This window comes from Pseudophryne corroboree, chromosome 1 (assembly GCF_028390025.1).
Source record: "Pseudophryne corroboree isolate aPseCor3 chromosome 1, aPseCor3.hap2, whole genome shotgun sequence".
Taxonomy (NCBI): Eukaryota; Metazoa; Chordata; class Amphibia; order Anura; family Myobatrachidae; genus Pseudophryne; species Pseudophryne corroboree.
In genome coordinates, this window is record NC_086444.1 from 864,224,406 (window position 1) to 864,296,494 (window position 72,089).

At 41.2% G+C, this 72,089-nt stretch overlaps 3 long non-coding RNA genes across 8 annotated transcripts; 1 reads left to right on the forward strand and 2 right to left on the reverse strand.

Moving 5' to 3' along the window:
* Positions 1-37,943: 37,943 nt before the first annotated feature.
* Positions 37,944-40,198, reverse strand: LOC134957516 (uncharacterized). 3 transcript variants are annotated; one of them, XR_010186677.1, is made up of 5 exons: positions 40,110-40,198; positions 39,227-39,330; positions 38,755-38,815; positions 38,338-38,433; positions 37,944-38,228 (listed from the first exon to the last, which is right to left on the reverse strand). It is a non-coding gene; the product is annotated as an uncharacterized LOC134957516 (long non-coding RNA). The 3 variants fall into 3 exon arrangements; XR_010186657.1 differs by lacking the exon at positions 40,110-40,198 and adding an exon at positions 39,482-39,831; XR_010186666.1 differs by lacking the exons at positions 38,755-38,815; positions 40,110-40,198 and adding an exon at positions 39,482-39,826.
* Positions 40,199-44,652: 4,454 nt separating this feature from the next.
* Positions 44,653-46,851, reverse strand: LOC134957446 (uncharacterized). 2 transcript variants are annotated; one of them, XR_010186608.1, is made up of 5 exons: positions 46,818-46,851; positions 45,935-46,038; positions 45,464-45,523; positions 45,047-45,142; positions 44,653-44,937 (listed from the first exon to the last, which is right to left on the reverse strand). It is a non-coding gene; the product is annotated as an uncharacterized LOC134957446 (long non-coding RNA). The 2 variants fall into 2 exon arrangements; XR_010186617.1 differs by lacking the exon at positions 45,464-45,523.
* Positions 46,852-49,576: 2,725 nt separating this feature from the next.
* Positions 49,577-51,823, forward strand: LOC134957618 (uncharacterized). Of its 3 annotated transcripts, none has more exons than XR_010186691.1 (5): positions 49,577-49,657; positions 50,437-50,540; positions 50,952-51,012; positions 51,334-51,429; positions 51,539-51,823. It is a non-coding gene; the product is annotated as an uncharacterized LOC134957618 (long non-coding RNA). The 3 variants fall into 3 exon arrangements; XR_010186710.1 differs by lacking the exon at positions 49,577-49,657 and adding an exon at positions 49,941-50,285; XR_010186702.1 differs by lacking the exon at positions 50,952-51,012 and having other exon boundaries at positions 49,585-49,657.
* The last annotated feature ends 20,266 nt before the right edge of the window (positions 51,824-72,089 follow it).

The window sequence follows — 72,089 nt, forward strand, 5'->3', positions numbered from 1 at the left end:
ACCCGTCATATCAGTCACAGTCGTGTGGCAGACCCTGTCACTGAAATGATGGGTTGGTTAAAGTGTGCATGTCCTGTTTTGTTTATACAACATAAGGGTGGGTGGGAGGGCCCAAGGATAATTCCATCTTGCACCTCTTTTTTCTTTTCTTTTTCTTTGCATCATGTGCTGATTGGGGAGGGTTTTTTGGAAGGGACATCCTGCGTGACACTGCAGTGCCACTCCTAAATGGGCCCGGTGTTTGTGTCGGCCACTAGGGTCGCTAATCTTACTCACACAGTCAGCTACCTCATTGCGCCTCTTTTTTTCTTTGCGTAATGTGCTGTTTGGGGAGGGTTTTTTGGAAGGGACATCCTGCGTGACACTGCAGTGCCACTCCTAGATGGGCCCGGTGTTTGTGTCGGCCACTAGGGTCGCTAATCTTACTCACACAGCTACCTCATTGCGCCTCTTTTTTTCTTTGCGTCATGTGCTGTTTGGGGAGGGTTTTTTGGAAGGGACATCCTGCGTGACACTGCAGTGCCACTCCTAGATGGGCCCGGTGTTTGTGTCGGCCACTAGGGTCGCTAATCTTACTCACACAGCTACCTCATTGCGCCTCTTTTTTTCTTTGCGTCATGTGCTGTTTGGGGAGGGTTTTTTGGAAGGGACATCCTGCGTGACACTGCAGTGCCACTCCTAGATGGGCCCGGTGTTTGTGTCGGCCACTAGGGTCGCTTATCTTACTCACACAGCGACCTCGGTGCAAATTTTAGGACTAAAAATAATATTGTGAGGTGTGAGGTATTCAGAATAGACTGAAAATGAGTGTAAATTATGGTTTTTGAGGTTAATAATACTTTGGGATCAAAATGACCCCCAAATTCTATGATTTAAGCTGTTTTTTAGTGTTTTTGGAAAAAAACACCCGAATCCAAAACACACCCGAATCCGACAAAAATAATTCGGTGAGGTTTTGCCAAAACGCGTTCGAACCCAAAACACGGCCGCGGAACCGAACCCAAAACCAAAACACAAAACCCGAAAAATTTCAGGCGCTCATCTCTAATATATACCTGTCCGGCTGCAGTAGTGATATATATATATTTTTTATATCATTATTTATCATCCAGTCGCAGCAGACACAGTACGGTAGTTCACGGCTGTAGCTACCTCTGTGTCGGCACTCGGCAGTCCATCCATAATTGTATACCACCTACCCGTGGTTTTTTTTTCTTTCTTCTTTATACATACATACTACATCTCATTATCAACCAGTCTATATTAGCAGCAGACACAGTACAGTAGTCCACTGCTGTAGCTACCTCTGTGTCGGCACTCGGCAGTCCGTCCATAATTGTATACCACCTACCCGTGTTTTTTTCTTCTTTCTTCTTTATACATACATACTACATCTCTTTATCAACCAGTCTATATTAGCAGCAGACACAGTACAGTAGTCCACGGCTGTAGCTACCTCTGTGTCGGCACTCGGCAGTCCATCCATAATTGTATACCACCTACCCGTGGTTTTTTTTTTCTTTCTTCTTTATACATACATACTACATCTCATTATCAACCAGTCTATATTAGCAGCAGACACAGTACAGTACGGTAGTCCACGGCTGTAGCTACCTCTGTGTCGGCACTCGGCAGTCCGTCCATAATTGTATACCACCTACCCGTGGTTTTTTTTTCTTTCTTCTTTATACATACATACTACATCTCTTTATCAACCAGTCTATATTAGCAGCAGACACAGTACAGTAGTCCACGGCTGTAGCTACCTCTGTGTCGGCACTCGGCAGTCCATCCATAATTGTATACCACCTACCCGTGGTTTTTTTTTCTTTCTTCTTTATACATACATACTACATCTCTTTATCAACCAGTCTATATTAGCAGCAGACACAGTACAGTAGTCCACGGCTGTAGCTACCTCTGTGTCGGCACTCGGCAGTCCGTCCATAATTGTATACCACCTACCCGTGGTTTTTTTTTCTTTTTTCTTTATACATACATACTACATCTCTTTATCAACCAGTCTATATTAGCAGCAGACACAGTACAGTAGTCCACGGCTGTAGCTACCTCTGTGTCGGCACTCGGCAGTCCATCCATAATTGTATACCACCTACCCGTGTTTTTTTTTCTTTCTTCTTTATACATACATACTACATCTCATTATCAACCAGTCTATATTAGCAGCAGACACAGTACAGTACGGTAGTCCATGGCTGTAGCTACCTCTGTGTCGGCACTCGGCAGTCCGTCCATAATTGTATACCACCTTGCCGTGTTTTTTTTTTCTTTCTTCTTTATACATACATACTACATCTCTTTATCAACCAGTCTATATTAGCAGCAGACACAGTACAGTAGTCCACGGCTGTAGCTACCTCTGTGTCGGCACTCGGCAGTCCATCCATAATTGTATACCACCTACCCGTGTTTTTTTTTTCTTTCTTCTTTATACATACATACTACATCTCTTTATCAACCAGTCTATATTAGCAGCAGACACAGTACAGTAGTCCACGGCTGTAGCTACCTCTTTGTCGGCACTCGGCAGTCCGTCCATAATTGTATACCACCTACCCGTGTTTTTTTTTTCTTTCTTCTTTATACATACATACTACATCTCTTTATCAACCAGTCTATATTAGCAGCAGACACAGTACAGTAGTCCACGGCTGTAGCTACCTCTGTGTCGGCACTCGGCAGTCCATCCATAATTATATACCACCTACCCGTGGTTTTTTTTTTCTTTCTTCTTTATACATACATACTACATCTCTTTATCAACCAGTCTATATTAGCAGCAGACACAGTACAGTACGGTAGTCCACGGCTGTAGCTACCTCTGTGTCGGCACTCAGCAGTCCGTCCATAATTGTATACCACCTACCCGTGGTTTTTTTTTCTTTCTTCTTTATACATACATACTACATCTCTTTATCAACCAGTCTATATTAGCAGCAGACACAGTACAGTAGTCCACGGCTGTAGCTACCTCTGTGTCGGCACTCGGCAGTCCATCCATAATTGTATACCACCTACCCGTGGTTTTTTTTTCTTTCTTCTTTATACATACATACTACATCTCTTTATTAACCAGTCTATATTAGCAGCAGACACAGTACAGTAGTCCACGGCTGTAGCTACCTCTGTGTCGGCACTCGGCAGTCCATCCATAATTGTATACCACCTACCCGTGGTTTTTTTTTCTTTCTTCTTTATACATACATACTACATCTCTTTATCAACCAGTCTATATTAGCAGCAGACACAGTACAGTATGGTAGTCCACGGCTGTAGCTACCTCTGTGTCGGCACTCGGCAGTCCGTCCATAATTGTATACCACCAACCCGTGGTTTTTTTTTCTTTCTTCTTTATACATACATACTACATCTCTTTATCAACCAGTCTATATTAGCAGCAGACACAGTACAGTACGGTAGTCCACGGCTGTAGCTACCTCTGTGTCGGCACTCGGCAGTCCGTCCATAATTGTATACCATCTACCCGTGGTTTTTTTTTCTTTCTTCTTTATACATACATACTACATCTCTTTATTAACCAGTCTATATTAGCAGCAGACACAGTACAGTAGTCCACGGCTGTAGCTACCTCTGTGTCGGCACTCGGCAGTCCATCCATAATTGTATACCACCTACCCGTGGTTTTTTTTTCTTTCTTCTTTATACATACATACTACATCTCTTTATCAACCAGTCTATATTAGCAGCAGACACAGTACAGTACGGTAGTCCACGGCTGTAGCTACCTCTGTGTCGGCACTCGGCAGTCTGTCCATAATTGTATACCACCTACCCGTGGTTTTTTTTTCTTTCTTCTTTATACATACATACTACATCTCTTTATCAACCAGTCTATATTAGCAGCAGACACAGTACAGTACGGTAGTCCACGGCTGTAGCTACCTCTGTGTCGGCACTCGGCAGTCTGTCCATAATTGTATACCACCTACCCGTGGTTTTTTTTTCTTTCTTCTTTATACATACATACTACATCTCTTTATTAACCAGTCTATATTAGCAGCAGACACAGTACAGTAGTCCACGGCTGTAGCTACCTCTGTGTCGGCACTCGGCAGTCCATCCATAATTGTATACTAGTATCCATCCATCTCCATTGTTTACCTGAGGTGCCTTTTTGTTGTGCCTATTAAAATATGGAGAACAAAAATGTTGAGGTTCCAAAATTAGGGAAAGATCAAGATCCACTTCCACCTCGTGCTGAAGCTGCTGCCACTAGTCATGGCCGAGACGATGAAATGCCAGCAACGTCGTCTGCCAAGGCCGATGCCCAATGTCATAGTACAGAGCATGTCAAAAACAAAACACCAAATATCAGTAAAAAAAGGACTCCAAAACCTAAAATAAAATTGTCGGAGGAGAAGCGTAAACTTGCCAATATGCCATTTACCACACGGAGTGGCAAGGAACGGCTGAGGCCCTGGCCTATGTTCATGGCTAGTGGTTCAGCTTCACATGAGGATGGAAGCACTCAGCCTCTCGCTAGAAAAATGAAAAGACTCAAGCTGGCAAAAGCAGTAGCACCGCAAAGAACTGTGCGTTCTTCGAAATCCCAAATCCACAAGGAGAGTCCGACTCCAATTGTGTCGGTTGCGATGCCTGACCTTCCCAACACTGGACGTGAAGAGCATGCGCCTTCCACCATTTGCACGCCCCCTGCAAGTGATGGAAGGAGCACCCGCAGTCCAGTTCCTGATAGTCAGATTGAAGATGTCAGTGTTGAAGTACACCAGGATGAGGAGGATATGGGTGTTGCTGGCGCTGGGGAGGAAATTGACCAGGAGGATTCTGATGGTGAGGTGGTGTGTTTAAGTCAGGCACCCGGGGAGACACCTGTTGTCCGTGGGAGGAATATGGCCGTTGACATGCCTGGTGAAAATACCAAAAAAAATCAGCTCTTCGGTGTGGAAGTATTTCACCAGAAATGCGGACAACAGGTGTCAAGCCGTGTGTTCCCTTTGTCAAGCTGTAATAAGTAGGGGTAAGGACATTAACCACCTCGGAACATCCTCCCTTATACGTCACCTGCAGCGCATTCATAATAAGTCAGTGACAAGTTCAAAAACTTGGGCCGACAGCGGAAGCAGTCCACTGACCAGTAAATCCCTTCCTCTTGTAACCAAGCTCACGCAAACCAACCCACCAACTCCCTCAGTGTCAATTTCCTCCTTCCCCAGGAATGCCAATAGTCCTGCAGGCCATGTCACTGGCAATTCTGATGATTCCTCTCCTGCCTGGGATTCCTCCGATGCATCCTTGCGTGTAATGCCTACTGCTGCTGGCGCTGCTGTTGTTGCTGCTGGGAGTCGATGGTCATCCCAGAGGGGAAGTCTTAAGACCACTTGTACTACTTCCACCAAGCAATTGACTGTCCAACAGTCCTTTGCGAGGAAGATGAAATATCACAGCAGTCATCCTACTGCAAAGCGGATAACTGAGGCCTTGACATCCTGGGTGGTGAGAAACGTGGTTCCGGTATCCATCATTACTGCAGAGCCAACTAGAGACTTGTTGGAGGCACTGTGTCCCCGGTACCAAATACCATCTAGGTTCCATTTCTCTAGGCAGGCGATACCGAAAATGTACACAGACCTCAGAAAAAGAGTCACCAGTGTCCTAAAAAATGCAGCTGTACCCAATGTCCACTTAACCACGGACATGTGGACAAGTGGAGCAGGGCAGGGTCAGGACTATATGACTGTGACAGCCCACTGGGTAGATGTATGGACTCCCGCAGCAACAACAGCAGCGGCGGCACCAGTAGCAGCATCTCGCAAACGCCAACTCTTTCCTAGGCAGGCTACGCTTTGTATCACCGGTTTCCAGAATACGCACACAGCTGAAAACCTCTTACGGCAACTGAGGAAGATCATCGCGGAATGGCTTACCCCAATTGGACTCTCCTGTGGATTTGTGGCATCGGACAACGCCAGCAATATTGTGTGTGCATTAAATCTGGGCAAATTCCAGCACGTCCCATGTTTTGCACATACCTTGAATTTGGTGGTGCAGAATTTTTTAAAAAACGACAGGGGCGTGCAAGAGATGCTGTCGGTGGCCAGAAGAATTGCGGGACACTTTCGGCGTACAGGCACCACGTACAGAAAACTGGAGCACCACCAAAAACTACTGAACCTGCCCTGCCATCATCTGAAGCAAGAAGTGGTAACGAGGTGGAATTCAACCCTCTATATGCTTCAGAGGTTGGAGGAGCAGCAAAAGGCCATTCAAGCCTATACAATTGAGCACGATATAGGAGGTGGAATGCACCTGTCTCAAGCGCAGTGGAGAATGATTTCAACGTTGTGCAAGGTTCTGATGCCCTTTGAACTTGCCACACGTGAAGTCAGTTCAGACACTGCCAGCCTGAGTCAGGTCATTCCCCTCATCAGGCTTTTGCAGAAGAAGCTGGAGACATTGAAGGAGGAGCTAACACGGAGCGATTCCGCTAGGCATGTGGGACTTGTGGATGGAGCCCTTAATTTGCTTAACAAGGATTCACGGGTGGTCAATCTGTTGAAATCAGAGCACTACATTTTGGCCACCGTGCTCGATCCTAGATTTAAAGCCTACCTTGGATCTCTCTTTCCGGCAGACACAAGTCTGCTGGGGTTCAAAGACCTGCTGGTGAGAAAATTGTCAAGTCAAGCGGAACGCGACCTGTCAACAACATCTCCTCCTTCACATTCTCCCGCAACTGGGGGTGCGAGGAAAAGGCTCAGAATTCCGAGCCCACCCGCTGGCGGTGATGCAGGGCAGTCTGGAGCGACTGCTGATGCTGACATCTGGTCCGGACTGAAGGACCTGACAACGATTACGGACATGTCGTCTACTGTCACTGCATATGATTCTCTCACCATTGAAAGAATGGTGGAGGATTATATGAGTGACCGCATCCAAGTAGGCACGTCACACAGTCCGTACTTATACTGGCAGGAAAAAGAGGCAATTTGGAGGCCCTTGCACAAACTGGCTTTATTCTACCTAAGTTGCCCTCCCACAAGTGTGTACTCCGAAAGAGTGTTTAGTGCCGCCGCTCACCTTGTCAGCAATCGGCGTACGAGGTTACATCCAGAAAATGTGGAGAAGATGATGTTCATTAAAATGAATTATAATCAATTCCTCCGTGGAGACATTGACCAGCAGCAATTGCCTCCACAAAGTACACAGGGTGCTGAGATGGTGGATTCCAGTGGGGACGAATTGATAATCTGTGAGGAGGGGGATGTACACGGTGATATATCGGAGGATGATGATGAGGTGGACATCTTGCCTCTGTAGAGCCAGTTTGTGCAAGGAGAGATTAATTGCTTCTTTTTTGGGGGGGGTCCAAACCAACCCGTCATATCAGTCACAGTCGTGTGGCAGACCCTGTCACTGAAATGATGGGTTGGTTAAAGTGTGCATGTCCTGTTTATACAACATAAGGGTGGGTGGGAGGGCCCAAGGACAATTCCATCTTGCACCTCTTTTTTCTTTTCTTTTTCTTTGCGTCATGTGCTGTTTGGGGAGGGTTTTTTGGAAGGGCCATCCTGCGTGACACTGCAGTGCCACTCCTAGATGGGCCCGGTGTTTGTGTCGGCCACTAGGGTCGCTTATCTTACTCACACAGTCAGCTACCTCATTGCGCCTCTTTTTTTCTTTGCGTCATGTGCTGTTTGGGGAGGGTTTTTTGGAAGGGACATCCTGCGTGACACTGCAGTGCCACTCCTAGATGGGCCCGGTGTTTGTGTCGGCCACTAGGGTCGCTTATCTTACTCACACAGCTACCTCATTGCGCCTCTTTTTTTCTTTGCGTCATGTGCTGTTTGGGGAGGGTTTTTTGGAAGGGACATCCTGCGTGACACTGCAGTGCCACTCCTAGATGGGCCCGGTGTTTGTGTCGGCCACTAGGGTCGCTTATCTTACTCACACAGTCAGCTACCTCATTGCGCCTCTTTTTTTCTTTGCGTCATGTGCTGTTTGGGGAGGGTTTTTTGGAAGGGACATCCTGCGTGACACTGCAGTGCCACTCCTAGATGGGCCCGGTGTTTGTGTCGGCCACTAGGGTCGCTTATCTTACTCACACAGTCAGCTACCTCATTGCGCCTCTTTTTTTCTTTGCGTCATGTGCTGTTTGGGGAGGGTTTTTTGGAAGGGACATCCTGCGTGACACTGCAGTGCCACTCCTAGATGGGCCCGGTGTTTGTGTCGGCCACTAGGGTCGCTTATCTTACTCACACAGTCAGCTACCTCATTGCGCCTCTATTTTTCTTTGCGTCATGTGCTGTTTGGGGAGGGTTTTTTGGAAGGGCCATCCTGCGTGACACTGCGGTGCCACTCCTAGATGGGCCCGGTGTTTGTGTCGGCCACTAGGGTCGCTTATCTTACTCACACAGCTACCTCATTGCGCCTCTTTTTTTCTTTGCGTCATGTGCTGTTTGGGGAGGGTTTTTTGGAAGGGCCATCCTGCGTGACACTGCAGTGCCACTCCTAGATGGGCACGGTGTTTGTGTCGGCCACTAGGGTCGCTTATCTTACTCACACAGCTACCTCATTGCGCCTCTTTTTTTCTTTGCGTCATGTGCTGTTTGGGGAGGGTTTTTTGGAAGGGCCATCCTGCGTGACACTGCAGTGCCACTCCTAGATGGGCACGGTGTTTGTGTCGGCCACTAGGGTTGCTTAGCTTAGTCATCCAGCGACCTAGGTGCAAATTTTAGGACTAAAAATAATATTGTGAGGTGTGAGGTATTCAGAATAGACTGAAAATGAGTGGAAATTATGGTTTTTGAGGTTAATAATACTTTGGGATCAAAATGACCCCCAAATTCTATGATTTAAGCTGTTTTTTAGGGTTTTTTGAAAAAAAACACCCGAATCCAAAACACACCCGAATCCGACAAAAAAAATTCGGTGAGGTTTTGCCAAAACGCGGTCGAACCCAAAACACGGCCGCGGAACCGAACCCAAAACCAAAACACAAAACCCGAAAAATTTCAGGCGCTCATCTCTAGTATACACTGCAATATGCAGGTGCGATGGATGGCTGCAAAGTGGTTCGCCGGTCAGCGACGGGTTTGTGCAAAGGACCCATTCGCACGGGCATTCACAAGGGGATTGACAGGAAGAGGGCGATTGTGGGTGGCAATTGACCGTTGTCAGGTAGTGTCTGGAAAAATGCAGGCGGGACAAAGCGTTTGAAGGGAGGGTGTCTGACGTCAAATCCGGCCCAGATCAGCATGATGTGATCGCAGCGGCTGAGTAAGTCCTGGGCTGTGCAGAGACTGCACAAAATTAGTTTGTGCAGCTCTGCTACACATGCGTTCACACACTTCCACAGCAAAAATACCCTCCCCCAGTAGGCGGCGACTATCTGATCGCAGCAGTGAAAAAATCGCTGCCTAGCGATCAGATCTGAAATAGGCCCTAGGTTGGCTGGTACTTTATCTTTGTCCACTTTATCTCTATCCAAGGCTTAGTAAATAGACCCCTAAATCACCATGCAATTTATCACTCTCCAAGGCTTAGTACATCTGGCACAATATTGGGTTGGTCTTGATTAAATGTTTGTGTGTTTGACTGTTTTTGTTACATGGGTATTTGTGTGAACATGGGTATTTGTGTGCTTACTTCATGTATGCATTGAATTTAATGCATTAAACACAGTGCACTTGGATGTAAATCAAAAAGTCAGATTTGCTTTTGAAATTATAGGATCATTTGGGGTAGTTCCCAAATGACAGCATCTGAAGGAAATAATATATAATATTCTTTTGGAAGTGGTAAGAGGCTCTATAGACAATAATAAAGGTACACTTGTCACTGACCCATTCAATCTCATTTCATGCCTTGTAATATAAAATCTAATCTTTGCAAGTAGGACATGAGATGCATGAGTGCACCCAGCCCAAATATTGGTAAGATCACTCCAGTTTGTCAACCTCCCATAAGAAGGTGACATTTTTACTAGAGATGAGCGCCTGAAATTTTTCGGGTTTTGTGTTTTGGTTTTGGGTTCGGTTCCGCGGCCGTGTTTTGGGTTCGAACGCGTTTTGGCAAAACCTCACCGAATTTTTTTTGTCGGATTCGGGTGTGTTTTGGATTCGGGTGTTTTTTTCAAAAAACACTAAAAAACAGCTTAAATCATAGAATTTGGGGGTCATTTTGATCCCAAAGTATTATTAACCTCAAAAACCATAATTTACACTCATTTTCAGTCTATTCTGAATACCTCACACCTCACAATATTATTTTTAGTCCTAAAATTTGCACCGAGGTCGCTGTGTGAGTAAGATAAGCGACCCTAGTGGCCGACACAAACACCGGGCCCATCTAGGAGTGGCACTGCAGTGTCACGCAGGATGTCCCTTCCAAAAAACCCTCCCCAAACAGCACATGACGCAAAGAAAAAAAGAGGCGCAATGAGGTAGCTGTGTGAGTAAGATTAGCGACCCTAGTGGCCGACACAAACACCGGGCCCATCTAGGAGTGGCACTGCAGTGTCACGCAGGATGGCCCTTCCAAAAAACCCTCCCCAAACAGCACATGACGCAAAGAAAAAAAGAGGCGCAATGAGGTAGCTGTGTGAGTAAGATTAGCGACCCTAGTGGCCGACACAAACACCGGGCCCATCTAGGAGTGGCACTGCAGTGTCACGCAGGATGTCCCTTCCAAAAAACCTCCCCAAACAGCACATGACGCAAAGAAAAAAAGAGGCGCAATGAGGTAGCTGTGTGAGTAAGATTAGCGACCCTAGTGGCCGACACAAACACCGGGCCCATCTAGGAGTGGCACTGCAGTGTCACGCAGGATGTCCCTTCCAAAAAACCCTCCCCAAACAGCACATGACGCAAAGAAAAAAAGAGGCGCAATGAGGTAGCTGACTGTGTGAGTAAGATTAGCGACCCTAGTGGCCGACACAAACACCGGGCCCATTTAGGAGTGGCACTGCAGTGTCACGCAGGATGTCCCTTCCAAAAAACCCTCCCCAATCAGCACATGATGCAAAGAAAAAGGTTAGGTGGTATACAATTATGGACGGACTGCCTGCCGAGTGCAGACACAGAGGTAGCCACAGCCGTGAACTACCGTACTGTACTGTGTCTGCTGCTAATATAGACTGGTTGATAAAGAGATGTCGTAGTAGTATGTATGTATAAAGAAGAAAAAAAAACCACGGTTAGGTGGTATACAATTATGGACGGACTGCCTGCCGAGTGCAGACACAGAGGTTGCCACAGCCGTGAACTACCGTACTGTGTCTGCTGCGACTGGATGATAAATGATATAAAAAATATATATATATCACTACTGCAGCCGGACAGGTATATATTATATATTATATAATGACGGACCTGCTGGACACTGTCAGCAGAATGAGTTTTATTTTTATAGAATAAAAAAAAAAAACAACACACAAGTGAAGTCACACGACGAGTGTTTAACTTTTTCAGGCAATCACAATATAAGTATACTACTAACTATACTGGTGGTCAGTGTGGTCAGGTTACTGGTCAGTCACACTGGCAGTGGCACTCCTGCAGCAAAAGTGTGCACTGTTTAATTTTAATATAATATTATGTACTCCTGGCTCCTGCTATAACCTATAACTGGCACTGCAGTGCTCCCCAGTCTCCCCCACAATTATAAGCTGTGTGAGCTGAGCAGTCAGACAGATATATAATATATATAGATGATGCAGCACACTGGGCTGAGCCTGAGCAGTGCACACAGATATGGTATGTGACTGAGTCACTGTGTGTATCGCTTTTTTCAGGCAGAGAACGGATATATTAAATAAACTGCACTGTCTGGTGGTCACTCACTATATAATATTATGTACTCCTGGCTCCTGCTATAACCTATAACTGGCACTGCAGTGCTCCCCAGTCTCCCCCACAATTATAAGCTGTGTGAGCTGAGCAGTCAGACAGATATATAATATATATAGATGATGCAGCACACTGGGCTGAGCCTGAGCAGTGCACACAGATATGGTATGTGACTGAGTCACTGTGTGTATCGCTTTTTTCAGGCAGAGAACGGATATATTAAATAAACTGCACTGTCTGGTGGTCACTCACTAGTAAACTCTCTGCACTCTCTACACTTCTACAGTACTCCTCCTAGTCCTAAGCTCCAGTAAATCTCTCTCTCTTATAATCTAAATGGAGAGGACGCCAGCCACGTCCTCTCACTATCAATCTCAATGCACGTGTGAAAATGGCGGCGACGCGCGGCTCCTTATATAGAATCCGAGTCTCGCGAGAATCCGACAGCGTCATGATGACGTTCGGGCGCGCTCGGGTTAACCGAGCAAGGCGGGAGGATCCGAGTCTGCTCGGACCCGTGAAAAAAACCATGAAGTTCGGGCGGGTTCGGATTCAGAGAAACCGAACCCGCTCATCTCTAATTTTTACACCCCACCCCCCTTCTTATGCATTTTTTTCACATTTCAAAATGGACCATAGTTATTCCCAAGTCTCAACATTTTTAAAAACAACTTACCATACATGATCTAATATCCTCTTATTCACTTATAGATAATAGTAATTTTTTTATATAAAGTTCTTGTAACTCAGTGTTCACATCTACTAGGTGGATTACAAATCCAAATACTGTATAACTTCTTTGTGACAGGTCGCCATACACACAGAATGACTTGGTTGTATATGGCCTGATTGACAGGCAACCAAACATTTGCAAGAATGTATAGGGTATGCAGTTAGCATACCGCTCATCGGGATCACGGCTGCCACAATACCACTGCTGGGATCCCGACGGGGGCACCAAACCACCGCCGGTATACCGGTGAGGTAGGTTATTCCCTCTCTGTGGGTGTCCACGACACCCATAGAGGGAGAATAGAGCCTGTGGCGAGTGTAGCTCGTCACCGAGCCCGCAAGGTGCATTGTTGAGCTCGCCCCCCTGTGCCGGCATGCTACTGCTCGGGATGCCGATGTCGGTATACTGACATTCGCCATTGCGTGCAGCAGTCAAACATAACAAACCAAAGCACTGATCTGGTAATTTAGCTATTGTTCTTCTCCCATTCTGTCTACATGATCTGTACTGACCATAGGGAGGACCACCAAACCAATAAAAATGTCAATACCTATTTAAAGATTTATTATTTTATATGGTTGGTTTTCTACGCATAAGTATCTACAGTACATACCTATGAGGATTCAGTGCGGAATTATCCTTTTGCTCTTTTGGTATTTGGCTATTGGGTCAAATAATTGGATAGCTAAGCCTGAAAAACACAAACAAAAGCAACCATTGGCTGACTACATTTAATATTTACATGTTTGGTCAAAGTGTGAACACAACTAAATATCTGAATGGGTTCCTCTGTGTGTGATGTTTAAAGCTGATTAAGGTGTCCAAGGAACTGGCCAGCTTTAGGAGCAAATTTATTCTGCCCTGAAAATGTGCATCCTTTATCGCCAAAGATGTCTCTGGTACCCCTTGTTAAAGAGCCCTGATGGCCAAAAATCTGTCAGTCCTCCTAATACAGATGTATTAACAATATTTTTTATTTAGTAAATAGGCCCCTAAGTATCTACATAAACCTGTGTATAATTGTACATATCAGAATCCATAATCATCTATGCCTCTGTCTGTTAGTTAAAACAAAGTCAATACGCCCTACATTTTACAATACAACATTTTTGTGCCACTTTTTTTAACTGTGACTAAATGCAGTAACCATATCTGTTTACATTATTTGAGAACTGTAATATTATCTGAGTCACAGACTATTTGCACATGTCTACCTTGTTAAATGGTACTATCCACAAACTAAAAGCATTTTAACACCCACATATTGCATTCTTCTCATGTGTAAAGATCTGTGTGCGTCTACTTTTTTTTCTTGTTTACACCTTTCTACAAATCTGAAGGTGCTGTGCTATTTAAAAAATATATTTATTTGGGTCTGAAGTTGGGAATATACATAAAATATATATGGTACACACTTTATGACAGTTCATATTTAATAAATTGACAATGTTACTATTAAATTAAGATTCAGAAATATACATCATTCATAATAGGTTCAGTTTAATGTTAAAATCAGTGGCATAACAAACATGGGTGCAGGTGGGCTATGGGGCCCAGACGGCCTCCAGATCCCGCAGCTCCCCCTGACCCCAGTTACGCTCTAGACCTGGCTCGGTCCCCATGGGATTCAGGCTGAATCCCTTATCAGCCTGAACCTGACTGACCAAACCAGGAAGAACAGTGCACATGGGATATGTAGTTTATCTTTTACTGCTCTGAGTAGTTAAAGATAAACTACAAATCCCATGAGGCCCTTGTGTCCCTTAAAGATGGCCACCATCGGAGCTAGACAGAGTCGGATTATGAGGAGAGCCTGTTTTCTTACCCCTCCCCCTCCTCCCTCAGTACTCTGCCAGCTGTATGCATTGAATAGTGAGGGGAGACTGAGCAGGTGGGTGGGGCTACACTGTAGCTAGCAGCATGTGTGGTGAAAACTGAGTCAGCTGCCTTGAAAACAGTGTGCCCACCCAGTAATAGTGTGACATAAGAGGGAGGAAAAATTGGCACTTCTGCGCATGCGTATGCGGCTCAATGCGCACGCGCGACGTACTGTCACAAAAGCCGATGCAGTTTCACACAAGGTCTAGCGACGCTTTTCAGTCGCACTGTTGGCCGCAGAGTGATTGACAGGAAGTGGGTGTTTCTGGGTGGTTACTGACTGTTTTCGGGGAGTGTGTGAAAAAACGCAGGCGTGTCAGATACAAACGTGGGCATGCCTGGAAAAACGCAGGCGTGGCTGACCGAACGCAGGGCATGTTCGTGACGTCAAAACAGGAACTAAAAAGTCTGAAGTGATCGCAAGCTAGGAGTAAGTCTCGAGCTACTCAGAAACTGCACAATTTTTTTTTATAGCAGCGGTGCGATCCTTTCATTCGCACTTCTGCTAAGCTAAGATACACTCCCAGAAGGCAGCGGCTTAGCGTTTGTATGGCTGCTAAAAACAGCTAGCGAGCGAACAACTCGGAATGAGGGCCAATATGTGTTGTACTATTTGTTTCAGTATGTGACTGTATATATGTGTGTGTGTGTGTGTAACTGTATACATATATGTTTATATGCGTGTGTACTGGTGTAACTACTATAGCAGGTGCAGGAGGTGTGGTTATTGTGGGGTCTGCCGACCTCCCCCTGCACTCATTTATGGGTAGAATGTTTGTTGTATTTTTTTGCACCTCTGAATGTTTTTGTAGTGAGTGAAATTGGCATATTGGTATGTTCTTTTTGTGGGTCTAGGTCGGACAGAGTGGTGATGTTAGATGCAGTAGGATTGTGTTTTGGCTGTGCAGGTGTCCCGATGGTGTTTGTCTGGAGCCATAGTGCAGATTCATGCATGGCGAGGTGCATTCTAGATGCGTTGGGCCTTCCTGGGCAGTTTCAAGGGATTGGCTGATCAGACACAGATGTGGCATTGTGTGGGCATGTTGTTTGAGTAACGCAAGTGTGTTATTGGAGGTGGTTGCTTGCAGGGATGCTAGGCCGCTCACATTGGGGCCATACTTGAACAGATGGCCTGCACATAAAGTGTGGCTGGTGTGGGTTTCGGTGGTGCATGCAGTGATGGCGTGGCTCTTGAAGCTTCCGTCTTAAGGGCTAAAGGGTTTTCTGAGGCGGTCATTCAAACTATGTTGCGGGCCCGGACACCGGCTTCGGCTCGGATTTACTATAGGGTCTGGCATTCTTACTTTGTTTGGTGCGCATCTAACGATTATGACACTTCCAAGTTTAGTATAGCCAAGTTGTTGGCTTTTCTTCAGCAGGGCCTGGACTTAAGCCTGCGTCTGGCATCCCTCAAGGTTCAAATATCTGACTTGTTGGTGTGGTTTCAGAGAAAAATTGCGACCTTACCTGATGTGCATACCTTTACTCAGGGCGTGTTGCGTATCCAACCTCCCTATGTCCCGCCTGTGGCTCCTTGGGACTTGTCGGTGGTTTTGGAGGCGTTACAAGAGTCTGCGTTTGAACCTCTTGGTTCAGCTGACCTTAAGTGGCTTTCCCTTAAGGTGGCGTTTCTGCTGGCTATTGCTTCAGCTAGAAGAGTGTTGGATTTGGGTGCCTTGTCCTGTAGTTCCCCATATCTGATATTTCACCGTGACCAGGCGGTTCTTAGGACTCGTCCTGCTATCTACCTAAGGTGGTTTCTTCGTTCCACCTTAATCAGGAGATTGTAGTTCCAGCACTTGTTTCTCCTGATCTGTCTCCCAAAGAGCAGTCTTTGGATGTGGTACGGGCTCTCCGTATCTATGTGAAGAGAACTGCTCCTATTAGGAAATCGGATTCTCTTTTTGTTGTGTTTGGGTTTCACAAACGTGGCTGGCCTGCTCACAAACAAACTCTGGCCAGATGGATTAGAATGGTGATTGCACATGCTTATGTGAAGGCTGTTCTCTGTGCTCCTGATCACATTAAGGCCCATTCTACTCGGTCTGTTGGACCTTCTTGGGCGGCCCAACGTGGTGTGACCCTTCAAACAATTGTGCAAGGCGGCTACGTGGTCCTCTGTGAACACGTTCATAAGGTTCTATGCCTTCAATACTGCCGCTTCCCAGGATGCTTCCTTTGGACGCCGGGTTCTTGTGCCCGCTACAGTGCATCCCCTCCCATAAGGAACTGCTTTAGGGCATCCCCATTGTCCATTCCTTGTGGAGCCCAGTGTACCCCGCAGCAGAAAACAAGTTTTATGGTAAGAACTTACCTTTGTTAAAACTCTTTCTGCGAGGTACACTGGGCTCCACAAGGCACCCACCCTGACGCACTTAGCTTCTTTGGGTTGGTATGGCATTAGCCGCTGACACGTCTCCTGTCGCGAGAATGCGGTGTTGTGGCTACTAACCGTTGTCGTCTCTTTTCCTGCTACTGCATTGGACTGGTTAACTAAAAACTGAGATCCTGTGCAGGGAGGCGGGGTGATATAGGAGGCGGCGCTATGCTTTCTGGGAACAGTCAAAGCTTTGAGCCTGTTGGTGCCTCGGCTCAAGATCCTACTCTACACCAATGGTGGCATATAGGTAGGTGCAGGGCATGATTGTAGCATCCGTGGTAAGCAGCATGTGACTCTGAGTAGGGTTGGGGTGATCGCCCTTATCGGCAAATGTCTGCCCTACAAAAATACTGTGTGGGGGGGGCTTACTTTTTTTTCTCCATTTTATCAGGGTCCTACTGTGCAGCAGAGATCCCATGGTAATTTCTTTCCTTATATGTCTTAATATCACCTGGATGTTCCACCCCACCATTAGAGATATTTCTTCAAGTAACCCTCAAAGTCACAGTGAGTACCCATGGGGGTACTAGTAACCCAGGTTGAAAGCCATTCATAAAATCAGAGCTTAATGCAAATAGTGCATCCTCCATATAGGTACTTGTGAGGTGCGTATTAAGAGAGGAGTGGACGTGTGTGCAGTCTCCGTCCAGGTCCCCTCCTCTCTAGTCGGCAGCACAGTAGACTGAACATTAGGGTCACTAGTAGACTCTAGCATTGTTCTAGTCTACTGCGCATGCGCAGGTCTCTGGGGAAATGGCCATTTTTCTGGTGATTTTCCTATTGCGCATGTGTGAAATGTCAAGAAAATGGCCACTGCGCCATTTTCCTTGTGATTTTAGCAGAGCAGAGCTGATGCCATTGATGTAGGACCCTCGAGGTAAGTATTGGAGAAATGAGTTCATGGTGTGCAGTGTGGGTCCCTCCGGAGCCAGGGGTCAGCCTGCACCATTATAGATATGCCACTGGCACTTACACAGTAATATTAAAAAGAACTTTCTAAGCTAAGTATGATTTCTACCAAACCTTTTCCTTAGAACCACCACCATGTCAACATTTGCTTTTATTTAGCTAGGCCTTGGCATTAACATATAGCCTGAACATATGCCAGTCATCTTTAGCACTGCCCAATTTTATTTGAATCATGAGAAATCTGACACAGCAGCTCTAAATGACAGCCGGCTGCAGACTGGATGAGTGGCTGCAGTCACTTTTCAGTAATAGCCCAGCTTCACATCGTTCTTGGGGCAGATGTATCAAGGCAATTTTCGTAAAAAATTTGTGAAAATGCCACTGTTTTGCATGACTTTCATGCTCATTTATTTTTCATGACATACATTAAACTGTTAACGCACTACATATCTGCCACGACTATTTTTTTCACACCGTAAAATATTGGCAAATATCGCCTGTCCTGAACGGGTCAGGCGCATGCACAAAGTACTGATAATCTGTACTTTGTCGCACCTAGGGTTGGACTGGCCCACAGGGGTACAGGGGAAACCACCGGTGGGCCCTACTGCCTGGGTGACCCCTCCTTCCTCTAGGGATCAGGTTCCAGACTGTGCTGATACTAATCTAGTACATTATCATTCATGCACTCCAGTATTTACTGTATATATTTATCTAGGAGACCAACCAATGCAAAATAGATAGGCAAACCAATGTGGCGGCTGGGCACACCCCTTCTAGAGACTGGCCACACACCTAAACATGGACCTCTACCACTATATTCCCCCGGTGTGAGCCCTACATGCCGCAGTCCAATACTGGGCGCACCTTAGTCCACATATGAATCAGGCCAATTACAATTATTATTATTCTTCAGCATTCATAAAGAGCCAATATTCTATGCAATACACTTGGTTATAGGTTACTGTCTATACAAACTAACAATGTAAAAGATCAACTTCTATTCTTATTTTTATTTATAAATGATCTTATCTTTGTGAATTAACTGCATAATAATATAAAGTATAAAATAATAATGTAGTAATAATTAGTGGAATTCCCAAACCTTCCATCCTTAAACATGAAACAAATTATTTCTATGGCTGGGTACATGACTGATGGTGCAATCTAATGACGCTCCGATGCGGTGTACTGTACATCGCACCGCTATGCACACTACCCTTGGGATGCTTGGGATAGGCATATGAATATCCTTACAAAGAATTAAGGTTCAAAAAGGGTTGAGATTGCCTAAAGGATAAAAAAAGGGGCAGACTAGATGGGCCAAGTGGTTCTTGTCTGCTGTCAAATTCTATGTTTCTATGTTTACCCGAGCCACTGTATGATTGCAAAATGTATTGTTATATGCTGCATCGGCTATAGAAGCACATTCAATGAATGATGGTAGTGAAGGATGGATTGGGCATACTGTACACACCATACAATGATCATGCAGATTTGTTGAAAGTACCAATATTGTACAATATACAGTATCATATATCATATACAGTATATCATACATATATCATATATATCATATAGTTTGTACCCAGATTAAGTCTTCTTGGGATTTTCTTACTTTCATCATTGCTAATTAATTATTTTAGTGAATTGATAGCTTGAAAAAAAAGTTATTTTATACAGTAAGCTGCAAAGTTCATAAAGAACCATGCAGCTCATCCATATAATAATGTTGAAAGAAGAAATTTAAACAAAGAAAATAATTTTAAAATTTCAGTTATACTGTAACTAAATAATAATTTAAGTAACTGTTCACCAAATAATGGATTAAGTCGTATTGTTTTAATTTGAGCAAACATGTATATTTGTAAAAATCCATTCTTTGTAATTTTTTTAATAGTGAAACTCATTCAAATATACATTAAAATAACATAAAAAGGCTTTGTGGATTCCATTCACTACACTTTTGATTGATGGGAATACTCTGAAAGAAAGTATTTAGGTCACTCCAGCTAAACCCTACAAATACTGTTATTAACAATGTGTGCTTTTAAATTTCAGTTAGCACAGTTAGATGTTATACAGTATATACCAGTACTACATGTATTCGTTAACAAGAATCTCCGATAGTAAGGGTAATAATCTTTACACACCATCATAGCAGGTATAAAATATTAATTCCTCAAATTAAATCACTAATAAATGGAAAAAGATCAGTATCAGTACTGATCACTGCAACAAGAACAATTAAAACATTTCTGTGGAACAAATGCATCACTTCCAGTGTTTACTAGGAAACTATTCCTCTTGACTAATAAACAAACTAGTCATCTATAAGTGTACATACAATATGACCAAAAAGGAAATGTATTATTTACTAATGATTGTAAGTGGAAGTGGTTTACTCATGCACCCAAGAAATTATAAAATTTCTACACATTTTAGAAGGCTTTATTTAGATTTGGGCATCCTATTCATGTCTGAGCCATTTTAGAGAACTGCAATAAAACAACATAAGATAAGCATGTAGCTATTTAAAGAAGTAAAAAAAATGATCAAGGAATAGTAAATAAAATATATTATACAGTACAGTATGGACCCCTTTTGTATTATGTAAAAATACATTTACAAAGCATGTCTGTAAATGAACTCTTCTGTAAATGAACTCTTCTGCCAGAGAACCTACTGTTTTTAGTCATTACTTGACATAAGTACTAAAGTGCTCTGTACATTTATAAATCTAGCTGAACAAAACAACAACACAAAAATGTTTACTAATTTGAATTAATGTTTGGCCAGTAAAATCACATATATTTGCTATCAATACCAGAATTGAGTTATATCACATATACATAATAATAATGTTTGCAACTGATTAGGGATCCAGAAGAAAGTGACAGGGGGGCACATAAAAGAGGATGGGGGAGGTTAGTAGCACTAGGTACATTTGTGCACGACCCCAGAAAAGGGGTGTGGCCTGACTACAATGGGTGTGGCCTCACAGGATATGTTGTCCACACAAGCCACATCTCTCTTTTTCATCACGCAGGGTGACAGTGGCACATATACACGGGGTGACAGAAGGACATAGATAGGGTGACAGAGGGACATACATGGGGTGACAGTAGGACATACACGTGGTGATAGTGGTGCATATACACAGGGTGACAGTGCCACATTTACATAGGGTGACAGTGGCACATATACACATATTGACAGAGGGTCATATACGCGCGGTGACAGAGGGGCAAATACATGACATGACAGAGGCGCAAACATGCAGGGTGACAGTGGGGCATACACAAGGTGACAGAGGGACATACACAGGGGGACAGTGGCACATACACAGATGACAGAGGTGCATACACAGGGTGACAGTGGTGCATATACAGTACCTAGAGTGATAGTGGCACATACAGTATACACAGGGTGACAGAGAGACATATAGGCGGGCTGACCCTGGAACATATACAGAGAGACATAGGGGCATATACAGGGTGACAGAGGGGCATACACATAGGGTGACAGTGTCGCATACACACTAGAGATGTGCACTTGAAATTTTTCGGGTTTTGTGTTTTGGTTTTGGGTTCGGTTCCGCGGCCGTGTTTTGGGTTCGACCGCGTTTTGGCAAAACCTCACCGAATTTTTTTTGTCGGATTCGGGTGTTTTTTTTAAAAAACACTAAAAAACAGCTTAAATCATAGAATTTGGGGGTCATTTTGATCCCAAAGTATTATTAACCTCAAAAAATATAATTTCCACTCATTTTCAGTCTATTCTGAATACCTCACACCTCACAATATTATTTTTAGTCCTAAAATTTGCACCGAGGTCGCTGGATGACTAAGCTAAGCGACCCTAGTGGCCGACACAAACACCTGGCCCATCTAGGAGTGGCACTGCAGTGTCACGCAGGATGGCCCTTCTAAAAAACCCTCCCCAAACAGCACATGACGCAAAGAAAAAAAGAGGCGCAATGAGGTAGCTGTGTGAGTAAGATAAGCGACCCTAGTGGCCGACACAAACACCTGGCCCATCTAGGAGTGGCACTGCAGTGTCACGCAGGATGGCCCTTCCAAAAAACCCTCCCCAAACAGCACATGAGGCAAAGAAAAAAAGAGGCGCAATGAGGTAGCTGTGTGAGTAAGATAAGCGACCCTAGTGGCCGACACAAACACCTGGCCCATCTAGGAGTGGCACTGCAGTGTCACGCAGGATGTCCCTTCCAAAAAACCCTCCCCAAACAGCACATGACGCAAAGAAAAAAAGAGGCGCAATGAGGTAGCTGTGTGAGTAAGATAAGCGACCCTAGTGGCCGACACAAACACCGGGCCCATCTAGGAGTGGCACTGCAGTGTCACGCAGGATGTCCCTTCCAAAAAACCCTCCCCAAACAGCACATGACGCAAAGAAAAAAAGAGGCGCAATGAGGTAGCTGTGTGAGTAAGATAAGCGACCCTAGTGGCCGACACAAACACCGGGCCCATCTAGGAGTGGCACTGCAGTGTCACGCAGGATGTCCCTTCCAAAAAACCCTCCCCAAACAGCACATGACACAAAGAAAAAAAGAGGCGCAATGAGGTAGCTGTGTGAGTAAGATAAGCGACCCTAGTGGCCGTCACAAACACCGGGCCCATCTAGGAGTGGCACTGCAGTGTCACGCAGGATGTCCCTTCCAAAAAACCATCCCCAAACAGCACATGACGCAAAGAAAAAAAGAGGCGCAATGAGGTAGCTGTGTGAGTAAGATAAGCGACCCTAGTGGCCGACACAAACACCGGGCCCATCTAGGAGTGGCACTGCAGTGTCACGCAGGATGTCCCTTCCAAAAAACCCTCCCCAAACAGCACATGACGCAAAGAAAAAAAGAGGCGCAATGAGGTAGCTGTGTGAGTAAGATAAGCGACCCTAGTGGCCGACACAAACACCTGGCCCATCTAGGAGTGGCACTGCAGTGTCACGCAGGATGTCCCTTCCAAAAAACCCTCCCCAAACAGCACATGACGCAAAGAAAAAAAGAGGCGCAATGAGGTAGCTGTCTGAGTAAGATAAGCGACCCTAGTGGCCGACACAAACACCGGGCCCATCTAGGAGTGGCACTGCAGTGTCACGCAGGATGTCCCTTCCAAAAAACCCTCCCCAAACAGCACATGACGCAAAGAAAAAAAGAGGCGCAATGAGGTAGCTGTGTGAGTAAGATAAGCGACCCTAGTGGCCGACACAAACACCGGGCCCATCTAGGAGTGGCACTGCAGTGTCACGCAGGATGGCCCTTCCAAAAAACCCTCCCCAAACAGCACATGACGCAAAGAAAAAAAGAGGCGCAATGAGGTAGCTGTGTGAGTAAGATAAGCGACCCTAGTGGCCGACACAAACACCGGGCCCATCTAGGAGTGGCACTGCAGTGTCACGCAGGATGGCCCTTCCAAAAAATACTCCCCAAACAGCACATGACGCAAAGAAAAATTAAAGAAAAAAGAGGTGCAAGATGGAATTGTCCTTGGGCCCTCCCACCCACCCTTATGTTGTATAAACAGGACATGCACACTTTAACCAACCCATCATTTCAGTGACAGGGTCTGCCACACGACTGTGACTGAAATGACGGGTTGGTTTGGACCCCCACCAAAAAAGAAGCAATTAATCTCTCCTTGCACAAACTGGCTCTACAGAGGCAAGATGTCCACCTCATCATCATCCTCCGATATATCACCGTGTACATCCCCCTCCTCACAGATTATCAATTCGTCCCCACTGGAATCCACCATCTCAGCTCCCTGTGTACTTTGTGGAGGCAATTGCTGCTGGTGAATGTCTCCACGGAGGAATTGATTATAATTCATTTTAATGAACATCATCTTCTCCACATTTTCTGGATGTAACCTTGTACGCCGATTGCTGACAAGGTGAGCGGCGGCACTAAACACTCTTTCGGAGTACACACTTGTGGGAGGGCAACTTAGGTAGAATAAAGCCAGTTTGTGCAAGGGCCTCCAAATTGCCTCTTTTTCCTGCCAGTATAAGTACGGACTGTGTGACGTGCCTACTTGGATGCGGTCACTCATATAATCCTCCACCATTCTTTCAATGGTGAGAGAATCATATGCAGTGACAGTAGACGACATGTCCGTAATCGTTGTCAGGTCCTTCAGTCCGGACCAGATGTCAGCATCAGCAGTCGCTCCAGACTGCCCTGCATCACCGCCAGCGGGTGGGCTCGGAATTCTGAGCCTTTTCCTCGCACCCCCAGTTGCGGGAGAATGTGAAGGAGGAGATGTTGACAGGTCACGTTCCGCTTGACTTGACAATTTTCTCACCAGCAGGTCTTTGAACCCCAGCAGACTTGTGTCTGCCGGAAAGAGAGATCCAAGGTAGGCTTTAAATCTAGGATCGAGCATGGTGGCCAAAATGTAGTGCTCTGATTTCAACAGATTGACCACCCGTGAATCCTTGTTAAGCGAATTAAGGGCTCCATCCACAAGTCCCACATGCCTAGCGGAATCGCTCCGTGTTAGCTCCTCCTTCAATGTCTCCAGCTTCTTCTGCAAAAGCCTGATGAGGGGAATGACCTGACTCAGGCTGGCAGTGTCTGAACTGACTTCACGTGTGGCAAGTTCAAAGGGCATCAGAACCTTGCACAATGTTGAAATCATTCTCCACTGCGCTTGAGACAGGTGCATTCCACCTCCTATATCGTGCTGAATTGTATAGGCTTGAATGGCCTTTTGCTGCTCCTCCAACCTCTGAAGCATATAGAGGGTTGAATTCCACCTCGTTACCACTTCTTGCTTCAGATGATGGCAGGGCAGGTTCAGTTGTTTTTGGTGGTGCTCCAGTCTTCTGTACGTGGTGCCTGTACGCCGAAAGTGTCCCGCAATTCTTCTGGCCACCGACAGCATCTCTTGCACACCCCTGTCGTTTTTTTAAAAATTCTGCACCACCAAATTCAAGGTATGTGCAAAACATGGGACGTGCTGGAATTTGCCCAGATTTAATGCACACACAATATTGCTGGCGTTGTCCGATGCCACAAATCCACAGGAGAGTCCAATTGGGGTAAGCCATTCCGCGATGATCTTCCTCAGTTGCCGTAAGAGGTTTTCAGCTGTGTGCGTATTCTGGAAAGCGGTGATACAAAGCGTAGCCTGCCTAGGAAAGAGTTGGCGTTTGCGAGATGCTGCTACTGGTGCCGCCGCTGCTGTTCTTGCGGCGGGAGTCCATACATCTACCCAGTGGGCTGTCACAGTCATATAGTCCTGACCCTGCCCTGCTCCACTTGTCCACATGTCCGTGGTTAAGTGGACATTGGGTACAACTGCATTTTTTAGGACACTGGTGAGTCTTTTTCTGACGTCCGTGTACATTCTCGGTATCGCCTGCCTAGAGAAGTGGAACCTAGATGGTATTTGGTAACGGGGGCACACTACCTCAAGAAATTGTCTAGTTCCCTGTGAACTAACGGCGGATACCGGACGCACGTCTAACACCAACATAGTTGTCAAGGCCTCAGTTATCCGCTTTGCAGCAGGATGACTGCTGTGATATTTCATCTTCCTCGCAAAGGACTGTTGGACAGTCAATTGCTTACTGGAAGTAGTACAAGTGGGCTTACGACTTCCCCTCTGGGATGACGATCGACTCCCAGCAGCAACAACAGCAGCGCCAGCAGCAGTAGGCATTACACTCAAGGATGCATCGGAGGAATCCCAGGCAGGAGAGGACTCGTCAGAATTGCCAGTGACATGGCCTGCAGGACTATTGGCATTCCTGGGTAAGGAGGAAATTGACACTGAGGGAGTTGGTGGGGTGGTTTGCGTGAGCTTGGTTACAAGAGGAAGGGATTTACTGGTCAGTGGACTGCTTCCGCTGTCACCCAAAGTTTTTGAACTTGTCACTGACTTATTATGAATGCGCTGCAGGTGACGTATAAGGGAGGATGTTCCGAGGTGGTTAACGTCCTTACCCCTACTTATTACAGCTTGACAAAGGCAACACACGGCTTGACACCTGTTGTCCGCATTTCTGTTGAAATACTTCCACACCGAAGAGCTGATTTTTTTGGTATTTTCACCAGGCATGTCAATGGCCATATTCCTCCCACGGACAACAGGTGTCTCCCCGGGTGCCTGACTTAAACAAACCACCTCACCATCAGAATCCTCCTGGTCAATTTCCTCCCCAGCGCCAGCAACACCCATATCCTCCTCATCCTGGTGTACTTCAACACTGACATCTTCAATCTGACTATCAGGAACTGGACTGCGGGTGCTCCTTCCAGCACTTGCAGGGGGCGTGCAAATGGTGGAAGGCGCATGCTTTTCACGTCCAGTGTTGGGAAGGTCAGGCATCGCTACCGACACAATTGGAGTCGGACTCTCCTTGTGGATTTGGGATTTCGAAGAACGCACAGTTCTTTGCGGTGCTACTGCTTTTGCCATCTTGAGTCTTTTCATTTTTCTAGCGAGAGGCTGAGTGCTTCCATCCTCATGTGAAGCTGAACCACTAGCCATGAACATAGGCCAGGGCCTCAGCCGTTCCTTGCCACTCCGTGTGGTAAATGGCATATTGGCAAGTTTACGCTTCTCCTCCGACAATTTTATTTTAGGTTTTGGAGTCCTTTTTTTACTGATATTTGGTGTTTTGGATTTTACATGCTCTGTACTATGACATTGGGCATCGGCCTTGGCAGACGACGTTGCTGGCATTTCATCGTCTCGGCCATGACTAGTGGCAGCAGCTTCAGCACGAGGTGGAAGTGGATCTTGATCTTTCCCTAATTTTGGAACCTCAACATTTTTGTTCTCCATATTTTAATAGGCACAACTAAAAGGCACCTCAGGTAAACAATGGAAATGGATGGATACTAGTATACTTATGGATGGACTGCCGAGTGCCGACACAGAGGTAGCTACAGCCGTGGACTACCGTACTGTGTCTGCTGCTAATATAGACTGGATGATAATGAGATGAAATCAATATATATGCATATATAATATCACTAGTACTGCAGCCGGACAGGTATATATATTTATTATGTAATGACTGATGACGGACCTGCTGGACACTGTCAGCTCAGCAGCACCGCAGACTGCTACAGTAAGCTACTATAGTAGTATGTATAAAGAAGAAAGAAAAAAATAAAAAACCACGGGTAGGTGGTATACAATTATGGATGGACTGCCGAGTGCCGACACAGAGGTAGCTACAGCCGTGGACTAACGTACTGTGTCTGCTGATAATATAGACTGGATGATAATGAGATGAAATCAATATATATGTATATATAATATCACTAGTACTGCAGCCGGACAGGTATATATATTTATTATGTAATGACTGATGACGGACCTGCTGGACACTGTCAGCTCAGCAGCACCGCAGACTGCTACAGTAAGCTACTATAGTAGTATGTATAAAGAAGAAAGAAAAAAAAAACCACGGGTAGGTGGTATACAATTATGGATGGACTGCCGAGTGCCGACACAGAGGTAGCTACAGCCGTGGACTACCGTACTGTGTCTGCTGATAATATAGACTGGATGATAATGAGATGAAATCAATATATATGTATATATAATATCACTAGTACTGCAGCCGGACAGGTATATATATTTATTATGTAATGACTGATGACGGACCTGCTGGACACTGTCAGCTCAGCAGCACCGCAGACTGCTACAGTAAGCTACTATAGTAGTATGTATAAAGAAGAAAGAAAAAAAAAACCACGGGTAGGTGGTATACAATTATGGATGGACTGCCGAGTGCCGACACAGAGGTAGCTACAGCCGTGGACTAACGTACTGTGTCTGCTGATAATATAGACTGGATGATAATGAGATGAAATCAATATATATGTATATATAATATCACTAGTACTGCAGCCGGACAGGTATATATATTTATTATGTAATGACTGATGACGGACCTGCTGGACACTGTCAGCTCAGCAGCACCGCAGACTGCTACAGTAAGCTACTATAGTAGTATGTATAAAGAAGAAAGAAAAGAAAAAACACGGGTAGGTGGTATACAATTATGGATGGACTGCCGAGTGCCGACACAGAGGTAGTTACAGCCGTGGACTAACGTACTGTGTCTGCTGATAATATAGACTGGATGATAATGAGATGAAATCAATATATATATATATATATATATATATATATAATTATATAATATCACTAGTACTGCAGCCGGACAGGTATATATATTTATTATGTAATGACTGATGACGGACCTGCTGGACACTGTCAGCTCAGCAGCACCGCAGACTGCTACAGTAAGCTACTATAGTAGTATGTATAAAGAAGAAAGAAAAAAAAAAAACACGGGTAGGTGCTAGGTGGTATACAATATTATATATATATTATATACAATTATATATATATATATATATATATATATATATATTAAACTCATAAACTGGTGGTGATTATTAAACTGGTGGTCAGGTCACTGGTCACACTATCAGCAACTTGCAAGTAGTACTCCTGAGTCCTAAGCAGACAATCACAATATATATTATACTGGTGGTCAGTGTGGTCACAAACAATGGCAGTGTGGCACTCTGGCAGCAAAAGTGTGCACTGTACGTTATATGTACTCCTGAGTCCTGAGTCCTGCTCTCAGACTCTAACTGCTCCCCACTGTCAGTGTCTCCCCCACAAGTCAGATAATACAGTCACACTATCTCTATCACTTCAGCAAGTACTAGTAGTAGTAGTACTCCTCCTAATGCTCCCCAAAATTACTACTGTGTCTCTCTCTGTCTCACTCTCTTCTCGAATCTCTATAAACGGAGAGGACGCCAGCCACGTCCTCTCCCTATGAATCTCAATGCACGTGTGAAAATGGCGGCGACGCGCGGCTCCTTATATAGAATCCGAGTCTCGCGATAGAATCCGAGCCTCGCGAGAATCCGACAGCGTGATGATGACGTTCGGGCGCGCTCGGGTTAACCGAGCAAGGCGGGAAGATCCGAGTCGCTCGGACCCGTGTAAAAAAAACTGAAGTTCGGGCGGGTTCGGATTCCGAGGAACCGAACCCGCTCATCTCTAATACACACAGGGTGACAGTGGCACATACACACAGGGTGACAGTGATGTATATGCAAGGTGACAGTGGTGCATATGCCCATATTTTGAAAGCATCATTCATTTACAAGAATTTAAAATAATGGCTGCTTTAAAAATGTGGGCATTCTCACACAAACTCCTGCACATCCGGCTTCACACACATTTACCCCAGGGTGTGCAATTTAGTCCTCTCCCCCCCCCCCCCCCCCACTCCAATATTGTTTGCTGCATGTAAATACAGAGAACAGGGCTGTTCCAAACATGAGGCAAAATGAAAACTTTGTCTCAGACTGCAAAATGCCACATGCCATAGAGACTCCATCTCCTGGTGTTTCTGAGGAGGAAATGGAGTACAGGAGCCATTCCTCGGCAAAGGAAATATAAGTAGCAGCATAGCTGCCAACCACATTATACAGAGTGACCCAAATGCCCACTGTACAGCTGCAGATAGCAGTCATGAATTTCTTTTTAGCATTTGTTGAACATCAAACTTAGTGTGAGACCATGTATCTGACTGTTCTCTACTGTGGTATAAAATGTATAAAGTGTACTTCTGTGTGGTGTGGGCTTTTCCTGGCGTAATGTGTAAAAGGGGCTCTACCTGGTGTAATGTGTGTTAGTAGTGCTACTGTGCTGCGTAATTTGAATAATGGAAACTACTGTGCAGCGTAATATGAATGCGTATTATTTTTTGGCCCTTCCCCATGAAGCCACGCCCTATATGTTTGCCCCAATTTTATGGGGGGGCGCCGATGCTTTTTCTCGCACACAGCGCTAAAATGTCTAGTTACGGCACTGGTGGGAAAAAATGTTGCGGGTGTCTATATTTTATAAACATAAATGTATGTTCTTTTAAAAAAAGCATTTAGGTGTAGATTCATCATCAGAATGGAATATAGCTAACACATAAAAATAATATTAAAACATCACAGCGACAACCAATGTAACTGAAAAAGAAATGTTTAAGAAATTAATAAAAAGATAATCCCATTCACATGAAAATGTCTCACATCTCCTTAATTCACCCTAGTTCCTCTGTGCTGCCTCAGTACCCAGTGACCCAGGTGTTAATGTGTCACTTTGTTCTTTTTAGTAGGTGCCATTTGTTATGTGAAGTTATAGTGGATTATTGATAGAAATCACCACTACAACACTACAGCTCCAATTAATTTTAAATGACGACTACTATATATGATCTTAAATTTCTAAAGGCATAAAATCCCCCCATAATTAATATAGGAATTGAAAGTCAAAATAACAACCAATCACCACTGAAATGTTAAGCACCCATAGCAATTCTACTGTGTGTAGCATGACTGTCTGCTATAATGAATTGTCAGAAATTTGAAGCTTTGGAGAGTGATAAAGTAGAGAGAGATAAACACTAACCAATTAGCTCCTGTCTGCCATTTTTCAAACACAGCCAGTACCATGGCATTTAGAAGCTGATTGGCTTTATGTCTCTCCACTTTATCACTCTCCAAAGCTTAGTACTTTTCTGTGTCTTTTCCAATAATTTCTGACAATGCATTATAGCAGACAGTCTTTCCCAAAAAAACACGTCTACGTGGGAGATGACATTGGACCTCATTCAGCTTCAGTTGCAATTCTGTGATTGTAGCAGAACTGCAACTGCTGAGAATCACACAGTAAGAGCCGTCCAGCATGTTCTAAAGGTCGCCCAGCACGCAACAAGCCGCCGACTGATGCATTTGCTAATGCAGCCGTAGAATTGAGAATGCATCGCAAAAATCTAGCACCATCGACAGTTGCGGATGACCCAAGGCTACTCAGAATATTAAAAATACAGTTGCACCAGGCACTTTAAGTCACAACAACCACAGCTGACATCAGATGCACACCCCATGAATGGCCATGACACATCTGCGTTTTCTCAACCACCCCGTAAATGCCGGGTGGTCTTCAGTTTGCCAGCTGTCGGGATCCCGGCGTGCAGTATACCAGCGCCTGAATCCCGACAGCCGGCATACCGACACTATAGAATAAATAGCGTGGTGCGCATAGCACGCCACCGAGCCCGCAAGGGGCTCATTTGTGCTCACCACGCTGTCGGTATGCCGGCGGCCGGGGATCCCGGCGCCAGTATGCTGGTCGCCGGGAGCCCAGCCGCCGGCATACAATACTACACCCAAAATGCCATGTGTATGCCTGCAAACACCCACCGCGACCTACTGTAGTGTCAAAGCAATTATATTTTTCACTCACATACTGCACATCTAATATATACTGTTCTGAATGACAACCAAAAAAAGTTTGAGTTCACTCTACACAACAATAATACAAACAATATCAATGTTAATAATTAAAACTCTGCAAAGAGCTGAATTTGTCAGGTTTGTATAAATGAATAATAATATTATTAACATTTTTATGTCAACACTTCTAACTGTTCACTTTATAAGAAATGTATATATATATATAATTATTATTATTATTATTATTATTATTATTATTGAAGTCAAAATACATGAAAAGCCTATCAAATCTTATGAAAACAATGGTGTCCATAAAATATTTCAGAAAGATTAGTTACAAAATTAATAGACAAAAACAATTACGTGGTGAGTCATAGAGCACACCAGATAAAATAAAAGTATTTGTGATATTTGCTCATCCATAGACGACATCTTCCATGAACGCTGAATGTCTGCTTCATTATCCTGTACAATGTCATAAAGACAAAGCAGGGAGGGATAGAAAAAAACAGAAACCACACAAGGAACCAATGGAAACAACTCTGATAAGAACATTGAAGCTATGATCTAAACCAGACTAGATCAGCACAATGAGGTCATTTTCCTCATCCTGTTTCTTAAATCGGCTGCCAATGTATCTTGTTTCCTAAATAAAAAGCTGATGTCAAGGTATATGCTTTTGTATTTATCTGATCAGCTTTCCTTAAACTGTAGGGCAAACCAATAGACCTAATAATAGAAGCAGTCAATTTGCCATGATTCACTTACTTATCAAACAAGGGTCCAACTTACTTTTCCTCTCCCTATTCTATAGAGATAAACAACTGCCATAGGAATTATTCAGTTGAGCAAAATGAGTTCAAGCTAATTTATTCCACTCTATCTGAAATCTATATTTAGCCAATTTACTGAATCCCAAGAAAGAAAAGATATAAATAAAGTCACTTACGGGTAGAGGGTTATTTATAGATATTACTCTATATTTACAAATTATATTTTAGCTCCATTACATGTGTCACTTCTTGCATAATAATGTTGGTACTAGCAATCTGGATCTATAATTCAGAGTCAAAAGTTCTTAGCTTGGCGATGCCAAAGTTTTATTTTCCTGTCTTCCCCAGTTTCCCATCTCCCCCAATGTCTCTGCCCTGTTTTTCTTTCTGCCCTCTCTCTTACCCTTCTTGCTGTGAATGGATTGAGAGTACAGGGCCTCACTACAGCACTGGGCATAGTGGTGAGCTGAGAGGGGGGATTGGATCTAGAGAGAGCTTTAATGGGATATGGCTATCTGCAGCTATCAGTACACAGATGCTAGACACAAACTGTAGATACAGGTATATCTAATAGAGTAAATGCTCAACTACCATCTAATGTACCTACTGTACATGTGGAATACCATGAAATTCAGATGAATCTCAACTTAATTTTTATGTTCCCTAGTGTATTCAAGTTACCTGGCCACTACCACTGCTCACTCTGAATAATGCCCAGGTCATGAATTGTTATAGTATGGCTAGAATTCCTTGGCTGTGGCTTCATAATGCTCTCATGCCATCTGTATCATATCCTGGCATAATGCAATATGATCAGTTATAGGTAAGATCAAAAGGATATCGGTATCCTGGCAGGGTCTTCTTAACAATGAGCAGCTGCCTGAGAGCCCCACAATTCTAGAGGCCTTTGAGCAGGGGCAGTTCTGGCCGTGTGCATCTGCACCCGGGCTGTTGCATCCTGAGCTTCTTGGAAGGCAGGTAGGGAATGCTGCCTGGCCGATCTGATTGTGAATTGTGAATGGTTCCCAAACCTTTTTGAATCATGGCGCCCTAAAGTATCAGAATTGTTTTCACAGCACCCCTAGGCTAAAAGTTTATTGAGAAATTTAGAAAGATAAATTAAGTAAACTGTGTTTATATGTCAGCTTTAGATTCAGTTGTGTGGTGAGGGCTAATATTTGCTTCGGTTTGTCCACATATTTACAGCCACCAGCACTGATTTTGCCTATAACACTGACCATAAATAATTTGAATTGGTCCTGGACCACCAAGGCACCCCTGCAAGTGTCCCGTGGCACTGATCTAAATACATCCTTCATACTACCCTTTTTTACAGGTGATTTTGTTACCAGTATGTTATTTTCACTGCCTTCCCCATTTTTCAGTGTTGCTTTAATGAAAGTGACTAGTGAAATGTGAAGCAGAAATTTCAACATGTCTTCTCTCTGTACAATACATCTGTTTGCGGTTTAAGTTATTTAATGAAAAAAAAATGTATTACTCTATTTTCTAAGGCAATAGGATTCACATGTCAGTCCTCCTATGACAGCATACGGGAAATGTAAAATAATAAATTACTTGTGATTCGGCTTTAATGTATATAGAATTCTGGTACTTACATATAGCCAGGGCATAATCTATGTATTGGGCTTTGGAATGGAATCTACTGTAAAAGAGGTGACATTATAAAACTAAGAATCTGTTGGTTCAAAAATATATTTATTTTTATGGTGGAAGAAAAATCTGTCCCTTTCAATTCATAAATTGCAGATTTAGATTTGGTTCCTGTGGATTTGCTAATACTTTTGGTGGATTCAGAGTGCGCACAATTTTGGTTCAATTTTTGTTGCCTTGGAATGTGGAGAAGGAAGTTCAAAAAGTCCCTCTGTAGTGTGCGCCATCTCTGACTGAAGATCTCCCAAGCAACAGTAGGAGGACTGAGAGGGGCACCACTTGTTATAGATAAGTCTGTAAAAATTATGTTTTATTTCATGTAAATAAAATGTTTAAAAGCAATTGTATTGTCATGTTACTTAGAGAATACATTCCCTGCAGGAAGACTTGCTTAGCACACATTCACTGCGGAGGGACTTTTTGAACTCCTTCTAATAGAGAAAGTGGAGAGATTACGAGAAATGTGACTATTATGTACTTTGTACCGATGGTGGCAGGTGATACTAGGTGATTTTGCAGTAATTTATTGGACATTCAACAATGGTAGTTTGAAACCCGTATAAGTGCAAAATGTCAGCAAGGTCCCTTTGCACAGACAGATTCCTTTTTGAACAAGACAGTCCAACTTTTGCACAGGCAGAACACTGAATAGAGAGAACACTCCCTATTAAACAGAGAACACTCCCTATTAAACAGAAAAAACGCTCCCTATTGAACAAAGAGAACACTCTCAGTTCAACAGAAAAATATTTCTCCAGGAAGAGAAACACTTCCCCCAGAAACAGAGAGTACCCTCACCAGAAACGTAAAGAAGCCTTCTCTTTTCACATAGACAGACCCCCTACTCCACAGTTTTTCATGGTGGCGTGAGGACTACTCTTATGCCTAATCCTGCACATCACAATGCTGAGATTATAGGCCCCTGATCAGGGGCATAGCCATAACTTTGTTGGCCCCATAGCAACATTTTGAAGGGTCCCCTGTCTTAATGCTTCTAGAGAGACACTTCTCCCCAGCAGTTGTTAATTTTATGCCCCATAATAGTGCCCTACAGCAGTTAATTTTCTATACAGTTATAGGGCGATATTCAAATGCCATATCAAACCCAATCTCCTTCCTAAAGTGATCCCTGTTATCACACATATTGCACCTACAGAATCAGGTTTAGCTGCGTAAATGGTTGGGCGCCTTCCCTCCCGTGGGGGTAGCAAGCTGAAATGATTATACCACTCCCATCAGCAGAAACAGAACAGGTGTGGAAGGGGGTGAAAAGAATTGAATACCGCCCATAGTGTCTTATGCCCAACAGTAATGCCCAGTACACATTATGCAACATCAGTACTCCCAATTCCCATTATGACTTACAGTGTGGCCAGTTCATATTATGCCACACTATAGTGTCTCCAATTCATATGGTGCCACATTATAGTGCCACAGTTCATATTATGTAACATTATAATGCCCTCCAGTTAATTTTATACCATATTACAATGAGCAGGTCCAGGGGCATAACTATATATATTGTAGGACCCAAGGCAAACATTTTTAAGGGTCCCTATGTATTTAATGGTGAAAAATGTATATAACACATGTAACATTGACAAGGAAGATGGGCCCCATAGCAGCTGCACGCCCTGCACCTATGGTAGCTATGCCCTTGCCCACTGAACATATGTTCAGAGATTCTATTCACAGGGTCCAGCATTTCTATCTGTGGAAGAGGAGGAGATGTGTGGCATGTAATAAATCTAGAAGATTTTGCAATAATAAAAAAATATGAATTACGTATAAATTAGACATAATGAAGCAATTCATTTTATTTGTGGTGACAGCACACACATAACAAATTTTTTTTAATGAATTATGTAGGAATTTCCAGTTTCCCTGTGCTTCCCAATGGGCTGGCTAAGGGATCCCAACAGTGAGGATGCCAGCAGTCAGAACACCGACAGCAGCTCCCCGACTGTCACTTTTTAGCAAGTAGGATAGCTCTCCCCCTCCCCCTAACCATCCCCATCCGCAGCCTAACCCTAACCCTCCCTACCCACAGCCTAACCCTTACCTTCCCTAACAGCAGCCTAACACTAATGCTCCCCAGCATACTTAAGTTCAGCATACTGACTGTCGGGATTCCAGCAGCAGGATTCTCAGCAGAATTGGGATTCCGGTGTCTTACGGTGACCACCGGGATCCTAACCGTCGGGATATAAGCTACATCCCCTCCCCAAGATATAGACAGTATATATATATATATATATATATGTATATAAGCTGGAGGGTATAGGTGGCACTCAGAGTCTTGCACACTGTCGTTAAAGAAAAGCCATGTGCGTTTATTTATCAACGTTTACTTATCGACATTTCAGGGGACTGCAGTGTCCTGAGGGAGGACGTCTGTCCCCCGAAACGTTGATAAATAAACACACATGACTTTTCTTTAACGACAGTGTGCAAGACTCTGAGTGCCGCCTATACCCTCCAGCTTGTATTGGGGTCACCTCACCCCTAGGAGGGCACCAGTGCAAATACCCCCATGGGGACAGCAGAGTGCCGGGTTGCATCTATGGACTATATATATATATATACATATATACTGTATATATATATATATAATGTCTTCATTATGCTTTCATAGCTTATTGAATTTAACAAAATGTGAGGTAACAGAACAAATTTTATTGAATAACAAACTTCCTTTTCAGTATATAAAACCACTTTAACTGCACAGTATTGTGCTTTGCTGAATAAAAGGTTGAATAGAAACACGAAATCAATAAGAGATCAGGTTTCTTGTCATTCCGACTATAAATCACCATAAAACCTAAATATCTGTAATGTAATCTTACATTTCTAATGAAGAAGTATGTCTTCCAAAAACAGGTTCTTTATAATGATATGAAATATCACGGTCTGATATAATAGTAAAGTTTACTTATTTTAGCATTATATGTTGCAACATCGTTAAAACACAGCAAGTCTAAGCTGGTTTGCTGTTTGCACTCACAAAGCTGGCTAGTTAGACAATGCAGTTAATACCTTAAGAAATTTGCTATGCTATGTGCAGGTGTTTTATTTATATATATATATATATATATATATATATATATATATATATTGTATATATTCACATACAAAAATGCAACATTATAAATATATTAATAGATACAGTCGCAGAGTCAAAAATGAAACATTTGTTACTAAGCGCCTTGAGTCCTGTTTGGAGAAAGAGTGCTATATAAATTAAATTAGTACTATTATTATTATTATTATTATTATTATTCACTTCCCCACTCGCTCAGCATTTCTATACTACATGATTCAACAGCAACAGGCATAGTGCATTGCATGTTGCATTTTTGTATGTTATTACTGAGGATAATACTGGAATGAATATATAAAAAACAGGTATATTATAGTACAAGAGGTCCTAGAAAACCATTGAATAATATGAAGGCTTGTAATAATAGTATATGGTAATAAGTTGTAGCCAAATGAAATTCTGATAGTAGTTACGTTCTATTGAAATGAACACTATTTTCCTCTCCTAACAATCTTGTAGAGGCTAGTTGCAGCTGAATCAATAATGGTTAAATTGACATTGTTGTAAGCTGTACCTGACCATTTGAGTATTTTCCTCAGTATATAAATGTGAATATAATGTTTTTAATGTAGTGTATGTAAATGGAAGTTGTACCGTTGAATTGAATTATAAAAAACATGCAGAAACTATTATGATTTTATAAGTGAGGACATATCGTAATTTGATAAAACCACACGGATGTTCCGTTTGGCCACACACCAATCTATAGTCTATAGTGACGAAACCGGTCGGGCTGTTGGAGTAGAGCATTGGACGTGCAGATCTGGTTCCTGTTGTTCGAGTGCGGCACAGGTGGATGATGATTGCCGGCGTCGCTAAGTGTGCTCTGGAGACATTTTTACGGGGGTTTGAGACTGGAGCCGGTGAATATTTACTTTGATGTATGTGAGCTTGTACTTTTTATCAGTAAAGATTTTATATGTTGCTCACGGATGCGCTATCCTTTGTCTTTGTTCTTTTTATATATATATATATATATATATATATATATATATATAAACTTGCAAAACTCCCGGCACTCGTCTGGAACTGAGTGAAATGCTGCGGTGCCTTCCCAGGAGAACAAATCCTCCATAGAGTATGTGGAATGAAGGCGGCACTCAGACAGGCTTAATTAATAGTGAAGCAAAGTCAGCTTTATTCGACCGACATGTTTCGGGGCTCAACCCCTTCCTCGTCATTGAGGCCCTGAGGAAGGGGTTGAGCCCCGAAACATGTCGGTCGAATAAAGCTGACTTTGCTTCACTATTAATTAAGCCTGTCTGAGTGCCGCCTTCATTCCACATACTATATATATATATATATATATATATATATATATATAGAAATGGATTCTCGTGGGAGCCAATATGCCTTTTGTATGACAATAATTAAAAGTTTTTATTGTACAGAAACAAACGATATTTATCCTAAGCGTTTGTTATTGACACAACCTTCTAAAAATTCATATAAAACAATATTACAATCTTATACATAAATTACAGTTGGATGTGAGGATTTTACAGCCAGGTGATCACAGTCAGAACTCGAAATGGATGTATCTCCAACCAGATGTTTGTGATAAGGACTTTGTTAACCAGACGTTGCAAAACCCAACGCGTTTCGTCCGTTAGGACTTCATCAGGGGTTTGGAATCTGGATAGTTACAAATGGAAATATATAAATCATATAGTCTTCATTAATAAGACATATTATTATCCAGGTAAGTATTCCATTGAAATCTATTGTGGATTAACATACATACCAGTTCTTATAGTAGGAGTGATTACCATTGATTAGAAAGGTTTAGAATATCCAATGATTACATCCAATCACATATTCAATTCGATAAATATAATATCTGAAACATTATCGTTATAATAATCAATAAACATTATCCTTATACAAATGATAAAAGGAAGAGGGAGGGAGAGTCAAAAGAAGAGGAAAGGGAGGGAAAGTCGAAAGAATATTATGAATGTCAATATAAATCAAATAGCTCCGTATTTATCCACATAATCAACATCAATTCAGCTGATGGAAATGATACAAAGGGCAGGGTCTACAAGTATCAGAAACTACCAATAGTTATAGAACACTCCAATTAAAGTCCACATAAAACTTCAAATTCACAATATACACACAATTATATCCACATTACAACTCATTGTACAATACATACCTAGATAGACTTCAAAAAAAATATATATAAATTTGGTTGAAATTAGATGATGTTACGTTCCCTAAAAGGGATAAAGATAAAATAGTTTTTTGTCACTCAAATGATTGTTAATAGGAAATGTTTCTGTAACATCCTGTTTACCATTAAAATAACATAGATGCTACCAACAAATCAGAGAAGATATAACAACAACTTCCTCAATTGATTATAAGAAACCATGCTGATGTCAGTATTTAATGTAAGGTATTTAAGGTGATTCAAATAGAAGAACTTTTTTATCCCAAACTAATTAATAAATGATGTCTTTAATCTAACATGCAATGGGGAGTGGTATATTCAATCAATCATTAGAGAGCCAATTAAGTTCACAGCTGTAATTTATAACCAGCAAGAAGAACTTTTTAACATCTGAAATACTAATCTTAACATCATATGGTATTTAATATTTGCACTAAATTAGTCTGGTTCTTACCTATTTTCAATCAAGAATGGTGGAACCTTATAGTCTACCTCTGTTTATACATGTCACCAAACAGAGAACTTAGGAAAATTTCAAATCCTGAACGAAACTATTCCCTGTGGACAAGTAAATCTAAATCAGTATATTACAATCATACTAAAATTAAGTAGTTACTCTTAAATTAAGGAATCCATTCATCTAATAAATTTTCAAAAAGACCATCCAATAACTAAGTTCCAAATATACAATTATAGTACTCAAACTTACTGTTTACAGGAACAAGTGCAACCTCACTGAATCCCAACTACAGAATGAGAGGCAATATAAGGACATCCCTTTATAGCTCCCTTGATATTACATCACTTTCTGCTGGCTGATTAATTAATTTATTATTAGTTAGTGATGTGTTAAGACCTCATAGTACTATGTGGAATGCCATTCTTACTGGTTACCTAACAGATCCCCTAAATGATGTCTTTAATCTAACATGCAATGGGGAGTGGTATATTCAATCAATCATTAGAGAGCCAATTAAGTTCACAGCTGTAATTTATAACCAGCAAGAAGAACTTTTTAACATCTGAAATACTTAACCTCATATGGTATTCAATATTTGCACTAAATTAGTCTGGTTCTTACCTATTTTCAATCAAGAATGGTGGAACCTTATAGTCTACCTCTGTTTATACATGTCACCAAAAAGAGGACTTAGGAAAAATTTCAAATCCTGAATGATACTATTCCCTGTGGACAAGTAAAACTAAATCAGTATATTACAATCATATTAAAATTAAGTAGTTACTCTTCAATTAAGGAATCCATTCATCTAATAAATTTTCAAAAAGACCATCCAATAACTAAGTTCCAAAAATACCAATATAGTACTCAAACTTACTTTTTACAGGAACAAGTGCAACCTCACTGAATACCAACTACAGAATGAGAGGCAATATAGGGGCATCCCTTTATAGCTCCCTTGATATTACATCACTTCCTGCTGGCTGATTAATTAATTTATTATTAGTTAGTAATGTGTTAAGACCTCATAGTACTATGTGGAATGCCATTCTTACTGGTTAACTAACATCAATTCTGCTTCCTGACATTATAAAAATAAGAGGGGACAAAATCTGAACGCTACATGCGTTCCACTCTCGCGTGCGTGTCAACGCACCGCACTTCCGGTTCCGGCGGAAGTACGCACAGCGTGCGTGTCACAGTCACGCACTTCCGGCGGAAGTACATCACATGCGAGTCACGATCGCTGTTTGCGTGCCATGGTCCCGTAGTTCGATGGAGATGTGTCAGCGGATGTTAAATTTTGTGGTTAGCTTTAGGGATTCTTTCTGTGATGAATAAAGATTAAACAAAAATTCTTTATAAGGTCTACTATTAAAGAGTTCTTTGGTCATTAAAGTCAAACTCTTTTTTCACAGTTAGAATTGTAACATTAATATTGAATTCTAAATAGTAATAAAGTGCTGTTATCTCATCAATTAAATAAAGGTATTAATAGTGCTATTTATTAAATAAGTGTTAATCAATATAAGTGACCAATTTGTGATAAATAATATTAATTATAAACTATTTGATAAAAAAATATACTTAAAGTGACTTATTGCAATAATAACTAATAGTATTGATACGACATGTTTCAAATTTAAAGTTTAATTGTCTGGTTCAAATTACACCGACAATATTAATATAACCAACATCAACATGATTTCCCATTTACAGAAAAATTCACCACATATTACATTTCATAAGAGTTATATATTGATAGACCATGAACATACTATATATACTTAAATCATCCCTAAGTTGTATATTCCTTTTATCAAACTTAAACTAAAAAAACTATAAACATAGGGGGAGGGGGGGGGGGGACTGTAAGATGGCCGGACTAATAATAGGAATGGTTAAATACTATTCACTTCTCTTTTATTATGAAGACTATTATAGGAAAGACACAATATCAATATCTTCGTTTAAGCCACCAGGAGTGAGAGTGTTCAAAGAGTAGATCCAAAATGTCTCCTGTTTGGATAAAGTTAGATCTCTACTTTTTCCTCTAGGATCTGATGGAATGTATTCGAGAATGGTAAAGGAGAAATTCTCCTTAGTCACAACTGAATTGTGTTTATCCATAAAGTGTCTGGGGAGACTATGGGACGTCAGTTTGTTTTTCACGTTCCTCATATGTTCTTGTACTCTGATTTTAATCATTCTCTTAGTTTTGCCTATATACGATAGGCCACAGCTGCAAGTGATCTGATAGATAACATATTCAGTGTTACAGTTCACAAGGTGTCCTAATTTGTACCATTTCCCTGTTTCCATTTTAATATTAATGGGTTTACGTTCCATAAATTTACAACAGATACACTTTGAACATGGATAACAACCCTTTGTAGGTATAATGGAGTCTGGACAGCTTCTGTGTTGTACTAAGTCAGTCTGACTTGGTGCTATTATACTTTTCAGATTGGTGGATTTCTGGAAGACCAGGTTAGGTTTATTTGGAAGCGTAGGGCCCAAAATTGGGTCCTTCAAAAGTAAACCCCAATGGCGTTCCAGAATTTTTCTAATTGAATGATTTTCACGGTTAAATTGTGTAATAAAAGGTCTTAACTGTTGTCTTGCTGGTTCAATCTTATCCTTAGGAAGTAACATCTTATCTCTTTCTTGTAGAGATGCTTTTATTTTGGCCTTAGAGACCATATCAACAGTATAGCCCCTTTCTTCAAATCTCTTTTGTATGACTGCTGCCTGAACCCAGTAGTCTTCAATGCTGGTACAATTACGTCTTAAACGGAGAAATTGAGCGTATGGCACATTGTTTTTCCATGCTGGAAAATGACAACTAGTTTGCGGGATGTAACTATTGGTGTCCACTTCCTTAAAAAACGTTTTTGTACTAATCTTTTCACCTACTGTTCCCATTAAGGTGAGATCAAGATAGTCTATCTTCTGCGAATCAGTTTGATAGGTGAACTTTAAATTCAGATTGTTGATCTGAATGGAAGCCATAAAGTCATCAATACTAGCTCTATCTCCTTTCCATATGAAAAGAAGATCGTCTATGTATCTGCGATAGAAAACAATGTTTTCACAATATTCAGAACCATAAACAAATGTATCTTCCCATTCCTTCATAAAAAGGTTAGCGTACGATGGGGCAAACTTAGTCCCCATCGCTGTACCTTGTTTTTGTAAATAGAATTTGTTGTTAAATTCAAAAAAGTTGTGGTTTAGAATAAATGTTATGCCTTCCAGCAGAAATGACACATCCTTTTTGGATAATTCGGGATCATTAGATAGAACTGCTCTAATTGACTCTATACCCTTAGAATGCGGGATAGAAGAATATAGCGCTTGGACGTCCAGAGTGAGCCAATAATAATCCTTTATCCAAATAAAGGAATTTAGTTCCTGGAGGACACTTGTAGAATCTTTAAGGTATGAGTCCATTTTAGTTACATAAGGTTGAAGTCGAATATCAATATAGTGCGACAAATTAGAAGTTAGAGAATTCACTCCTGCCACTATAGGTCTTCCTGGCGGATTTGTATTACTTTTATGTATCTTTGGTATGTGATAAAAGTTCGGCACTATTGGATGTTTCACGTCCAAATAATCGAACTCATCCTTGCAGATCAAATTGTCCCTCAACGCTCTCATTAACAGACAGGTTAATTCCTCTTGGTAAGTTTTAGTAGGATTGCCAGGTAATTTAATATATGTATGCCCATCTAGTAGTATACTAGAAGCCTCATTCAAATAGGCTTCTCTTGTCTGAAGGACCAAAGCTCCTCCTTTATCGGCCCCTTTAATCACTATGCTCTTATCTTTTTTAAGGGACTTCAAGGCTCCTTTCTCTTGAGGGTTCAGATTATTTCCATATTTAGAACTTTTTGATTTCATTTTTCTAAAGTCCTCCTTAACAGACTCATAAAATATGTCCAAATTACTACTTTTAGATTCTACAGGGTAAAACTTAGAAGGTAATTTTACCAATGGAGGTTTCTCTTTATTGGAACTTTCAATTGGGGGATTTTTAAGAAAATGTCTATGGATGGTCAATTTCCGAATATACTTATTAAGGTCTATAAATAAATTAAATTTATTTACATGTGAATCCGGCGCAAATTTTAAACCCTTCTCTAATAAGGAGCTTTCCGCTGTTGATAACTGTCTCTTTGCGATATTGACAACCCCAGATGGGACTTCTCTTGATGGAACAGTGCTCTTCGTTTTTTCGGGCTTCTCTCTGCCCCCTCTACATCCTCGTTTCCTCCATTGTGTCCTCTCTTCACACCCTGTGGAGAATCTAATCTTGTGTGAAGTTCCTCTTTTTGTTGTTGTATGCGAGGAAATCTGTGTCCTCGTCGTTCTTCTAAAAAATGGCCTCTCTGTTGCCTAACTGGAGTAGGGGATCTGTCAGTATTATATCTACCCCTATACGAATAGTTCCCTTGATCAGATCTATCACGAAAAGAAACCAATCGATTCCTTTGTCCACCCTGTTGTGAGGGGTATCTATTCCTATAGCCCCTCCATTCTTCTCTCCGATTGTAATGGGGGGATTGATAGTTCCTTCTGGATCTATTATGAGATTGTTGGCCTCCATAGTTCCCACGATACTGTCTATAGTCACCCTGGTATCTCTTATCATACCGTGAGTGATTCATCAATGGTGCCTGAGTTCTCTCTTCCATCCTCCCTTCATTAATGGGTAAATGATGTATCTGGCCAGATATGTAATCATTTCTATCTCGCAAAAATTTCTTCTGTTTACGTGATATAATTTCTTCTTCAGTACTATCTAGTTTGTGGTGCAGATCCACCACATCCCGTTTGAACTCCTCACTATCATCAAATTTATTGGCTTGTAATTCAATTTTCTTGATTTCTTCCTCAATACGACCTAATTCCCTCTTCCTTTCAGAAATAATCAAACCAATGAGTTTATTGGAACAATCATCTAAGATCGAATTCCAATTGGTGATAAAGCTTTCATTTCCTCCTCCTATCGTAGGGGTCTTATGTAGCCTTAGGCCTCTTGGGATCCTTCCTACTTCAAGATATTTCTCCAATGTAACTATATCATACCAATTATTAAGTTCTTTTACTGCTAACTTTTCTACCAGATTAAGGTAGCCATAATAATCATCCTCATCTGCTTGAAACACCTGTTCTTCCTCATCAAAAATATTTTTAGCTTTTGACTGTCTTTTTGATCTATCGCTAAAAATCGGCATTTTTGGTAAAAGCTGCAATCTTAGGGTTAACTGACAGAGACAATACTACAAAACAAAAAAATCAACCCTAATATCTTGCGCTATACCTCTAGTCTCAAACCAACAAGAAATACCCTCTGTCAGATAAGGTATTAAAAGTAGATTACAAATAGAAATGGATTCTCGTGGGAGCCAATATGCCTTTTGTATGACAATAATTAAAAGTTTTTATTGTACAGAAACAAACGATATTTATCCTAAGCGTTTGTTATTGACACAACCTTCTAAAAATTCATATAAAACAATATTACAATCTTATACATAAATTACAGTTGGATGTGAGGATTTTACAGCCAGGTGATCACAGTCAGAACTCGAAATGGATGTATCTCCAACCAGATGTTTGTGATAAGGACTTTGTTAACCAGACGTTGCAAAACCCAACGCGTTTCGTCCGTTAGGACTTCATCAGGGGTTTGGAATCTGGATAGTTACAAATGGAAATATATAAATCATATAGTCTTCATTAATAAGACATATTATTATCCAGGTAAGTATTCCATTGAAATCTATTGTGGATTAACATACATACCAGTTCTTATAGTAGGAGTGATTACCATTGATTAGAAAGGTTTAGAATATCCAATGATTACATCCAATCACATATTCAATTCGATAAATATAATATCTGAAACATTATCGTTATAATAATCAATAAACATTATCCTTATACAAATGATAAAAGGAAGAGGGAGGGAGAGTCAAAAGAAGAGGAAAGGGAGGGAAAGTCGAAAGAATATTATGAATGTCAATATAAATCAAATAGCTCCGTATTTATCCACATAATCAACATCAATTCAGCTGATGGAAATGATACAAAGGGCAGGGTCTACAAGTATCAGAAACTACCAATAGTTATAGAACACTCCAATTAAAGTCCACATAAAACTTCAAATTCACAATATACACACAATTATATCCACATTACAACTCATTGTACAATACATACCTAGATAGACTTCAAAAAAATATATATAAATTTGGTTGAAATTAGATGATGTTACGTTCCCTAAAAGGGATAAAGATAAAATAGTTTTTTGTCACTCAAATGATTGTTAATAGGAAATGTTTCTGTAACATCCTGTTTACCATTAAAATAACATAGATGCTACCAACAAATCAGAGAAGATATAACAACAACTTCCTCAATTGATTATAAGAAACCATGCTGATGTCAGTATTTAATGTAAGGTATTTAAGGTGATTCAAATAGAAGAACTTTTTTATCCCAAACTAATTAATAAATGATGTCTTTAATCTAACATGCAATGGGGAGTGGTATATTCAATCAATCATTAGAGAGCCAATTAAGTTCACAGCTGTAATTTATAACCAGCAAGAAGAACTTTTTAACATCTGAAATACTAATCTTAACATCATATGGTATTTAATATTTGCACTAAATTAGTCTGGTTCTTACCTATTTTCAATCAAGAATGGTGGAACCTTATAGTCTACCTCTGTTTATACATGTCACCAAACAGAGAACTTAGGAAAATTTCAAATCCTGAACGAAACTATTCCCTGTGGACAAGTAAATCTAAATCAGTATATTACAATCATACTAAAATTAAGTAGTTACTCTTAAATTAAGGAATCCATTCATCTAATAAATTTTCAAAAAGACCATCCAATAACTAAGTTCCAAATATACAATTATAGTACTCAAACTTACTGTTTACAGGAACAAGTGCAACCTCACTGAATCCCAACTACAGAATGAGAGGCAATATAAGGACATCCCTTTATAGCTCCCTTGATATTACATCACTTTCTGCTGGCTGATTAATTAATTTATTATTAGTTAGTGATGTGTTAAGACCTCATAGTACTATGTGGAATGCCATTCTTACTGGTTACCTAACAGATCCCCTAAATGATGTCTTTAATCTAACATGCAATGGGGAGTGGTATATTCAATCAATCATTAGAGAGCCAATTAAGTTCACAGCTGTAATTTATAACCAGCAAGAAGAACTTTTTAACATCTGAAATACTTAACCTCATATGGTATTCAATATTTGCACTAAATTAGTCTGGTTCTTACCTATTTTCAATCAAGAATGGTGGAACCTTATAGTCTACCTCTGTTTATACATGTCACCAAAAAGAGGACTTAGGAAAAATTTCAAATCCTGAATGATACTATTCCCTGTGGACAAGTAAAACTAAATCAGTATATTACAATCATATTAAAATTAAGTAGTTACTCTTCAATTAAGGAATCCATTCATCTAATAAATTTTCAAAAAGACCATCCAATAACTAAGTTCCAAAAATACCAATATAGTACTCAAACTTACTTTTTACAGGAACAAGTGCAACCTCACTGAATACCAACTGTTAATGAGAGCGTTGAGGGACAATTTGATCTGCAAGGATGAGTTCGATTATTTGGACGTGAAACATCCAATAGTGCCGAACTTTTATCACATACCAAAGATACATAAAAGTAATACAAATCCGCCAGGAAGACCTATAGTGGCAGGAGTGAATTCTCTAACTTCTAATTTGTCGCACTATATTGATATTCGACTTCAACCTTATGTAACTAAAATGGACTCATACCTTAAAGATTCTACAAGTGTCCTCCAGGAACTAAATTCCTTTATTTGGATAAAGGATTATTATTGGCTCACTCTGGACGTCCAAGCGCTATATTCTTCTATCCCGCATTCTAAGGGTATAGAGTCAATTAGAGCAGTTCTATCTAATGATCCCGAATTATCCAAAAAGGATGTGTCATTTCTGCTGGAAGGCATAACATTTATTCTAAACCACAACTTTTTTGAATTTAACAACAAATTCTATTTACAAAAACAAGGTACAGCGATGGGGACTAAGTTTGCCCCATCGTACGCTAACCTTTTTATGAAGGAATGGGAAGATACATTTGTTTATGGTTCTGAATATTGTGAAAACATTGTTTTCTATCGCAGATACATAGACGATCTTCTTTTCATATGGAAAGGAGATAGAGCTAGTATTGATGACTTTATGGCTTCCATTCAGATCAACAATCTGAATTTAAAGTTCACCTATCAAACTGATTCGCAGAAGATAGACTATCTTGATCTCACCTTAATGGGAACAGTAGGTGAAAAGATTAGTACAAAAACGTTTTTTAAGGAAGTGGACACCAATAGTTACATCCCGCAAACTAGTTGTCATTTTCCAGCATGGAAAAACAATGTGCCATACGCTCAATTTCTCCGTTTAAGACGTAATTGTACCAGCATTGAAGACTACTGGGATCAGGCAGCAGTCATACAAAAGAGATTTGAAGAAAGGGGCTATACTGTTGATATGGTCTCTAAGGCCAAAATAAAAGCATCTCTACAAGAAAGAGATAAGATGTTACTTCCTAAGGATAAGATTGAACCAGCAAGACAACAGTTAAGACCTTTTATTACACAATTTAACCGTGAAAATCATTCAATTAGAAAAATTCTGGAACGCCATTGGGGTTTACTTTTGAAGGACCCAATTTTGGGCCCTACGCTTCCAAATAAACCTAACCTGGTCTTCCAGAAATCCACCAATCTGAAAAGTATAATAGCACCAAGTAGACTATCTGACTTAGTACAACACAGAAGCTGTCCAGACTCCATTATACCTACAAAGGGTTGTTATCCATGTTCAAAGTGTATCTGTTGTAAATTTATGGAACGTAAATCCATTAATATTAAAATGGAAACAGGGAAATGGTACAAATTAGGACACCTTGTGAACTGTAACACTGAATATGTTATCTATCAGATCACTTGCAGCTGTGGCCTATCGTATATAGGCAAAACTAAGAGAATGATTAAAATCAGAGTACAAGAACATATGAGGAACGTGAAAAACAAACTGACGTCCCATAGTCTCCCCAGACACTTTATGGATAAACACAATTCAGTTGTGACTAAGGAGAATTTCTCCTTTACCATTCTCGAATACATTCCATCAGATCCTAGAGGAAAAAGTAGAGATCTAACTTTATCCAAACAGGAGACATTTTGGATCTACTCTTTGAACACTCTCACTCCTGGTGGCTTAAACGAAGATATTGATATTGTGTCTTTCCTATAATAGTCTTCATAATAAAAGAGAAGTGAATAGTATTTAACCATTCCTATTATTAGTCCGGCCATCTTACAGTCCCCCCCCCCCCCTCCCCCTATGTTTATAGTTTTTTTAGTTTAAGTTTGATAAAAGGAATATACAACTTAGGGATGATTTAAGTATATATAGTATGTTCATGGTCTATCAATATATAACTCTTATGAAATGTAATATGTGGTGAATTTTTCTGTAAATGGGAAATCATGTTGATGTTGGTTATATTAATATTGTCGGTGTAATTTGAACCAGACAATTAAACACTAAACTTTAAATTTGAAACATGTCGTATCAATACTATTAGTTATTATTGCAATAAGTCACTTTAAGTATATTTTTTTATCAAATAGTTTATAATTAATATTATTTATCACAAATTGGTCACTTATATTGATTAACACTTATTTAATAAATAGCACTATTAATACCTTTATTTAATTGATGAGATAACAGCACTTTATTACTATTTAGAATTCAATATTAATGTTACAATTCTAACTGTGAAAAAAGAGTTTGACTTTAATGACCAAAGAACTCTTTAATAGTAGACCTTATAAAGAATTTTTGTTTAATCTTTATTCATCACAGAAAGAATCCCTAAAGCTAACCACAAAATTTAACATCCGCTGACACATCTCCATCGAACTACGGGACCATGGCACGCAAACAGCGATCGTGACTCGCATGTGATGTACTTCCGCCGGAAGTGCGTGACTGTGACACGCACGCTGTGCGTACTTCCGCCGGAACCGGAAGTGCGGTGCGTTGACACGCACGCGAGAGTGGAACGCATGTAGCGTTCAGATTTTGTCCCCTCTTATTTTTATAATGTCAGGAAGCAGAATTGATGTTAGTTAACCAGTAAGAATGGCATTCCACATAGTACTATGAGGTCTTAACACATTACTAACTAATAATAAATTAATTAATCAGCCAGCAGGAAGTGATGTAATATCAAGGGAGCTATAAAGGGATGCCCCTATATTGCCTCTCATTCTGTAGTTGGTATTCAGTGAGGTTGCACTTGTTCCTGTAAAAAGTAAGTTTGAGTACTATATTGGTATTTTTGGAACTTAGTTATTGGATGGTCTTTTTGAAAATTTATTAGATGAATGGATTCCTTAATTGAAGAGTAACTACTTAATTTTAATATGATTGTAATATACTGATTTAGTTTTACTTGTCCACAGGGAATAGTATCATTCAGGATTTGAAATTTTTCCTAAGTCCTCTTTTTGGTGACATGTATAAACAGAGGTAGACTATAAGGTTCCACCATTCTTGATTGAAAATAGGTAAGAACCAGACTAATTTAGTGCAAATATTGAATACCATATGAGGTTAAGTATTTCAGATGTTAAAAAGTTCTTCTTGCTGGTTATAAATTACAGCTGTGAACTTAATTGGCTCTCTAATGATTGATTGAATATACCACTCCCCATTGCATGTTAGATTAAAGACATCATTTAGGGGATCTGTTAGGTAACCAGTAAGAATGGCATTCCACATAGTACTATGAGGTCTTAACACATCACTAACTAATAATAAATTAATTAATCAGCCAGCAGAAAGTGATGTAATATCAAGGGAGCTATAAAGGGATGTCCTTATATTGCCTCTCATTCTGTAGTTGGGATTCAGTGAGGTTGCACTTGTTCCTGTAAACAGTAAGTTTGAGTACTATAATTGTATATTTGGAACTTAGTTATTGGATGGTCTTTTTGAAAATTTATTAGATGAATGGATTCCTTAATTTAAGAGTAACTACTTAATTTTAGTATGATTGTAATATACTGATTTAGATTTACTTGTCCACAGGGAATAGTTTCGTTCAGGATTTGAAATTTTCCTAAGTTCTCTGTTTGGTGACATGTATAAACAGAGGTAGACTATAAGGTTCCACCATTCTTGATTGAAAATAGGTAAGAACCAGACTAATTTAGTGCAAATATTAAATACCATATGATGTTAAGATTAGTATTTCAGATGTTAAAAAGTTCTTCTTGCTGGTTATAAATTACAGCTGTGAACTTAATTGGCTCTCTAATGATTGATTGAATATACCACTCCCCATTGCATGTTAGATTAAAGACATCATTTATTAATTAGTTTGGGATAAAAAAGTTCTTCTATTTGAATCACCTTAAATACCTTACATTAAATACTGACATCAGCATGGTTTCTTATAATCAATTGAGGAAGTTGTTGTTATATCTTCTCTGATTTGTTGGTAGCATCTATGTTATTTTAATGGTAAACAGGATGTTACAGAAACATTTCCTATTAACAATCATTTGAGTGACAAAAAACTATTTTATCTTTATCCCTTTTAGGGAACGTAACATCATCTAATTTCAACCAAATTTATATATATTTTTTTTGAAGTCTATCTAGGTATGTATTGTACAATGAGTTGTAATGTGGATATAATTGTGTGTATATTGTGAATTTGAAGTTTTATGTGGACTTTAATTGGAGTGTTCTATAACTATTGGTAGTTTCTGATACTTGTAGACCCTGCCCTTTGTATCATTTCCATCAGCTGAATTGATGTTGATTATGTGGATAAATACGGAGCTATTTGATTTATATTGACATTCATAATATTCTTTCGACTTTCCCTCCCTTTCCTCTTCTTTTGACTCTCCCTCCCTCTTCCTTTTATCATTTGTATAAGGATAATGTTTATTGATTATTATAACGATAATGTTTCAGATATTATATTTATCGAATTGAATATGTGATTGGATGTAATCATTGGATATTCTAAACCTTTCTAATCAATGGTAATCACTCCTACTATAAGAACTGGTATGTATGTTAATCCACAATAGATTTCAATGGAATACTTACCTGGATAATAATATGTCTTATTAATGAAGACTATATGATTTATATATTTCCATTTGTAACTATCCAGATTCCAAACCCCTGATGAAGTCCTAACGGACGAAACGCGTTGGGTTTTGCAACGTCTGGTTAACAAAGTCCTTATCACAAACATCTGGTTGGAGATACATCCATTTCGAGTTCTGACTGTGATCACCTGGCTGTAAAATCCTCACATCCAACTGTAATTTATGTATAAGATTGTAATATTGTTTTATATGAATTTTTAGAAGGTTGTGTCAATAACAAACGCTTAGGATAAATATCGTTTGTTTCTGTACAATAAAAACTTTTAATTATTGTCATACAAAAGGCATATTGGCTCCCACGAGAATCCATTTCTATTTGTAATCTACTTTTAATACCTTATCTGACAGAGGGTATTTCTTGTTGGTTTGAGACTAGAGGTATAGCGCAAGATATTAGGGTTGATTTTTTTGTTTTATATATATATATATATATAAAAGTATAGTGTGCACTCCACATTCTTACACCCACCCGCACTGCTCCCCACACTCTCACACACACCCGCACTGCTCTCATGAGACCAGGACATTTATCATTTTCACAAATTAATGTTTTCCTGCAAATGTGTCTTTCCCTTCTTTCTTCTTACAGGGTACTTTCCCCCCACTGTGTGCTAGTCCTGTAATGTGTACCTCCATTGGTTGCACACCCTGCCAGCAGTAACCTACACAGTGCGCCTCACATGGCTGCCTCGGATGGTCCCTCCATGGGCAGGGTGTGCTTCATTTGGATCTTTCCATGCAGGGTATAGCATACTCCTACACTCGTGTCAGTTTTCCCGTAGATGCATTTGGCCCTTGTATGGCTCATCTCCCACTGTGTAACCTTCGTAGTGCGCCCAACATGGCTGCCTTATCTGGTAAACTTGTGGATGGGATGAAAAATACATGGACCTGATGGTTTTACTGGAACCCTACTCTGAACCTAAGGACTCTGCAATCTCCCCGTTTTGTGTTCTCTTCGGGGGTGGACTATTCCACCCTGGGTAATCCTACGCAGAGCGCCTAAGATGGCTTCCGCACCTGGTACCTTGTGAGGGTGGAATACACAACCCCTGGAGGTTATTACCCAAAATGCTTACACCAACCCTGCATTATGCTTTCTGTCTTTATTGTCTGTGTGGTTTATCTTTTGATGTAATACTTAAATCTTCTGTATTATGTGCATTGTTTGAGTTCTAGTTGGCGCCGCGGATGGCTGCCTCGGTGCTGCTCTGCCAAGCAGCCTTTGTGTTTAGTCCTACGTGTATAATATGTCTAATATGTTGAGTCTATTGTACAGTTGCAATGTGCAGTATCAACTCATTTGTGTAATGTGTGTAATGTATGCTATGTTCTTCCCCCTTCGTATGCTATGTATTCCCCCTTCATGTTGCTGCTTGGCGATGCATTGTACCACAAAGAATTCCTAGTGTACGTGAGTACACCTGGCCAATAAAGCTGATTCTGATTCTGATTCTGATACATATTCAGCAATAAGTCGGCACTCGCATTACTGTCCCTTTAAGAAAATGCTCGGGTGTCCTCCTTGAGTCTAACCAGACTCCATGACATAAATACCCTGGAAGGCGGCACTCACGAAGCTTAGAATGGACGAATAATCAGACGGACAGCGTCAACAGTTAAACTGTTGACACTGTCCGTCTGATTATTCGTCCATTCTAAGCCTCGTGAGTGCCGCCTTCCAGGGTGTTTATATTATAATACGTGAAGATATGTGTCTCCTATGCAATGGGCTATAATTGTGTATCAATAGCCTATACTTCTATGGTTAAAGAACAATAAAAATATGTTTGAAACAGTTAAAACTATACAGACTACATATATATATATATATATATATATATATATATATATATATATATATATATTTCTATAGCTCTTTTTTTTAAGAATTCTCAAAGTTTAGTCTGTAGATTACTTTTTAAAAGTGAGGAGTATATTGAAAAGATTAATTTTATGTCCAAGCAGAAAACAGAGAACAAAGCAGCAAGGCCAACTTCTGTACAAAAATGCACATTTCAAATACAACAGTAAAAAATAAAAGACTAAATTAAAACTAAAATATAGGTGAAAAAAATATACAAAGCAGCCAGCAAAAACAGGAAACATCTAAAACATCTAATTAGCTATAATAGGACAATAAAAAAATAATGGCAGCACTAAATAGACACTTCTTTGTAAACGTAAAAACATTTTAGATCAAAACCCAGCAATATTAAAAACTATTAAGAATATTTCACATAAAACATTCAAGATTGCACAATTGTTACTCACAGAATAAGGTAGTGAAAGATAAACAACTAATATATTTAATGGCAAAAGTATAGTTTATTGATATCCTTTTATAGTATGTTTGTTTGATGTTGTAAGAAGAGTTTGTTAATGGATTTGGAATATAAATATATGTTCTAAAAAAACAGCATTTACTGTAAGTCTGGACTTTGGATGCATCATTTCAATGGAATTAAACATATATAATAAAGCTTCATAGAAGATGCATCTACAGTATCTGAGTGATGTCTAAGATACAGTTACACTTACTTAAAATACAAAATATATATATTTCCATTCAAACAAAAATGTCTCTTACCTTCCATATTTCCCCTACCTGCTCTGTGCCATCTCGGTGACCCTGGTGTTAATGTCAATTTTAGGAGGTGCTAATCGCTGTGTGATATTACAGTGAATGACTAACAGAAATCACACAAGCCTGGGGAGATGTATTAAGCAGTGAAAAGAGTGGAGAAGTGAGCCAGTGGAGAAGTTCCACAAAATTTTCTAAACCCACTAGTACTGAGTTCGCACTGTGTATTATTTTATATATATATATATATATATATTTATGTGTTGGGTTCGTGCGACCGCCGGTCACCACACCGATGCCGGGATCCCAGCTTTTAGATGGCCGGCGGGGGGGCGTAGCGCAATGAAGCCCCTTGCGGGCTTGCTGCGCTTGACATGTAGCGTGCTCAGTGGCTCGATGCGCTCACCAAAGGTTCTATTCCCACTCTATGGGTGTCGTGGACACCCACGAGTGGGAATAGTCCATGTTGGTCGGCATGCCAACCTATTGACTATTCAGCATTTGGGACCGGTCACATAACTGCGTCCCTATGTTTATTACCAGATATTTATATAGTGCAACATATTCCGCAGCATATTACATAGAATATTTGACGATTCACTTCAGTCCCTGCCCCAGTGGAGCTTACAATTTATATGTCCTACCACATGTACATGCACACAAAGGTTAATTTTTGTTGGGCGCCAATTAACCTATCAGTATACCTACCTACCAATTCTCCAACACACGTCTCTCAATATCTTTGTTTATCTCCAGTGTTGGATTGGGGCATTACTAGCCCACCTGGGAATGCAGTGGCAGTGGTCCATGCTTAAGGGATGTGGCCAGCCACCACAGTGGATGTGAATAGCAACCACAGAGGATTGGCCAACCATTACAGAGTTCATAGCTTGCAGACAACATGGATTCTATAATGCATAGTCTGGGCCTCTTTATAAACAGCATATACAGTGCTATTTATAGTAAATAAAGATGTTAGATCTAACCGCGATGACAGCGTGCACATCTAGGGCACACGCATCTTATAAGTGTATGCACTCCATTCACATGAAGCAAATGCCGCAGCTTGGCACAGCCGCGCAAGGAGTGCTCGTTTAGCGTGGCAACATCCATACTGATAGTTTATGCAGTATAATCTACCAGGTTATGCACTGTAGTGAATACACTATAGTCTTACGAATGCAGTATAATGTAACATATGTATAATAATAAAGTACATAGTTGCATAGTTGGTGAGGTTGAAAAAAGACAAAATGTCCATCGAGCTCAACCTGTATTATAAAATGATGGTGAAACTGTCTATTTATACCACAGTAGTGCACTCTACATATGATAGGGCACATGTCTAAAACTCAATGAGAACTTCATACTTTATTAGGTCTAGTAAAGGTCAAGAACATGCCATTGTAGAAAAAAAAGGCAAAAAAAAATTCAGTTATCTAAGTTATTGCCAGAACAATATATATATATATATATATATATATATATATATAAAAATGAAGTATATAAAAGCGCCTAATAGTGTTGGTGAAAAAGTATGTGCAATCAGGTGTAATAAGTTATAACAATAAGTAACAACTTAGCTTCGAATAATTTCAGGCTTATGACTCTTAGAGGCAGGCAGGGCTTAAAGTGGTCTTGGAGAGGTGGGGGAACTCACCTCACCTGCAATGCCACAGAAAGGGTGTGGCCTCACAAGGAAGGGGCGTGGCCACACAAAAGTACCACCAATTCAAAATAATGCTTCACAGTAGCACAATCTTATTCACATTGCCCGCCCCACATACTAGTGCCCTTTACACACAATGCCCACAATTTTCAGAGTCCCCCCTTTTACACAGTACGGCAGACAGCGTCCCCTTTTACACAGTACGACAGGTAGAGCCCCTTCCAGGGGCAAACGCAGGATTTTATGAGGGGGTTTTATATATATATATATATATATATATATATACACACACACACACACACACACACACACACACACACACACACACACACTCAGAGTCTTGAAAGTTCAAAAACAGACAAAAAGAGTGACATGGCAAGAGAGGGTGAGAGAGACATGGAGATAGAGACATTGCAAGAGAGAGAGAGACATGGCAAAAGAGAGAGAGATGAAGAGGAGACATGGCAAAATAGAGTGACATGGAGAGAGAGAGAGGGACATGGAGAGAGAGAGAATATCAGCAGCAGAAAGACTGGGCACCCAGAGCTGTGAATTGTGGCAGCAGTTACCTGGAGGTCTTCATGAGGAGGGAGAGTTGACTCTCCTACCAGACGCCCAGGCAGGGGCAAACGCAGGATTTTCTTGGGGGGGGGTTCCGTTCACGTATGCATGTACATATGTTGTGATATATATATATATATATATATATATATACATATACATACACACACACATACATACACTTCTGTACATATACATACATACTTACACACAGCATACATACATTCATGGCGTACTTTCAAAAACATATATACAATACATAACTACTCGGATCAAACATACACACTGCAGACACACACACGGAGCATACATGCATGCATACACACAGAGCATGCATACATATACACACAGAGCATACATACACACAGCATATACACATACACATACACACATAGCATGCATACACACACGCAGCACATACACACACATAGGATACATACACACGGCACATGATACACACACAGGATACATGAACACAGCACATGATACACACATAGGATACATGCACACAGCACATGATACACACACATGATACATACACACAGACACATGATACACACAGGATACATGAACACAGCACATGATACACACATAGGATACATACACACAGCACATGATACACACAGGATGCATGCACACAGCACATGATACACACACAGGATACATGAACACAGCACATGATACACACATAGGATACATACACACAGCACATGATACACACACAGGATACATACACACAGCACATGATACACACAGGATACATACACACAGCACATGATACATACACACAGCACATGATACACATACAGGATACATACACACAGCACATGATACACACTGGATACATGCACACAGCACATGATACACACATAGGATACATGAACACAGCACATGATACACACATAGGATACATGAACACAGCACATGATACACACATAGGATACATGCACACAGCACATGATACACACGTAGCTTATAAACACATAGCACCCCCCCTCTTCCTTCCAAACACCAGGGCAGTGGGTTCCTCACCCGGCCAACTAAGCCCCCCCCCCCCTACACTTAAAACAAATACCTGTGCTCAACTGCAGTACAGTTCACTGCAAACATTTCCGTCCTGCCTCACCCGGCCGGCCAGCTCTGTCACATGGGAGGTCTGCCTGGGAGGAGCTGCAACTTTCTCTGCAGCTACTGTTGCTCCCCGTACATTCAGCCAGCCTGCCTCCGTCCTCTCCTCAGTTAGTGGAGGCAGCTGCCGGCAGCCGCACCGCACAGTCTATTTGCGGGGGGGGGGGGGAGGGGATCGGGCGTTACAGCCCGCGGCTCAGTCACACTCCGGCGGCTGTGGCTGCGGTAGAGGGGGGGAGTGAGGGCACTTTGAACCTGGCGCCGGCTGAGCGCCATTCACGGCTCCTTGACCGTCAGCTAATGAGAAGCTGCCACTTGGCAGCTTTTCATTGGCTGGCGGTCTGCGAGCCGTGATTGGCTCACGCCAGATTTTGAAAAAGCCTCATCTACTTCTAATTGGTGCTGCAGCCGGTCCGCGAGCCGTGATTGGCTGGCGGCCGCTGCCACCTTTATAATGGAACAGGGACATGATGCTGTGGCCGGGCGGAGGCGGAACTGGTTCCGCCTGCAATTAGAGGTGACGGAACGCAGTTCCGTCCCGTTCCGGCCCACTTTAACCACTGGAGGCAGGACATGTGGAGAAAAAATGAAAGCAACATAGTGTGTACTGTTTTTTAAAAATAAACCAATAATTTTTACAGCAACTCAAGAATTATAACTTATTACACCTGAATGCACATACTTTTTCACCAACACTATTAGGCGCTTTTATATACTTCATTTTTTATCTTTATCCACACACTGTATTATAGCTGCCACTCATTCCATTGATGAGGTGTGTTGTATAAAAGGTTTCTAAAAAGAATATCCTTCCTACCTTCGTGTTCTATTAGTTTTACCCAGGCACTTTCCTTCATTATTCCTCTATATATATATATATATATATATATATACTGTATACTGTACATATAATAGAATCTAGAGGTCTTAGTTACATACAATTTGCAAACATATGATTAGCCACCAGGCCCCGACAAGGCTTACATTTTGTTCTGTTAGTATGAGAGGCATGGATGGGACCAGTGTTTGGAGGGTATGGTGGTCTCTGTAGTGCCATTTAGAGATCCTGGGGGTATCTTCAGGAAAGTTAGCTCTCAATTCGGATACATTTGCTCAGATGCCATTATCATGTGGCATTATGTTATATTACCTGGAAGGGTTGTTATTATTATTATTAGTACCTGGGGCGGGTCTGGGGTGCGTTTTCCCCTGTATTGGTGGAGCTGGGCTGCTTTGGGGTAGCACACTGTGAGATCTTATTTAGCACCCCCTTAACACATTTATTAATCCTTCTGGTGTTTTAATTACACTTTCACTTGTATATTCATTTTTGTATATAGATTTTCCTTTTTATTAACACGTACTAACACTTTACCTTCTTGCATTGTGCTGCTCTGGGGTAGCTGGCCTTTGCCGGTTTGTGGGGTTCTGCACCCTGGGCCCAGACCTAGAGCTATGGACCACCAGCATCAGAGTAGCCTTGTCGGGGCCTGGTGGCTTATCATACGTTTGCAAACTGTATGTAACTAAGACCTCTGGATTTCTATTATATGTACAGTATATATATATATATATATATATATAGTCTTTCATGTCTTGGTACAGCTCGGTGTGCTGGGGGACACAAGGGGTTAATCCCCAATGTATTTCTATCTAAGTTATTGCCACTGGGATGAGTTAAGTGTTGGTTACTTTTTTTTATTACTACTGTACATTGTCGTTTGCAAAATGTTATATTTTAAATGTTAAAAACATTCGATCTGTTAACCCAGGTGCTTATTTTCTTTGGCAGGAGGACAAATTTTGGTGCAGTTTTAATAGAAAGCATGCAAATACCCATGTTAATCTATGTTCCAACTGTACCAGGTAACTGACCCTCTTATACCACTTTTACACAGAAATTCCATGTCTGAGCTAGTGTTACAGCTGTTCACAACCTTTTCACACCGCATGTTGGACCCAAGTTATTCCTTGGTCATTTCCTTTCACACTGCACCCAAGTCTGCCCTGCAAAACTAGTGTGAGTCATTAAAAACTGAAAGTCATCACACATCATCACACAGTGCTTCTGATCCACCAATGAGATCCTTTTAAACATAACACTGGTTAAATAATCCAGGTTGCCACTTTTACCCTGCAGGGTATTTGGTTCGGTCCCGGGAAAAACCCTAGTAATGACCAGGGTCGTGGACATATAACACATAATCCAGGTTGACCCTTGCACGACACTAGACCTGGATTTACCCGGCAATTTCCTAGATCAAATGATCGGTGTGAAAGGTGTATAATAGAGTAACAATGTACAGTATAATTCAAGTGCACAGTCTGAAACTTGACATTAGAGGAGTGGGTGGGCCCCTCAGACAGTAGGGTCTACTGGGAATTTCCCCAGTACCTATGTGGGCCAGTCCAGCCTTGTTTGTCTCTTTAATACTATGCTCTGAATGTGCCCTTGGTCACAATACTTGTTTTTATCTCATTATTGCCTGTCACACTGGAAAATTCTAAATGTTAATATCTCTCTCTGAGAATTCAATTTTTATGCACATGAAACAAACCTCAGACTTACTCAGTATATTATATATATAACATTTTATTGTCAAGCAATTTTCACAATGAGACTGAAAAGTAAAATACAGTAAGGCTATTCTTTCAGCCTCATTAAAGCAGTCTTTATGGTTTTAGACATTCCAGTTAGCTAAGGGACAAACAGAATTTCATAGCTCACTGGAGCTAAAGATTGAATTTCTATTATCAGTCTTATTAAAAATATTTTATAGATATGTTTTTCTGTATTTGCAGTTGACTTGTCTATTAGAGTTTGTTTTGATCTTACCTTATAACACTCTTAGGCACATTATGACTCTTTAATTTACCAGTTCACGCCATGGTTTGCCAGAGGCAGATACTGTACGTAAATTGCCTTCTGTTCTTGTATACAAAACTAATAAACATTTCCAACATCTTAAAAAATTTTATGTATTTCTTTTATTTGTTGTTGTATGTAGGAAAATTACTGTGAAAATACTAACTGTCTTAAGTTCAATCTTAAAAAAAAAAAAAAATCTGGGTAAAAACCACAGATAAAGGAATTTAGTGGCACTTACTATAGCTGGCCAATATGTGTGTTGCCAGGTATTGTGGTACAACATGTACTTTTGAATTGCCCCTAGAGTTTTCTAGCAGGGCCACCAATTGCAGAGGGATTTTAACACATCTTCTAGGACAAAACCAATCTCCACTCATGTAAACAAATCTCTGATAGAAGAGTACTATTGTTTGCAGTAGAAAAGGAAAGTCATCTACAAAGACAACAAATTGTCTGTTAACTCCTGTTTGTAGTGGTCAATGCGACAAAAAAAAAAAAAAAAAAAAAGCATTTCTCATACTTGCCTACTATCCCGGAAGATGAGAGAGACTCTTGATTTTTCAAATAGTCCCTGGCAGTCCCGCATGAGTAGGCACCCCTACCATATCGCACCCACTTCCTAATGAAGCTGGCAGGATGCCTAGAAAACGACAGTAATCGCAGCCACCATATGGAGCAGGTGGGACTTAATGATGCAATTTGTGTGATTAAGTCCCACCCCCTGTCTGCGGACCCACAAATCTCTGTATTTATCTGTAGCAATGTTTATATAAAGTTTAAAGATTAATGTGCTCATGAGCAGCAAGCTTGCATTGCAGAAAAATGTGCACTGCATGCTTCCACACTGTCCTAGAATCAGTGGGTCTGAATCAGATCCCGATGGATCTGTGGCACATGATTCTAAGTACTGATGTTTGGTACTTTGCGTATGTGCTAGACCTGCAGATTGATAGTCTGCAGCCATTTGGGTACGGGGAAGGGGCGGCAATGGCAGCCATTTCCCAAAATGGAGGCATGTTGTTAGGAGCTGCGGCGGCTGGCTTGTGTGACCCCACGGGTCACGCAGACAGCCAATGGTGTCACAGGTGATCACAAATGCAAGCAGGAGGTATCTATTTATACCAGACCCGCCTGCTGCATTACAATATATGCGCATTGCTGTAGCAGCAATGCAATCCCTAACCACATCTAAATTAGGCCTAGTGTCAGTAAAATTTGTTTTGGTACATATAGTGAACTTGGAAAGGCTTGTTTTGTTAAAATGTATGTATGTATGCTGACATTAAAGTTCTATTTCATTTATTTAATATACTTGAAAAGTTGCATGTTGACCATGATTCAAACACCTAAACAATGCACTACTAGACGCTCAACCAAGCTAAATACCTCAGATTGTCCCAATATATAGTAAAAGAGAAATCCATATCATGTCTAATTCTGTGTAAAGTGGCTATAGCATTATACAGTTTTTGCAAGTTCTATAATAATGATAACTGTTTGGATAATGACTTATCATTATCGACACAATAAAACATGTTCTAGGCGTATCTACTTGTGATTTCTGCGCAATACACCTTGAAGATGGATTTCATAATGTAAATATGAATTTACATTTTTTTTTATATTTATCTTATATTGTATATGCCGTGACCTGTAACAACGTGAAGGTAAAAGAAACAGCTGTACAGAGTTTTTGTCTTTATAAAGTGATACGATAACATGAGCAAACAAACTAATTTCACCAGTACAAATTAGAACACAAGCAACACCATTCATTAATGCATGAAGATTAAGACACACCCTAACAAAATAGAAAACTAAAATGAAATAGAAATGTATGTACTGCATACAGATTTATTGCATATAATGTACTGCATACAGATATACTGCTGATAATCACACGCTGGTTTTTATTATTGATGGATATATTTTTTTTGAAGAGATGTGTCTATTTTTTATGTTTTTAAAGAATTCTGATTAAAACCAAAGCGGTATTTCACTATATATACCTCTCTCTTTCTGTATCCCCATTTCTATGAATTGGATGAGTGTGGAACAAGAAAGATCGTGAGAGGGTTGCACCACCATCGAAAATAAAGAAAATTTGTTAAGAAAGAAAATTTGTTAATGAAGATTTTATAGAGTGGAGAGGACAGTAATCATCGTTTTGTGTAGTTGGAATCAACCCCCTGAAGAATCATTTCTGAACTGATTATTTGATCCCAGGGTTGCGCATGATTGCAAATCTTTGACTTTGTAATTCCATAGTGTGTTTGTGACCACCCCTGCATTTATTGCTGCACTTTTGTTTGAAGCGCTGGTTTTTCACTTTCTCTTTTACTTGTCAAAATCATGTTGCACTGCAGGTGAGGAGATTTCACGTGCTTACTGTAGAGAGATTATGATTTGATAGGGTTGTATCCAAACTGAAATCTAATTTCTGCAACTTTGTACGCAGCGGCTGTGCTAAAATATGCAAATGCTGCAGGAGGTAACGTTTGTAAAAGATGCCCACTACACCGAGCTTTAACGACTTTTTGGTGCCCTGTGCCAGAAAGATAATTGGCTTAGATTCAAGATGGCTGATTTCAAGATGGCGCCCATGTTCGGTACATACCCTAGAAGATAGCCCACCTCACCCATACCTTACTGAATTATTCAGTTTTCCCATTTCCTGCACGTTTTTTTAAACAAAAGTGTGTACTGCGACTTTTGAATCACCCTGTAGTATAGTATAGGTATTAGGGGTAGGAGACAGGAGCGGTCAGCAGATTCTGGGCTTCAAAAAGGGGGGAAGCTGAAAGTGAAAGTAATTCGATCATTGATAATTGACAAATGCTGCCAGCAGTGCCCCCTACCCTGCAGCGATATGTGTGGAGCACACTCCGCACACACCTAGTTACGGCTCTGCCACTGCAGGCATCTGTGATCCACTGCTGCACCTAAAGATGCAGCATTGTATCCCTCTGCATGGACATTGGGCATTTAAACAACCATCAAGTTACTCAGGATTTCCGGTGCAATCACACGCCCCCATTTCCTGTAACGCTGTCTGTCGCCGCCGCCTTCAAACATCAGCAGCATGTCAATCATGCTTCAGGGTTTGGGACACTGCGAGCAACATCACAGCCACAGATTTGTACATACGGCTCCTATTCATTCGTAGAGCTGAAGACCAGAGATGTGTGGAAAACATTGGGTTTACATACAGCTCTGAATAAGGCCCACAGTTAATTACTCATTATTGCTTTTCTCCCATCCCAGAATCAGGCCTAGAGTCTCATTGTAAAGGTGTGTACACACGGTGAGATATTGACTATCGATTATTTTGACTAGGCAATTTCCCTTGAACCCCCCAGAGCCCAGAAGCACCAGTTTTGACTATCTGTACTTTCAGTTTTGACTATGTGTAATTTTGACTATACTTTGTACTAGTTAGTACACTATATAGTCAAGACTGACTTACCTGCACAGTCTATCTTTTCTTGCGATACAGACCCCACGGGAGTACGCATTGGTATCGCATCAGTATCGCAAGCTGCCTAACACATCGCAATTTGCACTAACTTTCATTGCGATTTTGACTATATAGGATAAATCTCACCATGTGTATGCACCATAAGGCACCTATTTGGCATAGAAATATTTAACTATCTTAACACTGTAAGAGGCAGCTCATCTGTATTTCCATTTCACTTAAAAGCATAATAGAGAAAGTTGTCCTTACAGCTGATATCAGCAGCTTTTGTAGCAAAAAACTTTCAACTGAAAGTTCCTGTAAAATCTATAGTCATGCTCTTACTCAAATATGTGTATCAAAGTCACTGTAAAAACGAATAGCACAAAGTCAATACATTTATGTTAGTCTTACTGAATCAGCAAGAACTACTTGAGAGTTTTCATTTAAGTTTTTCCTTCGGGCATCAGGCTTCCAGTGTATCTCCACATTAATTTTCTTTCCTATTACTATTAGCTGTTTTTAATGTATAGTGCAGCTTCCCAGGCTTGACAGGTTTAAACTGTTCCACTTGAAGCTTGCATTTTATCCCAGTTGTTTTATTTGTCATTCTTTTGACTCCAATTGCTGTGAAAAACTGAGATTGAAGTTGGTTTCTAGGAAAGTGGCCATTATGTGAGCATGCCTGTCAGGAAGGTATTTTGCTAAATGCAAAAGATTCTATTGTCTTCTTGTTCTTCCTATACTAGTGAGAAAACTTAGACATTTTAATAATAAATGATGTGATTGTTCGTGTACATTCTCTATCCTGCAGTATCACATTTTTCTGTCATTTTATGGTGGGGAAAGTATCATTAGTAAAAAGAAAAAAATGACACATACCACAGAATATTATAGTAAATATAAATATAGTGGCACTTTTTCCAAATATTTGATTGACTTTGGATTTCTGTTTACAGATATGTTTTCTCTGTCTTAACGAGCTTCACATCATACCTACCTCCTCTCCTGGGGAGAATACTTCCAGAAGACTCCTGAATTTTTGGGAGTCCCGGTTGGCTCCCAGAAGAGTAGGCAGTCGTTCCGCTTTCCATACACTGCCTAGTGAAGGGGGAAGAATGGAAAGAATAATGCCAGGACTTGAGTAATCTTGGGGAGGAGCAGGGCTAATGTAATGTGGGTCTATGACAATGCTTAATTTTCCCCACCCTTCTTTAGACACACAATTCTAGGCATTATGTAGTGAGGAGTAGGGCCTGATGATGCAAACAGTTAGGCCCCACCCCCAACAGCTTATCACAAGAATATTGTTGCATACTATATCTGCCATGTTTTGTTCCCCACGACATCACATGGGCTCTGCAAATTAAACTGTTGTATTTAAAACATAAACTCTTTAAATTCTAGAACATACTGTAATTCCAGGATTTAAGGCTTTTGCCTATTTATCAAAGCTCCCCTTCTGGTGAAGGCTATCATGGGAAACTGCAAGCAATAGCCTTCACTGCAGACATCCTACAGTAAGTCCCCATGTAAAGTATACTATTTGTCATGAACAACTCTAAATGGATGGCATTCTTTTCATCATATTTATTTTATGAAACCTAGAACTCGAAGCCTGCTTGTACAAACTGATAAGTGGTCTCATGCATGCATGCCTTGATAAGTGACTGTTCGGGTGAACGGTAAGCTTACTCTTGCCGCTGCTGGCCAATGTAGCTGGGAAGCTGAGTATCCCCTAACTGCCCAGGGAACATAGGTGTTTCTATAATGAGTGCAGTGTGTGCGTTGCACACGGGCCCCTACTCTGGGGTGGGGGCCCCACACTGCACACCTGCACCCATATAGTATACTTACCCCTCTGGAGTCCCGCAGTGGCATCCCTGCAGTGCAGACACAAATCACTTGGAAAATGGTCAACGCAGCCATTTCCGAATGATTTGCGCATGCGCAATGGAGATGTCCCTGGGAACAAGGCACGGGTGTCATGGTCCCGGAGACCTGCGCATGCGCAGTAGACTTTGGCTTTGTGCCAGAGTTTATAAACTGCCGGAGAGGAGGGGGCCTGCAACAGAGGCTGCACGCGGGTCCCCTCCTCTCTTGAAACGCCCCTGCTTGGTGACCTGCTTTTAATTTAGAAACTGCTGTAAAGAAGATTTTGTATCACTTGAAGATCTTTATAAATAGACCTCTTAAAGCACTACAGTGTTTTTTTGCATTATCGAGTCGGTGAAAATCATTTCCTTTTTTATTTTACAGGGGGGAGGGAGGGGGGTTCTGCTGCTTCACTACCAGGAAGCCTCATCTTTAAATGGTCTCTGAATTAAATCAGAAAATGGTGAAATCAACAATTTCTGCATATTTCAAATGACATGAAAACCATGTTTCAGTTAAAATAAATAGATGTCAAACTTTACTGACGAGAACAAATCTTCATAAGATGCAATGCTACCTTTTTCCTTTCTTCCTTTAATAGATTATGGCCTATTTTATGAGCAGCTGCATAGTTACAAGTAAATCTTAAACAGACTTCAATGCCCTTGGATTACCTTATTATCAGCACAGTTTACGGGGTTTTATTAACCTCTTTATGTTTCTGTCTCCATTGTGCCTAGTACCAGAATTAATATTAATGCAGTAAATAATAGACTATATATTACATATAGTATCTTTCCTGTTTAATATACAGGAGATCAGCAAAAATAATAGATGAGGGAAATGCAGTCAATATACTGGCTGTTAGGACCCTGCAATTCAGGAGACTGACGCAGGAATCCCGACAGCCGATGAAATCCTGACCCCCGGAATCCTGACAAACACTCGGAATTCCCACTCGATTGGTGGGTCCATGCCACAAACCGAGTGTGAATAGAACCTGTGGCGGTCCTATGCGTGGCGAGCACAGTGAGCCCAAGAGGGGACATGATGACGGGATTACGGAAGATGGGATGACACTGCCGGTATGGTGACAACCAGCATCCTGTCTGCCGGGATAGCATGTATTCCAGATGAGGGCTATCGGATAACAGATAAAGGTTTTCACTAGGGAATATCTGTTATAAACATCTGCCAAAGGTCCCCAATTTCCAGGTATAACTACTTGTTTTTAAAAAACGTGCTCTTGGAAATCCTTATTTATCAATACTGAACAGTACAATTCCTCGTATTCTGCATGGTGAGTGCAATTCTAAATATTATTCTCCAGAATTCATAAATCAATATTCATTATAGGGTGTAGTATGGATCCCGGCAGCATACCGACGCCAGGATCCTGGCGGGGAGGGGCGACTGCCGCAAGCCCCTTGCGGGATTTGTGGCGACCTGCGGTGGCCACGAGTTCTATTCCTACTCTATGGGTGTCGTGGACACCCATAGAGTGGAAATAGTCCCTGTTGGTTGGCATGCCAACCATCGGTATAGTGAGGGGGCGGGATTTTGGTGGAGGTCATGTGACCGTTGGTCTCCAGACCGCTGGTCACATGCAAACCAGCCTCATTATAGAGTTCCAAAATTGGAATTTGTAGACAGTTCTGCACATCGCATATCAAAAAATACCTACACAGAAGAAAATTATTTGTTTTCATTTTTGGTAACTATACATGGGTGACGCACAACAGAATGTGAAAAGCAGCTATACTCTGAGATAACCCAATTTTAGTATTATCAGTATTTTAATTAATATTAATATGTGTGCGTGTCTGTGTACTCAAGAATTCAGCAGAACTCAGAAACCCTAGGATGATGTTATTGCTGTAGGACGCAAGTGCTTTGGATAGTAGGAAATTAATAAAAATGAGGAAAGAGATAATCCTATTCTTCTGTGAACAAGATCAGGTTTAGTGGAGATGATTTGAGGTCACAGCTGGGGTTCCCAATGTCTTTCATTTTGCAACCAACACATTTGCTGAGTGACTTGTTTCCCTTCATGGAGAGGACCTTTGCTGTGCGGTGCGCAATGACGTCATCGCGCACCGCACAGCATAGTGGCACAGACACTAGGGGTCATAATTGACCTCTAGTGTCTATGCTGTTCTATGGGAGAGACATAATAACGTCTCTCCCATAGATCGAGGAGAGGAGAGGAGAAGAGCGGCGCCGGCGGAGGAGGTCTGCAGCGGTCTGGATCAGGAACGGGGATAGTAAGTAGACTTTTTTTTCTTTTATTTTTTCTTTCAGCGGCGCTACAGGGGGCACAAATGGGGGCGTAACTGACCACGCCCCCATTTGAAGCCACGCCCCTATACTTTGCCCGGGGCGCCACAAGCCCAAGAACCGGCCCTGTTTACATACAGCTCTGAATAAGGCCCACAGTTAATTACTCAGTATTGCTTTTCTCCAATCCCAGAATCAGAATATTACAAAGAAAATAAAACAGTAGCTATTATTTGTAACAGAATAACGTAATTGGTCTAGAGGGAAACACATTTCATTATGAGACATATAAAATGAGAGTGATGCAATAAGTTCCATTCAGCATTTTAGGGGGATACACCGAAAAATAAATCTTATATCTTGGCTCCTCAAACTAAGAACACTTGACAAAGCATAGTTTGTTTTACTACAAAAAGAATAGTAGATAAGACCTGCATTTACATTTTTACAAAATAGATACTTGTTTGTGCAGTTCCATGTCCTATTTTAAATAGAAGTGAGCACAATCATTGAAGACAAATGGAATGATTGACCACCTTCTACATTAGACATTATTTGTATCATTCATTTACTGTATAACAACATGATCCATAAAAATTATTCTGTTACGTAGGTTTGGTCAGTAGATATGCTTCATCATAATGTTTTCTTGGATTATTGACGTCCATCTACTTATTCATCTGTCCATTTACTCCTTCTTATACCCCTATGCTTACATCATAGTATGTAAGTATTGCCGTAATCAACAGTTCTGTGAATGCTTAACTGGACTGTAGTAAACAGAGGTGTTCTACTTCTACTGTACACACAAAAGCTGGAGCTTCCTCTACATACAGTAATCATTAATGTTTATGTCTAACGGATGTGCGTAGACATTCAGAGGCTACTTCAGTAATACTTCATAAGTGATGCAAACAGCTCTTCATTAAATAAATATCTCTACAAATATTTACTCATTTGTGGGTTGATTTATTTTATTTTATTTAATGAAAACGTCACTGATCTTACGTATATACAGTAGGTTTCATTTTTTCAACATGACATGTCACCAGAATAAACACTTTTAAAATTTAAAGTATGTGTAACACGCATAAAACTATTAAAAATGTTATCCACATAGACTTATACCTAAACAGCTGTATGGACTGTTACTTTTATTAAACCTACATCTTTATAAATGACAGCTTAGACTAAGACCCTAGTGAGATACTGTACTGTAGTAAAGCAGATTTAGAATGCTCCCTTCTGATATTTTTAAATCATAGTAATTTGTCCCGCACTCAACTGTCTAAAGAGCCCTACAGTACACACTGACAGATATCATGCACGATATGAACGAGAACTCATTCATATCATGCAGTGTGTAGGCACCAACGATTAACAATGCGCGGCCTTACACTCGTTAATCGTTGGTGCCCTGTCGCTTATACATGCAGGCCAATATGTACGAGATTGTCCATATTAGCATGCAGTGCTATGGAGCCGGGTGACGGGGGGAGTGAAGAAACATCACTCCCCCCCATCACCTCCCCCCCCCCGCGCCGCCGGGTCATCCGCCGGCCGTGTCCGCCGTCGGCAGCCCGTCGGCGGATCTGCCAGTGTGTAGTGCCCTTAACAGTCACATCCCTCGCACAGATGGTATGGATGTTACTACCCTGAAAAGAAGTAACTAATGTATCCATGAGCTGGTTTCTGCTTTGCTGCACCCGATACGTAGATCGCAGCCCTCTGTTAGGGTTCCTATTGTACAGGGATGGTAGACTCAGGGGGCACTGAGGCAGACAGAGGGGCAGATGATAATGGAGCGTAGTCAACAGAACCAGTCTATAACCAGACAGGCAATGTGGTACCAGGTTATTGGCAGAATTAGATCAGAAGAATATCCGCAGTCATTACTGGGAAATCACAAGAAAGAAAAAACCAAGGGAGAAGACAAGGAGAATTGTCAGGGGGACTGGATCAGAACATTGAGAATACACTGGGAGCGCTAACAAAACCAGTTGCTGAAATACAGGTATGGAGCCTAATACTCTGGCACTGAGCAATGCACATAGACTCCCTTTTTTGGAAAGGAATTCAAATTTGGTGCCAAATGTGAAAACACATTTGCCGCACCTACAACTTTAAATCGCAGACATAGGAGCACACACACCCCTAGGGAGACGCGGCCACCTGGACTCAGCCGACCTGCAGCAGCCAGCAAGGAGAGCTGTCTTCTGCTGTAGCTCATGCCTAGGAGATGTGTTTACAATGGCCAAGGAGAGGAAAGACCACTGCAGCCCCTGGGAACCAGTGCCATCGGATCTAGTAAGTAAGCACCATGCTCCAGCACGCTGTGACAGGCTCTACCCAACCTTCTTGTCAACTGGGACATTTTTTTTTATAAAGAGTTTTACTACAACAGATAAAATATTGTATTTAAATTTCAAATTTGAATTAGATATATTCAGACTACAGTTATGAACAATGGTTTGGGGAGTTTTTTTATTCTATTGAATGTTATTTTAAAGTTGATGTTATGTTTATTTTTCTGAACACTTTTGGTGTAATGAGAATGGGTTTAATGAGTGATATCAATTATGCTGAGACTATTGGAATGTTTATGGTAATTTTACCACCCAGGTAATATTCAACGCACGACTGGTGACCTTTGGGAAGATGCGCTTTTTTTGTGCTTTTCCATAGAGGCGTCATAGTAGAAACACTGTAACACATATTCTCCATGGTATACTGTATAGTCTAGTGGAAGCTTGCCCAGACTGTCTAGTGCAGTGTTTCCCAACCTCTGTCCTCAAAGCACACTAACAGTCCATGTTTTAGTGATATCCATGCTTGAGCACAGAGGGTTAAATCAAAAGAAGAGGTACTAATTACGTCACTGCTCAAGTATGGCTATACTTTAAACCTGGACTGTTAATGTGTCTTGAGGATTGTTGTTAAGAATCCCTGGTCTAGTGCCACAACTTGTTTAGGACTTGAGGGTGTGCATGCTGTCCAATATCTAGTTATTTATAGTATGCCTTGGATCAGTGTCATTTCTTGCAGCGGGTGAGGCTTGCCATCGCACAGGCCGCCCGCCGAGGCACTTTTGTGGGCTCCTGGTGCTCCCCCTCCTCCCCGTCATTACTACTCCGCTCGGGGGGTGGAGTTTCACGTAATGACATGTTTGCATCATGATGTCACAACACAAACGCGTTATTATGCGAAACTCCGACCCCGAGTGGAGTACTAAATACAGGGAGGAAAGGGAGCACGAGGACTCAGGAGCAACTGGCGGGCGGGCAGACGGGTGGGAGGATATGCTGGTGGGCTGGCAGGCGCTGTAAACACCCTTGACAACGAGCACTACACAGCCCTGACAACTAGCATTACATTGCCCTGGCAACTGGCATTACACTGCCCTGGCAACTAGCATTACACAGCCCTGGCAACTGGCATTATACAGCCCTGGCAACTAGCATTGCACAGCCCTGGCAACGATCATGACACCCGTCCCTGAGCATGAAACCCCTGGCAACCAGCATGGATCCCAGAGCATGAAACCCCTAGAAACCAGCATGGATCCCTGAGCATGAAACCCTTGGCAACTAGAGTGACACCCAGCTTGTGAATCCCTTGGCTAGTTGTCAGGTAATTTAAAAGTAATTAGAAGCTTAACTGTAGGGCATAATGTATCAAGGGCATTGCGGTCTGTGGCATAATATGGTGCATGGGGCATTACTGTGTGGGGCTTAATATGGTGGAATTTATTTTTTTCCCTGTGGTGGCCGTGATCTGTTGGTGCAGGGTCAAAACCAAGACCACGCCCATTTCAGTGAGACCACACCCATTTCAGCGATGCCACACCCCTTTCTGGGAACAGGCGCGCAAACTAGTATTTTTTATATCTATGGGTGGTGGGGTATATTTTTTTTTATGTCAATGAAGGGGGGGGGGGCACATTTTCAAATCTCGCACTGGGATACAAATTGGCTAGAGACAGCCCTGCCTTGTATGGTAAAGAGTTTTAGTAATAATAATAATTTACTGTATGTTAAACAATGCCAGCCCTGTAAAGCTATGATCAGCATGTATGAAAGTATGGGGCGAAGGACGTGTAAGAGATACAATTATCACTTGGAGACCAGCCACTG